Source organism: Macrobrachium rosenbergii, chromosome 7, assembly GCF_040412425.1.
Source record: "Macrobrachium rosenbergii isolate ZJJX-2024 chromosome 7, ASM4041242v1, whole genome shotgun sequence".
NCBI classification, from domain to species: domain Eukaryota; kingdom Metazoa; phylum Arthropoda; class Malacostraca; order Decapoda; family Palaemonidae; genus Macrobrachium; species Macrobrachium rosenbergii.
In genome coordinates this window covers 25,887,060-25,952,500 of record NC_089747.1, presented here as the reverse complement: position 1 = coordinate 25,952,500, position 65,441 = coordinate 25,887,060, and the positions used below count along the sequence as shown (strand labels likewise).

General features: G+C 37.1%; 1 protein-coding gene across 1 annotated transcript; it reads left to right on the top strand.

Annotated features, from left to right (window-relative positions):
- The first annotated feature begins 4,950 nt into the window (after positions 1-4,950).
- Positions 4,951-32,899, top strand: LOC136840241 (uncharacterized). The gene is made up of 9 exons (XM_067106850.1): positions 4,951-5,027; positions 11,723-11,976; positions 15,944-16,063; positions 17,099-17,158; positions 20,519-20,669; positions 23,302-23,400; positions 23,889-23,988; positions 29,213-29,373; positions 31,053-32,899. The coding sequence occupies exons 2-9, from the start codon at positions 11,742-11,744 to the stop codon at positions 31,396-31,398; spliced, it is 1,272 nt and encodes a 423-aa protein (XP_066962951.1). The 5' UTR covers positions 4,951-5,027; positions 11,723-11,741; the 3' UTR covers positions 31,399-32,899.
- Positions 32,900-65,441: the final 32,542 nt, after the last annotated feature.

The window sequence follows — 65,441 nt, the reverse complement described above, 5'->3', positions numbered from 1 at the left end:
AGTCATGATTCTTTTTTTCCTTATTTCATTCTAAGTCAGGTGAGTCAATGTTTGTCAACTAAAATTTCAGGTGAATGAGTTATTCGTTAACGTATCGTTGATAGGCCTAGAGTTAACTTGTCATTAGGAGCAGACTAACTACATTCCTTAAGATGTAACTTTTAAATTTACTGTAATCTAACAGCGTCCTTTGACATAAATAACTCAGGAGAATTGTTTATATGCACATTGCACCACATTAAAATCTATTAGGTTTTGATCTAATGGGGAATATCTACAAGTTAATCCTACAGTGCATGATAGTGCAAATAAGTTCTGTATTGTAAAAATTCTTTTTTTGCCGTTCGCAATGTATCGTCATATACACTATCAGGAAATTTGTATTTCTTGATTGCATTCCTAATTATAAATTGCATATATCTTTAGTAGTTCATTCAGGAGTAAGTAAACGTAATGCTTTTAATAAAACAGACATAAATATTGATTTCTATACGTTATGGTTTTGGCCAGAGGAAATATGCTTATATTAAGTAATATTGATAGGTTTTCTATTTCAACCCCTTACCTCTTCCTACACAGCAATCCAAAATGAGCACTTTACCTTCATTTTCCATCTTCCTTGCAAATTCTACAGATGACACCAGTCAGTTAGATATATAAAAGAAAACGTTTGCATTTTGTTCAGGCCAAAACTGTTCAATTGTGTGGAATAACATTGCATAATATGATAATCCGCACTCAACAAATTCCGTCTATAGATAACCTCCTATTGTTAATACGGGAATTTTCATGACTATACAATTTTTTTATTTATTTTTTTTTTTTTGCAAGAGCTGAACTAAAATTATAATGTTTCACATAGAATTTAATCAGTTCTTTTAAGACATTAATAGATGACGGTATATCCATCTGACTTTGTCTACGATATAAAATAGATATTTAGCAAATCATCAATAGGTTGATTGACTGATTGCGAAATTTAGGTCTTGAAGACCAAGCCCCGGAACCCATCAGGATTATTCTGCGCCGTAATGAAGATGAAATATATAGATTAATTTTATGATTGATAATGAACATGTGAATGATAACATACTAGTAAAATTCAGTGTTAAAATATGAAGAATGATATTAGATAAAACCAAAAATATATATATATATATATGTAAAACTTTTACATTTAAAATATATACTTAATATATAAAATAAATATGACCAAAATCTTTATTAAATATACTAAAATCATATCTCATTAAACTGCCCAGATTCTTTCAGATAACCCATAAGGTTATCTACCTCAACGTCATCATTTAAAATTTCTAAAAGAGTCTTCCCAGTGAGCAAGTACTTTGGCCTAAGGCGATTAAATTTAGGACAGTGCACCAGCATGTGTTCAGCGGATAGCTACTCATAAGGCTGGCATCATTATTAATGTGTAAGTTTTCTAATTTAATGGTACCAACCAATAGGTTAAGAATGTCAACGAGATATTAAGTTAAGCTGAATGAAGCAATACCAACTGAACCGATTATTGGCCGGGCAGGAAAGTTTTTCTTTAATTTTCTGATGAGTTCACATTTACGTGGTCAACCTGGCAGAGACACGTAAAACTTTTCAATAAATTTTGTTTTCTCTCGTAGTATTTATTTCTCATTATATTTATGTTGCTATTATGTTGAAATTATTATTCACAGTGTTTATGGGACATTCATTTCACTGCATTTCTCGTCACTCAAAAGTTGTCAAATTTTCCTACTTAATTAGTCTCATTTAAGATGACCAAACTTGTTAACTTACGTCATGTGATCTTAGTATCACACTTTAAGGATGAAAATGATATTCACACACACAGAAAGAATTAATGTCTTCATGAATAGAGGACAGGGGAGGGGGGAGAGGGAGAGAGGTGAGGGTGGAGATTACTAGTTAAAATTGGGTTTGTGAGTGTCTTGATAGGCTAGTTTATCGAGGGGATGGACTATGAAGCTTCAGTGTTTTACAGACAAGTACACGTTGACGACACTGGCATTCGTGTTCTTTCTGCTTTGGATCTCATTGCACAACTCATTCAGTATTCAAGGATTTCAGCTGCTTGTTCTTCTCGTCTTCTTTGCGCTCGTGCTTCGAAGTGATGACTATTGTCCGGCATCTGGCAGGGCACGCTTTTCTAATCTAGTTTCTCTTTCCTTGTACATTGCGTCTTCAGATATCATTCCTCTATTACATTTGTAGCGAATGCGTGAGTAAGAGGCTGCGTCTACAAACTTACTAATTTATTCAAACAACAAACATACAGGTCAGTAGCTCTTGCGGGCGGAAATGTAGTGCCTGACACGAGGCGAACAAAATAGGGGTCAGAATACGACCAACTGTGTTTGCTGGAGGATGGAAAGATGCACATAAATCAACATACAAGACACGAATGAAGTTATGACACATATCGCTGGAATGCTGACGTTGCAACGCTTGTGCTCAGCAAGATACATTTAACATAACGTTAATGTGAATGATAATATATGTACAAAGGATACGTGACATCTGCCGTGTTTCTTGCATGCGTGTGCTTGGCGCGTATGTCAGATGCTCCTTGTGAGATCAGCCGGCCAGGTAAGATGGACGGCCTGTGGGTCCGTGTACACGTCTTGTGCTTAATCGTCAATGATTTGCTCTTTTCCACGTCGCTTTTCTTTCCTCTTTTAATACGACATTTCAGTTATTTCCATGCTCCAGTTTACAAAACTTCTCCAGGGAAAATGTTCATCATCATCATCCTCTTTGTCGTCATCCATGTTTATTTTGGGAGGCCCTCATTCGTCCATGCATCGAACCTCGTTTATTTGTTCCTTACAGTTTATAAGCGTTCCTTAAAAGTTGTTCATTTGGGTCAAATCTGTTTGATATTTTACTTTCGTTTTCAACATCTCTCAAGTTACCACATCCTTATAACTCTTGGAACAACTTACTGATTAGTGTACGTACCGCCTATTCAAAGACCCATATCTCTGTTGCATCTTACCTCCACTTACTCTCTATCTGCCCGTCCTTCGTCTAGGGAGTATTTATGCTTTCGGTGGAATATTCTTGTTGGAGTTCGTTTTAATTTTCTGTAAAAGTAACTATTGTGACGGCTTTGTCTGTCCGTCCGCACTTTTTCTGTCCGCCTTCAGATCTTAAAAACTACTGAGTCTAGAGGGCTGCATTTGGGTATGTTGATCATCCACCCTCCAATCATCAGACATACCAAATTGTAACCCTCTACCCTCGGTAGTTTTTATTTTATTTAAAGGTAAAGTTACCCATAATCGTGCTTCTGGCACCGATATAGGTACCAACAACACAGGCCACCATCGGTCCGTGGCTGAAAGTACATACATCATCAAACTCTGTACATAAAAATCTATTGCGCCGAAGAAACTTCAGCGCATTTTTTACTTGTTTCTTTTTCTTTTTTTTTTTTATTCTTTGCCACATTTAATGTCAAAACAAACACTGTGTAATTCCTTTCCGGCTAACAAGTAGCGCAAATGAAGCTCTTAGAGATTGATTCATTGTTAATATAGCTGCTGTGTTATTAATGAAATCATTTGATCTCTTCGATAAAAAGCCTGGATTTTCAATGATAAAGATTGTTACTACGTCTAGTCATGGCATGACAAATGTAATTTTGATCAATTTTAGCATGTCCATATTCTTTCACATGGACTACATCTCAAATTTTTGTTACATTTAATAAAAGCTCTGTCCCTTTCCAATTTTCATCAGCTAATACCCCTAAGGTTCTCCCACACTTTCCAGTTTATTTTAGGTTCCCTTTCATTCTATTGATATATATATATATATATATATATATATATATATATATATATATATATATATAAATAAATATATATATATATATATATATATATATATATATATATATATAAATATATATATATATATATATATAATTATATATATATATATATATATATATTATATATTGTTTGATCTTTATTCAGTTTCAGCTTTTTCTGTTTCTCATCTCTATATCCTTCATTTTTTTCTCGTTTGTGGTTTCCACGTAACCGGATATGCGTGGGACATTTAGGTTCCCATTTGTGAATTTTCATATTTGCTTAACCTATGGAGGGGTAAAGAAAACGGACACACAATGACACCGGTCTGTTCTTTACTTAAAATCATTCGATTTGCTGCTACATTTCATTATGTGGTTCTTTGCTCCACCTCCCCAATTCTTGAAAACCTAGGCTGGTTACAGCAGATGAAAGGTAGTTCTTTGGGAGATTCTGCATGGATATTGAAGCCTTACGTTAAATAATGTCCAAGGCCTAATGAACCTGAAAATAAAATTAAAACGATCAGCTTAAAGCATGATTGGATTGTAATCTTGCAGTGTCATGTTTATCATTGGTAGTAATAAAAATAAATGACTTCCGCTTGCTACAATGCCATGGGGTCTGTGCATACGGAGGCAAAAAACATCAGTAACTGTAAAAACAAACTAACGTACAGAAAGAAACAAAATCCAGAAACATCCTGAAGACCGAAAGAACGTTAATTCTTACTGCTGCCTCCTGTATCAGTTGTGAACAAATCGGACTGGAAGTGTATCACACAGATAATGTCTTAGTTTAAATAAATGAACAAAGAAAAAATGACAGCAGGTTGCAGGAGCAAAAACAAAAAAAAAGGGACTAGCAGCAACAACATAGTAGATAAAAATAAAAGAGTAAGAGAGTAGCAGACTAACATAAAATTTATGTGAAAGAAAAACAGAAAGAGTTCAGCAACTCAGAAAAAAAAACTGAGCAACGGCAAGAGTACTGAAACTCAAAGGAAATAAAGAGCAATTAAAAACTGCATGACTAGCAACTCCCCTTGGAGGGTAACCTAGAGACGGAGGTGGCCACAGCTGAATTCCTTAGGTGAGAGTCAGTACGTAGTGAGACGCTCAGGTGGAGTGACCGTACAACCTTGCTCAGGTATCGTCTGGCAGTTCTACCTCTGCTGTACATAACAGATAGACAGTAAGACATAACTACGCAAAGGTCTTGAAGTGTCTGAATGTTATTAGTGAACAAGTGAAGTCTTGCAACATACAGAGTACAATTTGTGATTTCGAAAAGAGCAGAGAAAGTTCTCTTTAGGGTAACACAACAACCTCTTCCTGTTACTTTGGCAGACGAAGGAAGTGATGTAACTTGAAGTGATTCCAATTCTTGGAGGGAAATCGAGAGCTATACAAGCAAGTTCTCAGGGATACCCAGGTATTGTCTGTATTGGTTCAATCGTTCTTTATTTCTCTAATGGACGTTTGACTATTTAGATCAACAAGCTCAAACGTTTAAGTGTAGTAGAAACATACTTATGCTAACAAACATATTTGCAGTTTTCTTTAACTGTGATCCGAACCCACAAGGTGACGAAACACTTATCAACTGTAATTCTTTTTCGGTATTATTTTCAAGGTGGAACGAATTAGATATTAAACAAGATTCGTAGGGTAATGTTTGTACAAATAAAACATGTCACAGTGATGTGATACACACACACACACACACACACACACACACACACATATATATATATATATATATATATATATATATATATATATATATATGTGTGTGTGTGTGTGTGTGTGTGTGTGTGTGTGTGTGTGAGTGTGTGTGTGTGGTGTGTGTGTCCCTGTGTGTCATCATGAAATGTGAAGAATATGACTATAAAATGGACGGCATCCTTCGTGATTCTGCGAAATTCCGGCCCCTGAGCAAGGACCCTACCGGAAGCCTGAAGGGAAATCTGAATGCGATAATTATTAAGAGAATAAATTCTGACAATAGATCTATGAAACTGTTTACAATCATCGGAGACTACGGTCCATGGCATTGTTACGGCACCGTCAAGACCCATAAGGCTGGAAACCTGTTGCGCCCTATAGGCTTATTGCCCAAGCTGACTCTCCAACTTACGAAATAGCCAAGACTCATCACTCCCTACGAACCCAGGGGGTACTCGGTGGTTTCCCCGGCAGTGCTCATCGATATTTTGAATACTAAGTCTCTGGACATCGAAAGTTTATTCACGAACGTACTGGTGGACGAAACCATCGATATTATTTTAAGGAGAGTCCGTCGCACGGATGCCACACCCCTTCCTCCCACATAGGGGTGGCCTCTTTCGACAGGTAGATGGTGTCGCCATGGGATCGCCCCTTGGTGCCCTATTTGCCAATATGCACAAGTCAGATGTCGAGGAAAGAACCTTCAGTTTCCATCCGAACTGTTGATATAGGCTATGCCCCAATATATAGATTACTGTACCTCCGTTCATATATTTTTTTTTTTTGTCTTACTTTCCACCCTCTCCTAACAGTTGACTAATAGTGCAACTGCGAGGTTTTCCTCCTGTTACACCTTCCAAACCTTTCTACTATCAATTTCCGTGTCAGCGCTGAATGACCTCATAGGTTCCAGTGCTTGGCCTCTGGCTTAAATTCTATGTTCTGTTCTCTTTTTCCCAGTATATAGACGATATCTTCATTGCCATCGATGCTACCGGGAAGCAAAAGGCAACTGATGTGGATCGGTGACTTAACGCCCGCGGGGAGTGCCCTGACGCTCACAAACGCTCTGTGGTAGCCGCGTACACGAGACATGCAATTACGCACGGTTCCTCAAGGAAATCTACTCACGCAGAGCTCGAACGTGTCAGGCAGCTCGTAACTAATAACGGATGCGACAGCAATCTTATTAGATTGCATACGAAAACAGTTGGATACGAAAACAGTTGGAAGTATACGCAGGGCACACCAGTGACGACGCCTACCTTACCAAGAAACATCATACTGTATTACAATGCCTCATATCACAGCCAATTCAAGGATGAGGTCAAGGCCATGAAAAAGATCATTGCCAGAGGTACAACACAACGAATCCTATCGAGAGTATTTCTTGGCGTGTCTACTGCCGTCGAACCTAGTCATCACCCTTGAAATGCGAAATAGCACAGCCCCCCGTAGAAAGATGTGAGCGTCGAGCAACAGAGTATGCAAATTTAAATGTACCGAAGGGACATGGCAAGCCCTCAGCCATAGCTACATAGGTCGCATGACTACCACGCTACATAGGCGATAGCAAGCAAGCTTACTGCAACCAAGGGGCAATATTCCAACACTATATATATATATATATATATATATATATATATATATATATATATATATATATATATATATATATATATATATATATATATATATATATATATATATATATATATATATATATATATATATATATATACATATACATATATGTATTATATGTATATACAAATATATATATGTTATATATGTATATATACATATATGTATTATATATATATATATATATATATATATATATATATATATATACAAATATATATATATATATATATATATATATATATATATATATATATATATATATATATATGTAATAAGGACAATATGGCCAGCAGAAACTTCAGCATTTCTAGTTATCCATTTGTTTTCATTACCGTCGTTTTGGGGATACAAATCCCACCTCCGGGGATAAAAACAAAGAGAATGAAAACCCATACATAAGAATAAAATGGAACGCAAGAGTTAATCATTCTTTTTAAATAGTGATGAGTACATTAACGACATGAGAGCAAAAAGGTAGCTGTTGAAACACAAAATCAACATCAAAGATCAAAACTATTGAGCATATTGGCGCTAACTTTTAGAAAAAATGAATATTGACAATATAAAGCCACAAGTGAACTTCAGAGAGAATTACACTGTTCCCAAACACGGAGGAAAAAAGTTATTAAAATTAATCCTTCCATGTACAAAATGCAAAAATATAAATTATATATGTATGTATATATACAGTATACTGTATATATATATATATATATATATATATATATATATATATATATATATATATATATATATATATATATATATATATAATATATATACATGTGTATATATATGTATGCCTGTATTGTTATAATTCTTTTAAAAACTGGGATACCCGGCTCACTAGTAGGGGAAGGCGCATAGTAAGCCTAAAAACACTACTATGGTGAAAGTCGCCAAAAGAAAGAGGGAACAAACAAGAAAAATGCGATCGTCCCCCCAAACAATAATGTTGTTAAAGATTTAAACAAGAGACTGGAAAAATATCAGATTAGTCGGGAATTATAAAAACATTAGGAATAAGGTAATCAGAAATAAGATACCCAAAAAAAGTAAGGATACCTTAGTTTAACCAGACCATTGAGCTGATTAACAGCTCTCCTAGAGAGGGCTGGCCCGAAGGATTAAATTTATTTTACGTGACTAAGAACCAATTGATTACCTAGCAACGGGACCTACAGCTTATTGTGGAATCCGAACGACAGTGTAGCGAGAAATGAATTTCTATCACCAGAAATAAATTCCTCTAATTCTTCATTAGCCGGGCGGAGAGTCGAACACTGGGTCAACAGCATACAAGCCTAGAGCTCTACCCATCCCTCCAATGAAGAACTGGGTCATCGTAGAGAATTCCCTCATTAACTCTTATGAATAAACGATGGAGGGCAACGCTGGAAACACTTTTGAGGATGAGGTTACGTGTGATATCATTTGTCAGAATTTTAAGAAGAGCATAAACAAAAAAGATTGACAGCAAGGGGATAATGCCGAACGGAGGATTAAGCATTTGCCCACGGAGGTCAAGACGATTGGAGGGAAGGTCACCCCGGAGATTAGAAATTAAAAGCATATGTTGGGCGAGGCACATATTTATATATCCAAGTGTAGCTGATATCTCTTTTGTGCATCAGACCTGAAGAAGGAGACTGTATGTCCTCGAAAGCTTGTACTTTGTAAACGAGAGAATTTGAAATCTAAACCATCCTGTCTTACTGAAACCTGATACAAGTAATATATATATATATATATATATATATATATATATATATATATATATATATATATATATATATATATATATATATATATATATATACATATATATATATATATATATATATATATATAATACATACATACATACATACATACATATATATATATATATATATATATATATATATATATATATATATATATATTATACATACATACATACATACATACATACATACATACATACATACATACATATATACATATATATATATATATATATATATATATATATATATATATATATATATATATAATGTATAGAGAGACAGACAAACAGAGACAGACAGAGAACGCTCCTGTCTGTGTAAAAGCAAAAGTGCCTCAGAAGCATCTTGTAATTTATCCTTGAAAAGGCCAGATTATTTCTTTAAAGGTATTGTCAGCCTTGTTTTGTGATGGTGCCTAGTCTAAATGTCCCCATAATGTCCCCATCCAAAAAGCTCTTTGGTGGCTAATCAGGGATTTGAAGGATGCAAAAATATTTTTTTTAAAAAGTATATACTTTATCGTGAATGAATGCTTATTACTCTGTACAGTGAAATGCAACCTGCAGTTGTGGAAAGTAACAAACAGTTGTTAAAAGGTTGCTCAAATCCTGCCAGCAAATGGTTTGGTATTGGGTAGTCACAGATGATTTTCAATTTCCTTAAACAAGTGACACATTATTGTGCAACAGTCCTCTACAACTAGGAACTGGTCATCGGTAAACTTCTGAGAGTTGTATGACTCTTGTACAAACACATACTGTGACTAGTTGCATAAAAATATGCAATCATGTAATACTCCTTACACCCATCGGCGACAAGTCGAACAGCAAGTCACAGCTAGTCACTGGTGGTAGTGCGGTATTCAAATGATAGTCATAATAAAATCTTGCACAGTGATGTAAGACTCAATTTTAATATGTATCCACAACTATTATTTTGCCAAAAAAAATCACAAACAGTGTCATGACTGTGTTTTTTTGTGATTAGTGGTGATTGAAGTTGAGGTTTTACTGGGCCTTGATACTGCAAGTTTTACTTCGATGGCCCCCACGCTGGGTAAACATGGTTAAGGGAGTTCCACTGGTATCTCCGTGGCCCAACTTTCTGTGTCAACTAAAGTTCGGTGGAGTTATATCATAAATATACACTCACCAAACTAGTTCAAGAAACTTTGTGATTACTTACTTTGCTGCAGATAACAGAAAATGCAAGATGAAGTATATGATCAGAGAGCAAAGATCTTATGGAACGATTCTGGGATCATCATAATTACGTCAGTGAATTTTTAGTTTTCTGTGAAAGAAAACTATTGTGCCGGCTTTGTCTGTCCCTCCGCACTTTATTCTGTCCGCACTTTTTCTGTCCGCCGTCAGATCTTAAAAACTACTGAGGCCAGAGGGCTGCAAATTGGTATGCTGATCATCCACCTTCCAATCATTAAACATACCAAATTCCAGCCCTCTAACCTCAGTGGTTTTTTATTTTATTTAAGGTTAAATTTAGCCATATTCTTGCTTCTGGCAACGATATAAGATAGGCCACCACCGGGTCGTGGTTAAAGTTTCATGGGCCGCGGCTCATATAGCGTTATACCGAGACCACCGAAAGATAGGTCTGTTTTCGGTGACCTTAATTATACGATATACAGAAAACTCGATTGCGCTGAAGAAACTTCGGCGCATTTTTTACTTGTTTACATTAGGAATGATCTTTTGCGAGATGAGCAAAATTCAATTAAAAGAAATTTTATTAATAATGTATTCAATTCTGTATCCAATAAAGGGAACGCATATCAGTTCATGTTAGTTATTACACATAAAAGGATTGAGTTTGTGATAGATGACTTAGCCTGTCATTTAGCATCATCCATCCCCAACGACAATAAAAATTTTACTCATTTAATCTCATCTCACGTAATTTCCTCTGTGAGTGGTGAGTGGAATTTTATAAAACAGCTTTCATCAGACAGTGACTCCCACTGGAAGAGCCTTGACCATGTCAGCCAAGTTTGGAAGCCCTAAGTAAAACCTGCAGTAGCCTATCAAACAAAGGATGTTTAGGTTAATATTTCAATTTTCCTTTACTGTTTTATGTTTCCATAGACATACTAATCGTGTAATGCATTTGGCAAATCATTCACGATAAAATATATACCGTTTGTTTAGACATCTGTTTTCGTTCCCATTATCACCTAATCCCCTTATGTATATTTTGATGTAATATAAAAGTACACATTCAGCTTTCACATCAAGCACATTCTATCTTTTTACATCCTTAACTCCCTAGTCCTATATGAAGTTCATGCTCAATTTTGCCATTATCTCTGCTTTCTTCAATCCCCAAAGAGTCTAGACAGGGTACAAATTGACTGGGAAACATATCGCAGGGTAGCATTTTGACTGATAAGTCCTCTGAACATTATGGTATTTGGTTATCGGTTATGTCCGTGATTCTTGCCCTCATTCCGTCAAAAAAAATGAAAAAATAACACTCAAAGAGCCACACTTCGAAAGGCTCTTCATTGTTTATTCTGTAAGCATCACTAACCTTGTTTTTCGCTACTCGAAGTTTATTGAAAAGACAGTATAAGAAAATATAATATACTTACTAGATACCTATGATTTGAATCGGATCAAAACCTTTTGAGCATATTATTGGCGTTACCTTTGTGGCACAATTTAGAACCCTGCATTCACCATTTTTTAAAAATAAACTTTATGAAAACCTTTTTTTTTTATTCCAGGTTTATTACGAAAAACAAAATGTCTCCGCTATCAAGAAGAGGTGCTTCGCCGAACAACCTTGTTTCTGCAGGGAACCAGTTATTGTTGCATATCCTGGTGGGTGGCATTGTTTTGCTTCACTTCGAAATCCGGCATTCCCTTGCCTTCAGTGTGCCCCTTGATGGGTCAGCTAAGACGAGCAGAACGAGCAGCACCAAGTCACCGAATTCTCCGGAGGAGATTGAAGCTTTTGTGAAGACTCTCGAATATGAAGGTAAGGTTGCAGGGCTGTGACTCAGAAACCTTGTATCTTTAATTGCTTCAAGATCGGTTAAAGACCTGTCTTTAATTAGTGCTGAAGTCAATACGGATTTTTAAAGATATATATCAATTGTTACTGAGTACAAATGGAAGTTGAGGGACATGGTTAAGAGAAGAAAGAAAAGCCAAATGAGCTCTATACTAAGATGGCTAGGGATAAGTAACAATAAAAGAAAACGTGATGGAGAAAGTAAAAGTCATATGAGAAAGTTGAAACATGAGTCCGTGTATCCCGTAGGGGGGCTAGCGCCGTCAGTGCACCTTGTGAGATACTGTATCTCTATAGACCTTGGTAGGCACTACTTATGGTTCTTTGCAGCGTGTCTTCGACCCCTAGCTTTAACCCCTTTTGTTCCTTTTACTGTACCTCCTTTCATATTATTTTTCTTCCATTTTACTTTCCAACCTCTGCTAGCTCTTCGTTGGATGAGTCGGTAGAGCTGTGAACTGGCACTCTATAGGCTGGAGTTCGATTCCCCGTGCCGGCTGATGAAGAGTTAGAGGAATTTATTTCTGGTGATAGAAATTCATTTCTCGCTATAATGTGGTTCGGATTCCACAATAAGCTGCAGGTCCCGTTGCTAAGTAACCAGTTGGTTCTTAGCCACGTAAAATAAGTCTAATCCTTCGGGCCAGCCCTAGGAGAGCTGTTAATCAGCTCCTCAGTGGTCTGGTTAAACTAAGGTATACTTAACTTTTCCAACCTCTGCTAACAATTCATAGTGCAACTGCGAGGTTTTCCTCCTGTTACACCTTTCACACTTTTATTGTCAATTTCCGTTTCAGTGCGGAATGACCTCATAGGTCCCAGTGCTTGGCCTTTGGCCTAAATTTTATATTCAGTTCAATTCAGTTCATAACTCCGTGCATGATAAATAGAACCTTCTGGCACCAAGAATGTTTCGTTTGATCACTGATGACAATGAACGCAAGTATTATCTCTTGTTACAGCTTGACTTGTGAAAATGCTAAAAATCTTTGCACTCATATGAAGTATGTTCTATGACATTGGTATATGAAGAAAACCGATTTCAATTCTGTCAGATTTCCTAGCAGCAATTTATAAGAAATGTCCTAAGACTTATGAACTATACCTTAAGCATTTCTGTACATCAATATTAGTCCTGCTGTTACTAATGATACTAATAAGACTGTCAGAAATGCACTGAAAGCCCTAAGGCCCAAGCATTTTTAACATTGTATCATGAATGCAGTTTGAATGCACATAAATAAAATAAAACTTCAAGATTTTAATGTCTAATAAAACGGTGGTTATCTGTAATTTTCCTGAAAAGAACAAAATAACTCCCAGTTCCCACACCTTTACTTTGCGCTATGGGTGAAATTTTAAGCCCAACACCGAATGGTGAAAAAACAAATTTGTAAAAAGAAAATATTAGCTCCAGAACAATGAAGCTTTTATGGAAGACTCGCCCATCAAAGCACTGATACTTGTTATGGCCTCCTTGACTCTACCTTACTCAATTTGACACACTTTGGAACCGATACGATCTATTTTTTTTAAATTCACCTTTTGTCGAAAGGATTGGATTTTTCCTTCACCACACTTTAGAAGGATTGCCAGCACTGACGTCAAAGATGGATTCGTCAGGGAACAACCCACTTCCACTCATTTAAACCCCATTCTTTATGGACATTACCATAAGAAAGTCTTTCCTTTTCTGGGTGTCAGTTAAACCCAATTTCTTTCTCGCAGACACTTTCATAAATCCAAAGTTTGTTCAAATAATACTGATTGGTAACAGAGATCAGGATTTCCCCCCTCTAAGCTGCTTGGCAGTAATGGTCGGAAGTTCAATCTTTCTCTTCACAAGGTTAAGGGTCCTGGATGTTATCAGAACTCACCTCCCTACACCGCGTTAGTGCGTAGGTCTGGGAGGATACCTCCCTTCTCCCCCTCCCACGCCCCTCCTAGTACCTCGTGTGATGTACTGTATATGGCCTTGACATGTTGCACTGACTTACTGAAAATATATTCAGCCAACAGCTCTGCAGTTCAGACAGGCAAAATTTCACAGGGCCAAGGTCATTCATGCTTTCTGTTTGGACCTTGACAGTTTTCTCTCCTTGATCCCCCCCACCCCCATTTGCCCTACATTTCCCCTATTGTGTGGGAGGATAGGGCTTAGTTGTCAGTTAGTAAATTTCTCCCAGTCGATTTTTTTTCCCATGGATTGTCGAAGCATTCCAAAACACAAGTTCAAACAAGCAACAGTTGGTAGAGTCAAGGTCACCATGCACTCTTCCTGGACACTATAATTTTCCCTATTTGATTTCCTGCCCCTCCTTGTCTATGTACAGTATTTCCCCTATTTTGTGGGAGGATAGGGCTCAGCTGTCACTTAGTCAATTTATTCCATATCATTATTTTTCCCTTGGATTTTGAAAGCCTTCCAATGCCCATATATATAGATTGGGATACATTCGATCCCGGGCTCTGTCGAAAATTGGTAGAATTGGTCCCAAAGCGAATCAAATTGTGTAATAAGAGTCATGGAGGCCATACCAAGTATCAGTGCATTAATAGATAAGTGTCCCATAAAAATTTCATTGTTTTAATACTTTATTTTACAAATATGCTTTTTCATGGTTACGTGTTGGGCTTGAAATTACACGCATAGCGCAGTCAAATTGCGGATGCTGTAACACCCTTGTTAGTGAAACTCCCCGAATGATCTTCGAAGGAACTTATGTTTCCAAAATACCTTCATATGCAAAGAAATCAAAATAGGATAGCCTGTATGCATGTAAGAAGATGAACACGGTTGATCAAATTCATGGCCTCTTCTGTGGCTGAAGTTCCAACCAGCCCTCATCCGGAATTACCTGGTTCTCATCGGCTTCCTCCTCGATGACGGTTGCACTCAGGCATCTCTCCTCTCCTCTTCACTGATGGCTGCTGCTGCCGCTGCTTCATTTTGCTTCTGCTTCATTTTGCTTCCCTTTCATTGTAGCCAGCCGGGATGTTTGCATGCATTCTTAAATTACCCACCAACATCAACCTTGTAGTCAAAGCGAGTTTTCATATGGCCCTCTTCTCTGCAACATCAGTTTGCCAAAAATTATTTAAGTACTCATGAAGAGTAAGTGCATAACTATGCGTTTAAAATGTTGACCTGACTAATGAGCAATGAAACAGAGGTTTTGGAAAATTGCAGACATTAATCAATTAATTAAAAATTACAGGCTCTTAGGTACAAAGCTATCGAAAACATTATCCATATAAGAGAAGTACTTTACAGGACAAGGACTCACACTTAAGTAATCAGTACCCAAGTAATGCAGATGGAAATCAGTTGCAATTTGAATAACCCTCCTCTTTGGCATCATCAATTAATGGGTCCCACTCTTACAAAGTCTAAATAACAATTCCAAATACCCCTCGCGCTGGTAACAGTCAGTTGCTGAAGGTAACGGATTATTCCCAATCTTGGCATTCTTAAATCACGCTGATCATGCATTCTCAGATGTTCGTGTACTTAATGTAGTTGAAAGACTCAATGAGTCAGTGAGTCAGTATGTGATGTAGAAGTTGGTTCACTGAAAGTTGTTGGAGACTGAAGTTCAAGACTGAAAATCCTGACCTTTGGACCTTGGGGCGAGAGAGGTAGGATAGCAACGAGTTTGCCTGCAATACGTGTTAACGGCAAAGGTGCAGGAGATCAAAAAGCATTTACATTATGGTACAAAGCCCAGCTGGCCTTGTTTTCCCTTTTTACGTTATTCAGAAAAGAATTCTTAAAATACTTATTTTCTAAAAGCAATGACAAACAGTGAATTACTTTCTCCCATATACAATAATACAAACACAAAACCATATACGACTAGTGGCTGTCAGTTCACTGTCCTCATTGCTGTATTGATCAGTATATCTCACTGATGACATTTTTCTTTTTCAGCTACAAATGGAGATAACGCTTCCCAGAATGACTTGATCAAAATTGATCTTAACCTTTTAGACGATGATACTATCGGTCTCGAAATACAAGATGGACTCCAGGAGGAATTTGAAGTTGTTGGTAAGTGTCTGATCACTATACTTTGTATGTGTATGGTTTTGCACATTGTTTAGAAGTCACTAGTCAGTTGTACCATTACTGCTAAAAATTATTTACATAAAATATGTGTACCAGTTTTTATTTTATTTAAGCGTAAAGTTAGCCTTGATCGTGCGTCTGGCACAGCTATAGGTGCCAACAGCACGGGCCACCACTGGGCCGCGGCTGAAAGTTTCATGGGCCGCTGCTGACAGTTTCATGGGCCGCGGCTGAGAGTTTCATAAAGCATTATGCGAGGACAGGAAACTCGATTGCGCCGAAGAAACTTTGCGTATATTTTACTTATTTGAATCTTTCCTTAATTCATCAGGGAAGTAAATCTGTTCAAGGCATCTTTACTTTTGTTTACACAGACCCCATTTCTTTAAACACTCCTACTGACAAAACTTTTACCGCTGTTCACCCGTCTTTCTCCAAATATAAGCGGATAAACTTTTTCTAAAAGCTACTTTTTATCGTGAAGAGGCTCTTGCTTTTATTACTTTTAAGCTAACCCTTCTCTTTATTTAGTGTATTTGTTTATAAAATATATAGGGAAGTATTGCAAACATTTGGTGTGCTACGGATTGTTGAATACTGGAAGTAGTCTCATTGAGGAAAAACATCCAATGTTTAGGAATAAATTTGATTGTGATATCTTACAGATCCTGAAAGTTTCCTAGTGAAGTTTCAGTTTATGGTAGAGTAGATATTTTATCATTCGTAGACTTCGTTTCAATTACTGTCCTGAAGTGTTATTCACTGGAATATTTGAAGCAGTAATTTTTAAGCATAAATAGGTGGCTACTTGAAGAATATGGCTTATGTACCGCAATTGTGGCTAAATCTGTATTTTTCGTAGGTATGAATTAGAAAAAGTTAATAAAGATGAATTTCTGTTGAATACCATGAACCAGTAGTCTATAAATACAGGTAAATTATATTTCATATTGTGTGTGAATGCAGGCACGTCATTTTCAACTGATCATCAAGGATATTTTCTTTCCTTCTCAACAGATGAAGTTCAAAAAGAGACATCAAATGCTTCTGTTACCGAGAAACCTGGTCCCTCAAGTCGTAAGTGTAATAAACTGTTGGTTTAATTTGTCATACAGTTCATGTTGTATGCTGTGTGTTGCCTTGGTGTTTCATCATACTCGGCATTGAGCATACAAGTTACCCTTTCTAATTCTAACAAGTTTATGTAATCCTTAGTTAGGAGGAAAGTCAAAAGTGAATCACAGACAAGCACCAGGTTGCTGACCGAGTATTTGAAATGTCAGTCCAGTTCAGGCGAAAGGGAGTTGTGGGATGGAGATTATCTCGTAAGGAAATCTTGAAGTAATCCTTAAACATATCCACCTACTCCAAGATACCTTCCAGAGATTTGGGATTCCCTTGGCTGCTGTCCCCTTTCTTCTTAGCCACGTACAATAAGTCTAATCCTTCGGGCCAGCCCTAGGAGAGCTGTTAATCAGCACAGTGGTCTGGTAAAACTAAGGTATACTTAACCTTTTGATAAATGCAATGAAAAGAATGCTTCCGAACCCGCAGTCTAAGATGTTGCAGCTGGTGATCATATGACATTGACCAGTATATGTGTGCTATCTCATACTACAGTGCGGCAAATTTAGGAAGTATCTCGGGCCGTTGAGCTGCCTCAGTGCGCTGTTATCAGATATTCATCTTTTTTACAAATCAAGAAATGGGTAGTGTTGGGTATATACATTCTAACACTGAAATGTATTCGTTTTGAAATCATCATAATCATTATTTTCGGTTAAAATTTCAATAATCAAGCTTGAAATGTGGCATATGTTCTGACGAACGCCGCCAGTTTTCCTAACCGTCTTATCCCACGAAAAAATTGAGGATCGTTCCCTTAAGATACCATTCATAAAGCGCCACAGCTTTATGAATTACTACTACATTTCTGCATCAGAAAGGAAATCCATTCGTTTGAAAAGATTTCATAGTAGTTATGAAAATTTAGGGTTTAATGAAGCATCACTTTATAAAGTTTTGACAAAAATTGCGTTTAAACATATCAAAGGACAAGTAATAGCAAAATGCAAATACGTGACGTAAAAATCACGTGACTATAGGAAATGAAAATAAAGTTTTAAAAATAAAAGGTAATTCCGATTGGAGTACTTCAGGCCTGGTAGTTTTCACATTTTTTCACATGCTTTCACATATTTTGAATTTATGTGGAATTACATAGAAACATAAAAGAAAAAAGATTCATTATCAGCAAACTCCAGTAAACATGCCCAGTAATACGTCTCAGCCCAGATCTAGATAACTGTCCTCTCAGACTTCAGTTACCTTACGTAAATCAACATTTTCAGTCATTATCAGTACAAGGACTGAGCTGTGGTAAGCTACATTTTATTTTATATAGTGTCCGGAAAATTAATATTCATACCATGATGCTCATTTAGACGTCATCTGCAACCAGGATATTTGTACATTATTGTGGATATTTAAAAAAGCCAAGAAAAAAACAAAAAAAATCAAAATAACCAGTCGAAAACTGCAAAAGAAGGATCATCAGAGAAGCATAAGTTACTCTGGTGTTGGTTTTTTGATAATACGTCAGTGTGTCATAAACGATGAAAAATGAAAACTAATAGAATGCAACCTTTATTATGTATATTTCCCTTCATTATACTTATGTTACCCAGACATATTTCCACTAATCTAAAAGTCTAAAAATGATGAATGAATAGGATAGTTTATATAGTTCAGTATGAGAAAGAATGAAAGGCATTTACATTATTGCAATTAAAGAAGGCTACCAGGCAATTTGAAGTGAACATGTCTGCTATATCAGACGTTGTTAACAATATGATTCAACATCTAGGCAAGCTTCTGTACAAAGCAATGGCTGCGCACTGTCCTAGGCCAGCAGAAGATGATAAGTGGTCAAATGCTTCAAATTAGACCTCCTAAGCAAATGGCTAAAAATCTAATAGAGATGAACATAAAGATGGAGACTGAGCTTTGATTAGGATGTGTCCACATGAATCTGGCTCCCCTTTGAAGAGGACATGCCCTTACAAAGTCAACCCCATCAAAATGGAAATGTTTTAGTGGGTCGAGGACCCCATGGTATCAGGAAGCCAAAAGAGCTTTGGCACCATTATGTCTTATTTAGAGTGCTGGTGCAGCTCCATCAAACATCTCTTTGGAACAGGTAGGCATTGGACAGTTGCAGGAATCCACTGGAAAGTATTCCGAACCTTGGATGTCAAGATGTGCTTGACAGACAGCAGTTTGGCATTGTTTGGGCAGACAGCTGTAAGCACTTCCCAGAGGGGATTTGGCATGCTTGTATTTACTTTATGGAAATCATTGAGCAAGAGGGTTTTGCTCCATTTTGGTTATATTTGCACAGGTGTTAAAGGCCACTGTCATTTGATGGCATTATTTGGTGTCAGTCAATTACCAGCAACAGCCACATTGGATATGGTGCCATGATATCTATTTTAGATAACTGTATGGGTGCCATAAGATGTTGACATATTACTGCCAGATGTTGGTCAGCCCAGAGATGGCAGGAATGATTTGAATCTATTATATTTATTCTAGGCTGTTAACGGATACTGTTGGTTATCATTGGCATGTTGCTGAATGTTGGCAAGGAGTGAAAGTGGATCCAGTACCATTGTCTGTATTCAAGTTAGAGAGACACCATGGTGGGGCATTGTTATATGTTGGTCAGCTGTTTACAGCAAAGAGATTTTGGCACAATTGTATTTACTTTAAGGTTCTAGAAGGCTGCCAGCTAGAATATTAGCTGTTGTTCATCACCTGCCTGTGGTGGCCTTAAAAATTTGGTGCTATGATAAATACTCTAAAAGTGTTTGAGGGGTACCATCAGAGATTGGTAGGGCAACAGTATGTGTCAGTCAGCTGCCCTCAGCATCCATATTGGATATGGCACCATTATACCATTATCATTATATTCTATCATAAACTTAACCAGACCTCTAGGGTGAAAGATGTGTATCAACAATGTTTCTGTCTTTGAATCCTGCAAAAATTTCCTTGTAGAAAATTAACATAACTTGGTAACTGTAAATCTGATCTGAGATGATAGAACTGAAATATGAATACAGTCAAGATGTGTGAACAATAACATTGTCATAATTTTCTCTAAGTAGTCCAAGCTTGTGGAAAGTTAGCCCCTACCCTAAAGAACTTTCCCCTTGAAAGATTATTAACAATTTTATCAGTAACATCTCATAAGATTATAGAATTTAAGATGACCACAGTAAAGTCAATTAGAATCATATCCATTTTGAAAATGCTCCAAGAGCAGGTTCCCTGTTACCTGAATCCACAAGTTTTACAGCAAACTTTTATGCAAATAGATCACTGACTTGTCACCTACAAATCAGTTATATACTTAGTAATTTGCTTTTGCTCTAGGCCAACTATCATTGATCTACCAAGGCGTCTATGCTCCTGACTCACGCTTCAATGCTTTTGCTGATGGAGTTATGGTGAATATGGTGGCTGAAATGAAACGCAAGAGGATGGATCCACTCTACTTCAGGGTGTACGACAGAGGGATAGTTGAGTAAGTCCATGATTTTGCATGAGATACTGCCATTAGCTTTCAAAATAAAAATTTGTTTGGGAGTTAGACATTCATTTGCTGACATTTATTTGTAACGAATTTTTTACTGTACAGAAGAATTTTTTCACACCCATTATAATCCTTTTGTGAATCAATTTAGTCCTAAATCTTGACAACTGCTGTAAGATTTTCTCATAAGGAAGCATAAAATTGGTTTATTTCACAATTATCAAATTTTCTCTTGAAGGTTTAACACCTCTTTAAATAGCTGGTCAAATAACTGGTCAGTTTATAGTATTCCAAGAGTCCCTTTGATGCAGTCAGGTCTCGGTATTAAAGCTATAGTCCGTTCTTTGACAAATAACTATTTTCATCTGACTCGCAGTTATAATCAATTATAAAAGCTTTAAAATCTTTTAAGAGGAAGTTAGCTCTTTTATCAGACAGTGTTTGAGTTCCTGCGTGATGGTGTGAAAATCAAATGGCCAGGTCATGTGTTTCTAGTCCCATTAATTAAAAAATTTAAAAAAGCATGTCCCGGGGATTTAAAGTGTGAATTCGGTAAAATAGAAATGTGCTCAAGGAAAGAAATATGAACATTGTAGTTCTTAGAGACTAAAAGGCAGGGGGTTTAAGATTGAGATACTGTATAGGATAAGGAAGGAAGTATTTTTCAGTGCATCAGCAAGATCCTACTGAATGAGTGAAAGAGCACAAATTTTCTAAAGTGGAAGAAATGTGTGTGAAATTCTGTGTAGCATGAGGAACAGCTTTTGTAATAAGTGTCTGCATATTGTCCTTTGTAGCCATAGCAGTTACTCTTTGAATTTTGTATGATACCTGAAAATAAAACAATTGCGTTCTTGCTGCTGCTGTTCAATGTGAAAATCTCCAAATATCTAAGGCATTGGTTTTCGGTCTTTAGAGACAGAGAAAATTAAAATATCAAGTAATTTGAACTTAGTACAGAAGGAAATTACTCAAGGAGCAAAATTTGGTTGTAATGGTTTTTAGTGGTACCGAATTAGAAGGGAAGGGCGCTCAAGACTGAGGGATGTAGGGCTAGAAAAAGGTAGCTTCTGTTGTCTCGCGAAAACCCCAGTTTGTGTGTGTGTGTAAAAGAGAACGCATGTGGTAAGGTCGAAGTAATATGTGTGAATCGAGTGAAGTTTGAAGAGATGTAATAATGGCTCCAGTTTATGCCTGGTTGTTTGCAAAGAACAAGAAGAGGTTGTGACAGTAGATCTGAATGGCCAGGTCGTTAGAGTAGGTGATATTGTAGTAATTTGGCTTGGTGTTTCGTGTGAATGAGAATGGGAAGAATTTTTTGGAAATGTGTTAAGAAAAGTGTGTAAATTTTTAGAATACGTGATTTCAAAGGAAGACTATCCATAAATAGATTTAGGAAAGGGAAATTACAAAGTGTAAGAAGAGGAGTGGCTAGAAGTAAACATAAACATTGCCTTGTTGAAGCAAAATTGAAAATAGAAAAGTAAGTTAACATGAAAATGGAGGATTCAGAATATTATTCCAGTTGTAAATAGATGCATAATGGTTACAAAATTCTGGCCTGAATTTACTCAGGAAGGAGGGAAGATTAGTATCTGTGGGCTCACTGGGCAGAGAAATAAAAGTTACTTATGGGAATGACAGAATAAGAGATTTAGTGTAGTAAGATAAGAGATTCTCAGAAGTGTAATTCCTTGAAGTATACAAGAGGTCGAATTAGGTACTGAATGACAAATGGAAAGAAGAGAGACAATACGGGATGGTAATGAAAATTTAAACGTCAGAGTATAAAGTAATTTATGTTGAAAAGAACTGTGATCATTGAAGTTAACACAAAAATGAAGGTTCATAGGCATACAAACCTTTAGAATAAGACAGTGGAATGGATGTTTGCTGTTTAATGAGAATGTTGGCCTGTGTTAAAGTAGTGTATGTATGTATATGTATGTATATATATGTATATATATATATATATATATATATATATATATATATATATATATATATATATATATATAAATCCCAAAAGTATTCTTTAAAGGAGTATTTTGGGATGTTTAATGTTTATATATATATATATATATATATATATATATATATATATATATATATATATATATATATATATATATATATATATATATATATATATAAATCCCAAAGTATTCTTTAAAGGAGTATTTTTGGGATGTTTAATGTTTTATATATATATATATATATATATATATATATATATATATATATATATATATATATATATATATTACATACATATATACGTATATATATATATATATATATATATATATATATATATATATATATATATATATATATATATATATAAAGCAAACTATATTTCCATTTTTGAAGCAAAATATTCAATTTTCAGATATTCTTAAAACTCAGTTCGCTCAAGTTTCCATGTAACTCACATAGCAAAAATTGAAATTCAAAATTTTTCCATTTTCCATAAAATGAAGCTGTGATTTCTGACACCAGGCAAACATTTTTCATAACTGAAACAAGTGTTAATACAAAGAGGAATTTTCATCGTATAGAATATAATAAGAAAAGAGGCTTTACCACTTTGGTAGAGTAAAATCCACGTAAACTGTTCCAGACATGTAACAGCACGAGCTGGCCGAGAAGGGATGAAGGACGGGCCTGCTGCAGTTTCACCTACTGTAGACGAAGATGGTGCAACATCTAGGCAAGGAAGGTAACAGTAAATATTTAAATACTGTACATTCATATATATATATATATATATATATATATATATATATATATATATATATATATATATATATAAATATATATATATATAATATATATATATATAAATATATATATATATATATATATATATATATATATATATATATATATAATTTATGTGGAGTGGCATAGCTGTCATATACAACACGTATGCCAATGGACAATTTAAGATTCATCTCTCTTGTTCATATTTATTTCCGACGTTTTCGTAAATTTTGAATAATTACATTTTCAAAGGCTCTTCCACCAGAATAAAGTTTATAAATGTATATACACATACAGTATATATATGTATATATATATAATAACAATCAATTTGACACTTGAATTGGAACTGAATAATTCATTCACCAAAAGTTTTTGTGCAGTGCAAACAGAGGTTCTCTGTAATCACATTGTTTTTATGTTCATTTTTCTTTTGTTGAACAGGCAGAGGGGGAACGCTATTGGGGGAGGCGTTATTCGAGGCCTCACAAATACAAAGCGATTTGGGAATGCTGAAGTGCAAATAGCAGGAAATGCAACATTGGTAAGTTGATCATAATAAGCTTAAAACTTCCTGTATTTTTGTTTTAAATCACTTGAATGAACTGATGAACAGTGTTCTTAACATAATTCACTGGACTGTATTTCAGTAAACGACTGAATTTTCGTAGAATATGCAGACGAAATTCTTGTCCGGTGTCCTCTTGCATTTTTGTTTTAAATCACTTAATGAAATTCACTGCGCTGTATTTCAGTAAACAACTGATTTTTCGTAGAATATGCAGACGAAATTCTTGTCCGGTGTCTCTGAGGCGAGGCAAAAAGATGTGATTGCCAAGTCATTTTCCAATCACCACAACAAAAGTATTTAAATTCCACATTTCATAAGATTAAGTTTTGGAGCCATCGCCTTGTAATGCGTATCATGTTGTATTCCATGTAAAAAAATAAGAAGGCTTAAATAATTCTTCATGTGTCTAGATAAATTCTTTACATTTTAGAATGTGTATGCTCTGAAGTTACGAAAGTTCAGTGTGTAATCCCCAAGAGATGATAAAGAAATTAATTGCAATTTAAAGGTAAAAGTAACATCAAAGTATTATTCATGTGTCTACCTCAGAGTAAAAAAAGAAAATGAGGTAGATTACATTAATACGTCACCTCTGGGAAGTAAATCAGAATAAATAAGAAGAACGAAGACTTGGTAATTATCATTATTACATATCACTCAGTTAAGAAACAACGAAATCTTTGAGATTCAGCAAAACGGCCATTCCATTTTGAAAATTAAATTGAAGTTACCTGTTACAGCAGGGTAGACGATCGGCTATTATTGCAACATATTAATATGTATAACCGCATGGATGGTAGGACTCAGTTGGTGCAAACATGAGTCATCCTCCTGGACAAGTGTTTCTCATCTTCTGGCACTGCGCCTTCTTTGTTCCACCTAGCGGTCACAATGCAAACTATCCTCAGGGCAAAATGTCTTCAGTTATGCTCGTCAGAATCTATCCTAATGCTGATAAGAAAGGGATAGGTCAAGGCTTGAAAATCTCTTAAATAATCTTCAGATAAATAATCGTGAATAACTGAGCAAATCTGCACGTAATTGTATGTTTTCCAAAGAATTATTATTACTTCTAATAATATGCTAAAACAAACTGCATATCACCTAAGTATATACTATACAGTATATGCGTAGACAAACTGCATATCACCTAATTATATACTGTATACACGTAGACAAACTACATACCACCTGAACATATGGCATATGTCCAGCAAATTATGAATGTGCCATAAAATAGTTGCCGGTTTATTTTTAAGGGTAAAATGAAATGACGCATTAAGCAAGCCATAAATACATTATCATTTATATTTTTCCCTAAAATCGACAGTTTCTTATCTAAAGACAAAGCCAAAACCAAGTTCCTGCAGACAAATTTTGTGCAGTGAGAACAATTAAGATTAGTTTTTGCATGAGAAAATTGTCTTTTTAATTTTTCAAGTAACAAAGAAATAAACCGGTATTCAAGCACGGGAACCAGACGGTGTGCAAAAGCCTTAAAATTCTGTTGGGCGCTAAAACGGAAATTCCTATCCTTCGCGTCACAAGGATTTCCTGTTGATTTATGCTCTGAATATTTCTTTTTAAGATCTGCATTTTGCTGATTATGTTCGTCTGGAGATTCTCATCGATGTCACCTATAATGTTGCATTAAGTTGTGGAAATGATTTAGTAAGTTTCTGCAGGGGGATAGTTCGGTCAGTGCATCTCATGCTGTGCACTGTAGGCATTACTTAAGGTTCGTTGCAGCGTCCCTTCAGGCCCTGGCTGCAACAACTTTCATTCCTTTTACTGTACCTCTCTTCATATTCTCGTTCTTCCATCTTACTTTCCACCCTCTCCTAACAATTGGTTCACAGTGCAGCTGCGAGATTTTCCTCCTGTTACGCTTTTCAAGCCTTTTTGCCATCAATTTCCCTTTTCAGCTCTGAATGACTTCATAGGTCCCAGCGCTTGGCCTTTGGCCTAATTTCTCTATTGTATCCTATTCGATACAGTAAGTCGGTGTTGATGTCTGGTTTTTCGTGAATCTACCTGAGCTCTGAATGTTTGCATGACATCACTGTTGTTGAAATTTTTGCTGGTATAGTGTAATTTTCCACTGGAAGAGTTTAAGGCATCAGGGATGTTAACTTGCTGATCAGGGCCCATATGTAAACCGTCAGAACTAAAGAAGAGAAGAAAAACCTCAGCAACATTTCAGGGAACAGTTTACTTCGTTTCGAAATGGAATCGAAAGACTATAGACATTTCAGACTTTTCTCAAAGATCTTGGAGGAAATTGATGTAGCTGTAACTTTCAGTTTCTGCATACTTGAGTTTGCAGATGAACATATTGTGCAAGCTATAGGACCGGACGCTTTTCATTCGTAAGCATTACAGACTTTTAGGGCCATTTCTATTAAGCTATCCCAACAGTAAAGATAATCAAACTCCAGTCATTACATTTATTAATTAGTTTTCCCCGTCACAGACGCCTAGGCGACACTTAGCCTAACAGGAGGCTGACCTCTCCCAACCCTGAAGGTCTGGAAAAGCCTGTTCAGAGGAGTTCTGTGGCCGGTCAACTTGGTCGAGGCGTTGCAAACTATTTTCAACTTTTCAGTATTACCAAGAATGAAAAGTGGCTGTGAGAGGAACGTTAAATAGGTCCTGAAAGGTCTTTAGGTGGTCTTGAATATACTGCCCTAAAATGGAAGACTGCAGTATCTGCAAAAATACAAAACTGAGAAAAATGGCAGATACTCCTTTGCCTTACTCCTGATTTTGCAGATACTGCCAATGGGACCCCCCTAAATATCGTGGAAAGCATTGAAGAATCATTCTGTAACTGCAGTTACTTGTGTATTAGTGTTTCGCGAGCCCAGTAGGTGGCATATCTCAATTTTTAAAATTTTGCAGATACTGCAGTTTTCCATTTCAGAGCAGTATAGTGGGTGTAAGAATGCATGTTTGGATGTAGATCGTGATAGCCATTATAGCCGACCTCCTCACTGCTTCATTTTGAACGACCCGCTAACATCCTTTCATGCTCTCGAAGGCCTCAACGTGTGGTTCATGGTTTCGACTTATGACTTGAAGCAGGTTACTTTTTAAAAACTTAAACTGCCACCGTGGATGATGGTGGAAAACTAGAACCACCATTTTGTGAACACTACTTATTTTTTTAACGTAGGAATTGGTGGTGAGGGTTTACTTCTTTGTGAACAATGTTAATGAAATTGTTCATATATATATGTGTATATGTGTATATGTGTATATATATATATATATATATATATATATATATATATATATATATATATATATATATATATATTAGTATATATATATATATATATATATATATATATATATATATATATATATATATATATATATATATATATATATATATATATATATATATATATATATATATTACTTATTACTGTGATTGGCATAATATGGAGGACATATGGTCCCAGAATAGTAAATTATCTCGCCAAACTTTTCGTATAACATTTCATAGAGTTGAAATTATTATTATTTATCATAAACTTTTCGCGAAAAATCAGTAAATTAATGCCAAAGAAACAAGTGTCTCTTTATTATTTTAGCTCTGACGTATTTATAACATAAGTTTTCTTCTTCTTTTTTTTTGTCCATGGGTAACTATGTTGAAGTTTGAAGAGAAAAGTAAAGTGAGAAAGTGACGAAATGAAGTGAGAAGAAAATCTTGAAAACAAAGCATAGTAAACAAATGAAAATAAAGATTCATTCATCAAAGTATCATCATATATCTTATCAAAGACTTTTATTCATACAATGTTTATTAAAGTATTCATTTCTCTATACATTTTTTTTATCTCTTAAATATTTTAAATTTTCATTTCTCACGAAACTTATATTATTTGTGTCATTATTAATACCTCTTTTCTCATCAGACTTCATTTCACTTGCACCTTACCCTTTTAATGATGTAGGTAAGATCTACAATTCTCATTATTGGAATGGTTCTTGACAAGATCGGAGCCGGTCTTAATTAAATAGGCCATGTAGATGTGAGAGTAGAACGGAAAAGTTGTTGGCGGGTCGTGGCCGACAAGACGGGAACATACGTTAATAGATCCCTAGTTGGTCGAGAATAGTCTGAAAATGTCGTTAGCAAGTCAACAGGGAGTGTGAGACTAAAATCAGGCTGACCTGATTTTTGTCTCAAGGCTGAAACCAAGTCATCTGTGGTGGGTAACTTTCTGGGCGCTGTGGGACAGGACCTCAGGACGGGTACCGAATCAAGGCGCATTGAAATTGTGCTAAGGCCCCTCTTTGCTTAAAAGCACGGCTTTGATTTGAAAGATAATTGTTCTGGAAGAGATGTATTGTTCTAAAGATATTGCCATGTTTACAAAAAGCCCTCTTAAATAATCATTACCAAAAATGAAGACAAATAGATGTTTCAGAAATTCTTTTTATATAAATAATGCTCATTTCTCAGTTGAAAAGTATTCTAGGGTTCTACAAAACCTTTTTGAGTTTAATGGTAGAGTTTTGTTTTAACAGTTGTTTCTTGTAAGCAAGTCATCACGTAGATACAACAACCTTGTAACGCATTTTGCATGAAAGCCATAACTAATCCATGATAGAATAATAAGAATTGAATGCAAAGGATGAGGTTATAAGAAGTAAGAATCTTTGCAACAGGTTCGGAGTCATTATGTATTCGGACCACTGAACGTTGAATTAGTCTACAACACTGAAAAAGGAGTGAAAACCATCAATTCAACCTTGGGGGCATTAGCTACACATGCTGTGTCTGGTCTAAAAGATAATAGTTCCAAACTCATCGATTTCATCATTGACAGGTATGATGGCCTGATATCTTTTTTTTTCCTGTAGAAACAGTCTCCGTACATGGTAAGATATTTTCACTAACCGCAGGTGATGCCTTATGCACGAAAGGTAATGAACCCCTTGGCCCTAGATCAGTCAGTGGCTGGAATAACTGCAGGGTTAAAAAGACAGGAGGAAGAAAAAAGGTAATCTCTGGGTAACTTCAGTAAGCATCTTATTACTTTCCTTTCCTTTGTTGATTTGTTCAGTAAAGAGCACTGTGTCATCCTATCATGGTAGTTTCCCCGTGAGAAGGCGGCCATACCTTTCTTGACACTATTATGACCAACAAGCGAACACTGACTCGCCCTTCTCCTGTTGACAGGTCAGGGCCCATTGGTTGACAGGACCCCTTGACCTAATTGTTGACTATCGAGCACCGCCAAGCATCACAAGAGTTCGTACAGGAATCCAAGCTGTCCAGTTCGATACGCTGACCGTAGTAGACAGATTTGGGGCTGAAATGTCTGACTTTAAAATCATAAGGTAGGTGAGGATGGGGGCTTAATAAGTGGTATTTATGTCAAATTACTAGTGGTCATAATGGTAGTAAAATAAATATAAATTAGTTTTTGCCATGAAATATAATCAGATTTTGTTTCCATAACTACTTAGCCATGTATTAATATTCTGTTTTCAATTAAGTATATATTATAAACCCCTTTACTGAGTGACCTAGTTCTTTTCTGAAGGCAGTTTGCATAAACTAACCATTTTAAAGACTCAAGAATCGAAACATAAGTGATATTTTACTCTTCTGAATAGTTAGCAAAGAACTGGGCAGCTCTGGAAATGGTTACTATGATGCTGGGCAAAATTAGTTATAATGTACATCGAAATAAAGAAGGGATTTTCCAAGACAACAAGGTGGTATTGTCGTCATTGCCTGCCTGCAGTAACTCGTTACTCTTCCACAAAAGATCTACGTTAGATGAATGAGTGATCTGAGACAGCTTATTTAGATGAAACACTAACAGAAAGACAATTCCAACAATACATATGGCGATTTGCCAAAGTAAAAATCATTTTTCAACTGCAATTGTTGCATCCCTTTGTGGGAGGCTGGAGGACTGATCAGTAGTTGAAAAATTTATTTTAGCTCATAATGATTTTCACTTCAAAATCTGTCATAATTTTAGTGTTCACAGAGGTCTGTTCCTCAACTTCTTGCATCTTTGGCCATTTTTATGCCATGGACACTTCTTGAAAAACCTTTGGTGAGTAAGATAATGCAAGTCCAGAACTGCTCTATTTAATTTGTTTTTAATTGGGTCTTCCGACCATCTACACGTTGGTAAAACCAATTTGATTTACATCTTACCATTTACCGTAAAATATTTCTTCTAGTATTGGCATAAATCGGTAAATTATAATTGTTTAGAACAATTGCATTTGTACAAAAGTTATAGGAATGTTAGTATTTTAAAAATGGAATCACCGTCTTTTACTCAAGAAAACTACAACGATATTTTATTAGAGATGTAAACATTAAGCTACAAATGTTTAATATCCAATTCTCGCAACTTCGGTGAAATTCCAGAAGTAGTGCGAATTGGGTATTAAACGAAATTTGTGGCTTAATGTTTTTGTATGTATATATATATATATATATATATATATATATATATATATACATACATACATACATACATACATACATACATACATACATACATACATACATACATACATACAACACCGTGTATGACAACAAGCGAGGAAGAATAGGTGAATCAAAGTGTGCTGACCAGGGTTTTCTTATTTAATGCACCGGAAGAGGCACAAGAAACTCGAAAGCATTTTGGCGCCTCTCTTTGTTCCTGGCCTCTTGTCATACTGACTTCGCATGATTCCAGTGATTTATTATCAATATATATACGTACATACATATACGTGTGTGTGTGTGTGTGTGTGGAGAAGAGAGAGAGAGAGAGAGAGAGAGAGAGAGAGAGAGAGAGAGAGAGAGAGAGAGAGAGAGAGAGAGAGAGAGAGATTTTCAGGCAGCTTCTGCAGGCATTCAATGAAAACGTTCCACCTTTTACGGCCTCACTGTCACATGCTTCTCTATTTGCCCCTGTCTCATAAGCCTTGCCAGAAAAAGACTGTGACGTAGTATAATTTCAAGATATCTCAAATGAAATATTTTTCTCTTTCCTGCTGCACAGCCCACTCTTTGACTACATGCCCTATTATGGCAACAGGACCTTGGAACAGCAGAGGACTACGGAACAGGTGGTCCGGCACTTGTTTTCCAATGATTCCTTCATGACGGTTCTTATGAAGGACTCTTTCGAAATTGCATCCTATGATAAAATCATCCCACAGTTCGGAACAGAATCAAACTATTATTCAGTTCTCAAATACCTGTTTGATGGTGCCCAGAGTGGTAATGTTAGGACATACCAACCAGCGGCATCTAAGGGCATTTCTTTACCTGGAATTCCGTCACTTGTTGCAGCTCATTTAGCTGATACTGCTGAGTCGGCAGTTGATAAGCGAGGGCAACAGTGAATAATCAAATAAGGCGGAGAAATCCTTGAAAGGTTTCATGCATATTGTATCTTCTACGTGAAAGTTCATGTGAAAGTGAAAATTCTTCATATCTCAAATGATTTTCTGGAATAGTTTCCTAAGAAATCACAAACTCTCATTTGAGTTATCTCACGTAATGGGATAACGATTGCGTCTAGTTGATCCCAGGGTATTAGTATTGGCAGTTAGCAATTTTTATTTATTTAATGATGGCGGTACTGTTTGTTGTTTAGGTGTTGGGTTTCATAGGCTTACTCTTGCTCTGCTTGAAAATAATGTAAGCTTTACTAGTATTCTCATAAAATTTTAATATATATGAAACCTTTTATGAGTTTCTAGAGGTAATTGCTCTATTTATTTTTGAATTTTTTGTTCTTATAGGACTAGTATAAGCTCGTAGGCTGGTCCAGTTTTTCTTGGATAATCTTATTGAGAATAAATCTTGCCGTTATACTTTAAAATATCTCATCGACTTCGATCCGATTGTACATATGATAAAGTAAATTCCTCTCACACTTGACACAAAGTTAGGTTACGGATACCGCTTAATAATGGGTCACTTGCATGACCATTTGAAACATGGAGAGAGAGCCCAACTGAAAGCCGTAATCCGCGCAGAAGGATTTGCAGTGTTCATATACTGTACTTCGGAGTATCTGTCACAGATTGTGTCAATCTTTCACTCTTCAGCAATTTCTCATAAAAATAACTGTTGCGCTTTGAACTTGAAGAGCATGCCTCGCAAAGTAAAATGTTCATGCACCAAATAAGAACAAGCCTACACATTTAGCTGTAAAAATAAACTGATGAATATTGAAAGCACCATTTAGCATGAGAATTGATTTCTAGAGTTTCCGATCAAAACTTCCCGGTTTCAAGCATATAAAACTGTATGATCCACTTTTACGTACTCAGATTTTGCATTCCTTGTTAGCTTTAGTTGTGTACTATGAAACGTGTCTTTTCATTTTAGTTATTTATTCAGTTTCACTGATGGTTTGTGTTATTCAGTAAGATTTAAGCTGAAAAATATGATCACAGGCTAAACATTTTATACTTGTGTAAACAAAGTCTTTAATTTATTGTTGCAATTAGGTATCTAGTGACCGTTTTCTGTTTTGAATGATATTCGTTGCGTTATTTATTTTATTATAAGAGTTACTTCAGCTATTCTGGGAAGATTATCAGACTTCCACGAATGACAAATATATTTTTAAGGGCAAAGTGTAACTTACTGAACCTTGTTAAGTCTGGTATTCTTTAGTGATACAGTCCTTTTATGATTATGTCATTATACTTCACTTATGTTAAGAAGAAACAGAACTGCAGTTATTGTCAGCTGACTGATGGATTTATGGCCACTTATGTGTATAGCGCTATTAATTTGTCTGTCTTGAATAATTTTGTAAATATTTGTCTTTTGTTTGAGACTAAACACATTTCTAAGCTTTGCTTCCTAAAGAATACAACAACAAACAGGTAAGTGGGATCTTTCCTATATAGTGACCCCCAAGGGTTTTCAGGGGTCGTTATCTAGGTCTAATATTTCTTGGGGATCATTATCTTTATGATATTTACAGTCTTTTTTATGTTTTTACGGTAATCCCCAACGGGTTTGTACTCAACACGCCCCAAAGATGGATACATACCGGGTTAAAACCCTTGGGGGTCACTGTCTGGGAAAGATCCGGTAAGTGTTTTAATAAAGCCTTTTTCCAGCCTTAAAGGTTGTTATGAGTTTGTCTGTCAGTATTGCCATCATCGAGATAGTTTTGTACTAGCACTAAAGTAAATGTACTTCACAACACAAGCCAACAGTTGTCTAAAATTTCTTTTTCAAAATATTGAAAAAAATTAGTGTGAACGACATAAAGGTCACTTAGGTCCCACCAAGCTGCCATTTAATCTTTTAACATTTGTAAGGTTGACAACAACCATCATTAAAATCTATAGTCGGAGTTACTTTAACTACAGCAGATTTCATAAAATGGTCCTTGTACAACGTTTCAAATTTATTCCAGTGTATAGTATGGTTATTTTTGGACACAGATGAACAAAGCATTATTTATATTGTCCTCCATACGTACAGGGATAGCTGTAAGAATGCATCAACATGTCATCAACACACCTTGATAACTTTTCACACAAACGTCACAGACAGGTAAAATACAAGTCAGTGACTTATTGGTAGCCCTAACCAGTGCTCCATATGATTATCCAGCATTATCCACAGATCTGTTCTCCACTTATGGTCGTCGATTGGTGTTCCACCAGTTTGTGATGTGTAAGCAATAATTTTCTAGTATGTTTTCATGACACATCTGCAGTGTGGATGCACCCTTAGTGGGGTTTTCTGCCACAGAAGGCATGAACCCCACTAACGCGAAGAGTTGTTCAAAGAACCCTCCCATCCCGGAAGACTGAGGCACAATTAATTTCCACGTAAGGTTCCGATTAGATAGGAAGTTGCATACCTCAGGATCTTCACTAATTCAAGGTAGGATGTGAATTGGAGATCATTGTCATTGTCCCCCATAATAATCCTAAATTCTGATACTCAGATCCATTAGTATGTCCAATACTGAATTACCTAACATTCTTTCCATAGACTTTGAGGGACATGTTGGCAATTTCTCCCAAGCAATCCATGTTTCTTGTACTTTTTAGGAAGTTACCTATAGTATATAGAAACCCTCCTACAGTGAGGAGGCAACCAGGTCAGAATGTTTTATCAATTTGTAATGGCTTGTCTGGTTCAGCAAGAATGTGGAGAACATGTAGCCTCAAAGGGGCCAACCTTAAGGCTGAAAGTTCATAGCTTACTACACGAAGTGTATGGGAATCATGGTGGCCTTCATTATTGCTGATCTACAAAACAAACTTGCTGATGTCTGCTACAACTGTGTCACATTTTAATTTGAGTAGCATGGGTTACAGCTTCAGTAAAATGTTAGAGACTGTATGTTATTTCCTTGTTGCTGAAGTTGAAGACAATTCTGATAGTTGTAGAAGAATCCTTTTATATGGGACACTGGTACAAAAAGTCTGTTAACTCACAGTGTTCAATTTACCTGATGAAGTTGAGGATAAGATGTTCTTGTTATATATTCTTGTAGTAAGGAGATACACCTAATGTATGACTGGGTTCTTGAGGATGGTCTTTTTCAGTGACAATAACTGTGCTACAGCTCATTATCCTATAGTAGGATGCTAAATTGTCTGGAAAGGCAATTATACACTATGTCTGTTCCCATCTCACACATAGGTGTTATCAATCATCTCAGCTGTATTTTCCTTTCTGTTAGAGTGTTTCTTAGATACCAAAGGTATTTAAGATTCGTATGCGAAATATGTCAATACTTTATTAGGATCAACAGATGTGCAAATGCAGATACAAGTACTTACAACTGACTAGAGTCTTAAAACTGCAAATGTATGCAAATGAATGGAAATAATTAGTATTAATGATAAAGCTATGACACCCCCTCATTACAGCTCATGGTACAATTTGCATAACCCTGTACTGTAGTGTAGTTTGCTTTCTTCACACGTTCAAATACTAGGTTGGACACAGTAAATGTTTCCTCTTGGCTTGGACCCAAAATCTCACAACATACTGTCCTGGATGGTGAATTTAGTCAGTGAAAGCCTGACCTTGTGATGGTGTAATCTGGGTGGCTCAACAATTTGAGGATGAAAAACGTGACCTAGAACTGATGTCAAGGAAGACATAGGTTGCAACTTGTGTGCCCTTGCCCCCTTTTGTTCTTCAGCATAAATGTTTGCATTAAGTAATGCAATAAGGCACGAATCCATGGTGATCATTGTTGCTTTGGTCACTAATGGCCTTACTCAAAAAAGTAATAGGGATGTCCCTGATCTGCTGGGTGGGTTTTTTCTGCCTTCACATTGGGTAGTGTCATTTCCTTATTAATGCAGCAATCTGTAAAGCCTTTATACACATGAAGGTATGATGCTGGGCTTCACAGATGCAAAACTGTGTCTGCTTGTAACACACTTATGTTTGGTGATTACTTCTAAGTCCTCTTAAGCATAGATCGAATTCAAACACAACTACAATGTTACCATACTTAACACACACTTTGTGGTCACCAGCACAAGCAGTAGCAATACTACAATACCTGGTGCAAGTGCGCTTTGGTCCACGGCAAGAAATGTGATTTCATGGTATACTGGAGGACAAGCTTGTTGATTAGCTTCCTTAGTCCTACATGAAGGCATGAGCATTTGTGGTGGGACAGGCACGTATGTTGTCCCTTCACAGAGATAGCTGCATGGTTTTTCAAAGCAAATACCATTTGCTGTGCTGTTCTCAAGGATTTGGCACGAGAGTTTGATTCTTTCCTTGATTTTATGGTCCCCCATGGAATTGCATATTGCGTACTCCTTATAGCTGTCCAACCTCTGTGGTTACTACTTTTACATGATGATACAAGTACAGTTTGCTATGAATACTGCAGCACAGACATTGCCACTTTGGTCAAAATTATTTACTACTTAGAATGAAAAGCGGATCACAGTTGGGAGCGCTTTTTAATTCAAAGCAAACTGTGAGAGTTGTGAGTAACATCAACCACCATGAAGAAGGTTTGGATGTAGGGTGGGACTATCCTCAAAGGTTGGCTTATTGGAATCCGGGGGGAGTCGAACTTTACACCTGTACCTCTATCTGTTTTGTACAATCTTGGTATGGGTAAGGTATGAACTGGAACGCTGAGAAAGATGACTTTCACTGTGCCATTTGTGGGAAATGTGAATTTCATGAACAACTATGCTACTTTTTTAATATTCTTAAGCAGGTATCAATTAGATTTTTCCTTTCAATTCTATGGATCCATCCAGAAATTAATCCCCCTCCTCTGGAGCTGCTGACTCAACCCTAACATTTTCAATGACTCCTGTACCTTCTTCAGACAACCCTAATCCTGGTCAAGATACTATCACAGCTATGGTCTCTCCTACTGACTTTTTCCATAGAAGAGCATTAGGTTGCAAAGTTGATGAAATTACTGGTGTTGGTAATTAAAATATGTGTGTACTGTATTGTACATGCATTCCAAAGTCACTACACTATGAAGCTCTGTTTATTACACGGAACCTTATGGCTCAGTGCAAAGGATTAAGCACAAAGTTACATCTGATCATAATTACTTTGAAGTATGAATTACTTTCTCCAACAGTTCTCTGGCTCATCAAGCATATACTGACTTTAAGGAAACATAGTATATAATTTATATACAGGTGTTGTTAAATGAAGCTGATGGGGCTAATAAAATCCCTGAACCAACATATACCTCTGTTATCAGCTCTTCCTTTTGAAATTCATAAACAAGATATGAGAACCTCGGAATTCATATTCTACCGACCAACAGCTTTAACCAGTTGTGCCTGCAAGCTAATGGGAAAGATAATTAACACCAGGCTACTTTAGTATTTGGAATCTGAAGACTTAATTTCTCCATTCTAGTTTGGCTTTTTAAAGAATCATTCTTCCTGAGAACCACTGCTTAAATTATCCAGTCAAATTCAGCAAGGTTATATGCATAATCCAAAGTGGGAAACACCCTCCATGCCTTTTATTCGGGAGGGAATTCCACAGGGGATTATCCTTAGTGTCATTTGTTCTGCAAGAAGTACTGGCAACATATTAAAGGTAGTATTCTCTCTTGTAAAGAACTTTTTCTTTGTTCATGACTAGACAATATACTGAACTAGTTAAGATGCCACATCAACCAGTTAGAAATTTCAAAGGTCTATCAAGGTCATCAGTAAATTGGCTGATGAGCAGGATTTGAAATTTTCCGTCTTGATATTGAACTCTAAACTCACATGGTGGAGTCACTTTGATTCCATAAAATTGAAGGTTAAGAAATCCCTGAACACTTTAATAACTGCAACTGGTCTTAATCTGTGAGCAGGTAAGAAGTCATTATTGAGGTTGTATGATTCACTGTTCAGATCTCAGCTTGAATATGGATATCAAACGTACTCCTCTGCATGTGAAGCGAAGTTAAAAGAATTCAGTGTTGTACATAATATCTGCAGAATATTTTGCTGTCCATTTAGAATTTTAGAACCTTGCTTATTGAAGAAATTTATGTGGATACTATTGAGTTACCTGTTCATTTGTAAAGGAAGGAAGTTGGTCTTACGAGAAACTGGTGAAATAGAGATTTAGTGGGCCAAGGTCATCAAAGCCTCTTCAGATAAGATTAAATGAGTATGGTAATAACACCTCTTGCGCGTGGGAAAAAAATCCAGGAAGTTAACGATACTCTTATTCTGCTATAGATCATACCCAAAATTTCCTTGTGCTAAAAATCCCATAGAAGAGTTAATTTCTAAACTCCCCTGAATATGATGCAATTCCTCGATGGTTCATAGTCAGAGAATGATGTTGAATGGGCTGCAATCCATAATGGTGAAACAAGTGTAGCAAAATTACTTGTCTGTGCCTCTACAATTACTCCAGAGCTGACGACATTGGTAACAGTTTTGTAACTCATTTTAGATAGCAGGGGAAAAGACTTTGTTATATACAGTGACTTTAAGAGTGCATTAGGTTTTCCACCATTTCATTCAGAAAGCTCAAGAGTTTTGTTTTCAAATTTCTTATCGGCACAAAGCTTCATTTCTGCTGAGATAGCAGACCGGGAAGAGAAAGAAGCCACGTTAAATGATTGTCATGCATTAAAAAGTGTCATCCATTCAGATAAGAAAAGACAAATCAGGTAATTTTCAAAATTATTTCAGTTTAGATAAGGGGAAAGTTTTGTTGTGTGTGTGTGTGTGTGTGTGTGTGTATATATATATATATATATATATATATATATATATATATATATATATATATATATATATATATATGTGTACAGAGTATATATACATATATATAACATGGTAATAATACAGTATAAATGTATTCAGTAGGTAAAATATCAGTTTTGTTACCATTACCTTTATTTTAAATACAGCTGCAATAGCCTATTTGACTATGCAAATGGATACTGTGAGTGCAATGCCTAGCCTAGTTCAATAGTTCACGCACAGCTTGCATCTTGTGTATAGTAATACAATATGGTAACAGCTGATAAGAAAGTTGCTGTATAAAAATACATTACTGTGTTGGTCATAAAACAATGGTAGGCTGTGGGTAAACACAGATAGGCAGCCTACCTATTAAACTGCGTCATTTACGACAGAGTGAAAAAGAAGGGGTTACATTTTTTAAAAGTATATTTATGCAGTATAATTTGTTAGAAATATGGGGAAATGGGGTAGATAATTGCCTTTTGCATAAAGTTTTCAGTTTAAAGTGTGATGTCTGTTGTTTAGAAGCATACTGAATGTTTACTGTGATGTGGTATAGACAAGGTTAGGTAAGGAAGAATGCAGAATTACCCTTGAATACCTCTTGATTTTTTACTTGTCATTATCCGGATTTTGCCATTATCTGATGGGCCCTCAGCTCTATTAATAATGATAACTGAAGGATTACTTTATATATATATATATATATATATATATATATATATATATATATATATATATATTCTCTCACAAGTAACAGGTTTATTTTGCCGACGTTTCACATCATATGATGCATTTTCAAGGCCGGAAAATTACACGCAGACTAAACATACATAGAAAGAAAATTATATACCAGAAATTTTTTCTTTTTCTAAAAACAAGACGGTAAAGTTGAAGAAAAAAAAAACTATCAAGGCAAGGGCTAAAATCCAACTTAAAGAGAAAGGGAGAATATGAACATACGAAGGATACCTATAGCGAACTAGGAACGTCAACAAGTAGACAGTTAGGCTATAAACAGTTTGGTCATGAAGATTAGGTATTTAGTGTAGGTACATCTGTTTTTATAAAAAGAGACTCTAACATCATCAACTCTTTGTTCATATGAGCAGATCCAATGATTTTAAAATTATTCATGTCCAAAAGGGTACCAAAATTTGATGGTTACGGACATTGGATGATTCAGGATTGGACAATCTGCAACTCATCCTGAAGCTGACACCTTAATGAGAACAGAATCAGAAGCGGACCTTGATAATCTTCCTAGTGCATCCAACGTAGGTTCCTAGACTACATCTGAGACAGGTACATTTTATAAATAATGTTGGATGTCAGGGAAGGGCTCAGTCCGTTCTTCACTCTGAAAAAAGAAGGTATAGTCAGGGGATTCAACGAGATCAGCTCCAGATTCAATGCTGGCAATTCATTATTAATTAAATTCATACATTTCTTGCTAAAACTCTTATCATGTAGGAAAGGGAAATTAGCATAAATACATTATTTGGGAGCGGTATATATGGTAATAGGTGGTTTCATTGTTGAGGTTAGGAGTTTATTAGTATTCTATAGCAATATTGTGATGGTGAACAATTGTTACTGAAAAATTTTGCAAGGAATTTTATTTCTTTGTGAAAGGCTGCATTGCTCGAGGGCAAAGTAGGCTATAAGCCCTGAGGAAGAGGATGGAGGGAGTGTTTAGCTTAAAATTAAAGTCACATGAGCTACAAAATTTTAATTATAAACTAAATTCTCTCTCCATCTTCCTCCACAGGGCATACTGTATACCTGTATATTTTATCTTAGAGGGTTTTTCACAAAGGAATGACATTTTCTATAAATATTTTCAGTAACAATTGTTATATATATATATATATATATATATATATATATATATATATATATATATATATATATATATATATATATATATATATATATATATATATATATATATGTATATAAAGTGTGTGTGTGTATACATACACACACACACACACACACATATATATATATATATATATATATATATATATATATATATATATATATATATATATATATATATATATATATACATACATATATATAAACAATTGTTACTGAAAATATTTGCCAGAAATTCCATTCCTTTGTGAAAGGCTACCCATCTGGAAGTTAAAGTATATGCCCCGTGGAGGAAGTTTGAGAGAGAATTTAGTTTAAAATTAAAATTTCGTAACTCATGCAATTAAAGCTAAATTGTCCCTCCATCCTTCTCCTCAGGGCTTATACTTTGACTTCTAGCTATTGCCTTTGGTGGATGTTTTTTCAACCTTTCCATTTGTTTTTTTTTTTACCTGGTAAATATATGACTTTTTATGTACTTATATTGTGTGAAATTTTCCAGCCTTGAAAATGCATCATGTGATGTGAAACGTTGGCTAAATAAACCTGTTACTTGTGAGAGACACGCCTTTACCTCTTCATCCTGAGATATACTCACACACACACACACACACACACACACACATATATATATATATATATATATATATATATATATATATGTATATATATATATATATATGTATATATATATATATATATATATATATATATTGCACACAATATAAATACATAAAAGGTTATATATATATATACCAGATAAATTTTTGTTTAACAATTTTTTACAAATACCATAGATAAAAAACAAATGGAAAGGTTGAAAGACGAGAGCTAGAAAGTGACTAAAAGAGAAAGGGAGAAAATAAACATGTAAAGGATACTTATAGCCAATGTGGAATGTCAACAAGGAGGTAATTAGGCTATAAACAGTATTGTTGTCATAACAGTATTCTGTGCTGCCCTTCTCCACACACTTCTCCATCACCTTCTCTGGCATATATGTAGTATTACCGTTGTGGCTGACTGTCAAAGTGCCAACATACTTGCACCCATAATGACTCCAGAGACAATTCCCAGAGTCTTTGCTGGTGAAGAAGGTCGGCACAGATGCAGGAATTGGAGGGGTGGTGCAGGTCTAGTACATGGTAATATCATGAATGAAGTCATCCCGCTGGCCATGTTAAACAACTTAAAAGCAATCATGACCTCAGTCAGACCATGCTGTGATGGCTGAGACTTGCAGGAACTGGTTTGTGATGAAGTTGAAGATGGGTCTATCTTGAAGAACCTACAATATTTGCCGCTTTCCCTTGCCAGTTCCTCGCTGAAGTGTAGGCTTACTCCCAAGGTCTTGAACCATTTTGATTACACCCAGTCAGCAGCCTGGGGAACTCTTTTATCAACTGCCTAATAGTCACCTATATTGGGCAGTAAGATGCCACACCGAAGAACTCCAACACCTCATGAGTATCTGTGCTAACGTTGTTGTTGATATCCTCTTGCCAGGCATAGAGGTTTGTCTGGCAGATGATGCACTCCAGGAGATCCATTGTGAACATGTCTTGGAAGTTACGGAAGTGGGACTGAATGATCAATGGAACCTGGTGCTGACAATTACAGATAGCAGGGCAATCCATATCCTCTTTCTTCCAGAGTCTCTTAGCTCTTCGTTGGGTGAGTCGGTAGAGCTGTGGATTAGCACTCGCCTTGGCCCGAGTTCGAGTCTCCGGCCGGCTGATGAAGAGTTAGAGGAATTTATTTCTGGTGATAGAAATTCATTTCTCGCTATAATGTGGTTCGGATTCCACAATAAGCTGTAGGTCCCGTTGCTAAGTAACCAATTGGTTCTTAGCCACGTAAAATAAGTCTAATCCTTCGGGCCAGCCCTAGGAGAGCTGTTAATCAGCTCAGTGGTCTGGTAAAACTAAGGTATACTTAACTTTTTCCAGAGTCTCTTAGCGAACCTGGCCCTCCAGGTGGGACAAGAAGTCTCTTTAGTATCATCTGCATCCCCCTCCTTTTCTTCTTCATCACCAGTCATGCCCAGTGGATACACTACCAAGTAATGTGATTGTAAGGGGTATGACAAGAATACAGTACATTCTTGGCAAACACGTACAGTCAAATTGTAGAATGTTTGTGATATCAGTGTCTCAAAAATTATTGTATAAAACACATCAGATATGTTGCAATGGTAGCATAATACAAAACTTCATTTTTTTATGAAAAAAAAAATATATAAGAAAATTTACACAACTAACACAAATTATAAAAGCACATTATGAATTATTTGTAATGGAGCTTTAGTGTTTAAATTGCCCATTTAAAAATTACATCTGTCATTATTGATTACTGTAACCTTTTTAAATGACACTTAGGCTATGAGACTGCATATTTTGACTATACTTAGGTCCAAGTTGGTGTATTGCAACCAGCCCCAGCAGAAATCCTGCCCAGGTCCAGGTAGTAAAAACTATTGGAGATTAAGCTGGTAAAGATTTAACTGCTTAAGTAAAAATCATTAGAGCCAAACCACTGAATTTTTGGGTACTATATAAGACTCCAATATCAAAATAAGAGGGCTGATGTCTGGCCATGCTCTCCTATTGCCGCATGGTAAGTTCTTGCCACTACAGAAACTGTCATGAAATTTTGAAGGGATGGGCTTTCCACGGCATGCAAGAATGCCTACAGTGTGTAGAGCTCTTTTCTAGAATACATGAGTTCACATGATTTAAAAACTTGGACCTCTTAGTCTGCTCATACAAGGCCAGAAGTCATAAATATGTTAGTGGCATTCATACTCATAGGTGGGGCGGGGGTGGCTAGTGCCACTTATACTGGAAACATGGCCGTATTCTCAATCTATATGGGACTGTTAGAAACAGGGTATATTCTTCAAGTATAGTCTTCAACAACTTGGCGAAGAGCCTGCATGTAATGAAATCAGCAGGGTTATCTGTCATTGTCATGTACCTCAATTTGATTTGCTGCTTCTCCATTAGCCCTTTTACTTCTCTAACCATATCTCCTTCTTCCTGCAGGCACAGGTAGAAGTTATGTGATTGTGCCTTCTTTAAATGACTGCAAGAGGACATAAAATAAATATTTTCCTTCCAGCCTATACTTGAATTCAGACAACGTCACAAAGTGCTTATCATTCTGTGCTGCAAATGAGGTTAAGGTTGTATTGATCTTTTTTATGATGCATTACACGAATTGCCCTACACCACATACAGTAAATGGACCAAAATACCATGGAACACTGTCAAGGGAAACATTGGTTTCTATCTTCAAAGTCTTGCCCTAGAGTGTGACCACTGCTGTTGAATGTAACTGAAGTGGCACTGTGGCTTGCAGACCATTGTCTTCTCATTGTTGTGTTCATGTCTCCAGGCTAAGCCTTGACCACACTGATACTTATGTTGGTTGGGAGGCCTTCGTGCAAATGAAAGGGTGGTTCCTCTACTCACAGTTGAGTCTCTTTATCTGCTCTTGCTACTTAGAAGAACAGTGACTTGCTTTGAGCTAGCCTTTTAAAGCATAAATCAAACTGTAATTTTCTGCTGTGCAGTTCCATTTTAACGCTATTTTCTGGTTCAGTGCTAAAAAAAAGAAGACCAATAAAAGATTTTATAATAACTTCTTACCTCAATTATTTGCAATAATACGTCCAAGGCCCTTGCAGATATTGGAAGTTTGAAGATACAGCTAAAAAAATTACTCTACAAACATAAAACAGTAATTTTATAACCATTTTTTATTTTGTCCCCACATTGTCCCCAGCATTGTACGGTAGTTCAGTTTCACCCAATCCAGAATTCGACATTTTCTGAAGGTTTGTGGCACTACTTATATATATATATATATATATATATATATATATATATATATATATATATATATATATATATATATAAAGTAAAATCAAAATTAAACTGCAGTCAAATGGTTGGCAATGTTGTGTGGGCAGAAAGAAGTAATATTGCTTACAGGCAAAAGCTGGCTGAGAAACATTTATTGGGTAGGTAGACCAGGGAAAGAGTTTTGGGGGGAGGGGGTTGGATGGAGAGGGGGTTGGCAGGTGCTTGACTTCTTGAGAGCTTTTGCAACGGTTATTAGCCTAGAGCATCAACGTCAGTTAAACGTCATTTTTTTTTACTGCATTTGAGTGGCTGAGTATTGTGTGAAATTCAGGTTCTGTACTGAGATTTGATACCAGTACATCTCCACCATGATAGCTGATTGCTAGGTTTGTAACACTTGGCTGATTATGAATTTTTTCCACTTATGCACATGTGAATTTCTCATGCCCTGAGAATAACTTACATTCAGGGGGAACTATAATTGATAAGTGCTTCATCCCAGGCAAGCTGGGTGATCAAAGACACTGTCTATTATTGTTTCTAAACTATAATAGGCACTGGTTCAGATCTTGCCTGGGATGAAACACTTAACAGTAACAATTATAGTTCCCCAAGGAGTTATTCTCAAGGTATAGTGAAATGAATAGTAAATGATATTTGTTGTTTAATATTTGTGAGCATGAAAAATTCATGCATGCATAAGTGGAAAAAATTCGTAATCAGCCACGTTTTACAAACCTACCAGTCAGCTATCATGGTGGAGATGTGTTGATATCAAATCTAAGTATAGAACTTGAATCTGACAGGCATATGTAGAGGATATTTGATATCAGCTTATATATTTCTTGATAGTCAGTTGGTCAAAGTCACTGTCTATCGTTGTTTTAAAACCAGACAACAGCTTGAATCCTGCAAGGGACAAAGCAGTTGCGAATTATAATTCCCCTTGTGTCTAAATTATTCTCGAGGTATAGTGAATTTAGTATTAAATTATATTTGTGGAGGCGGGTTGATATCAATTCTGTGTACAGAACCTAAATTCAACAAGCATATGTACAGCAGAGCTGATGTCAACTTACGTCTCTCTTGATAGCAAGATGGTCAAAGTCACTGTCTATCCTTGTTTCTAAACCAGCAATGAACCGAATCTTGCCGGGGACGAAGTTATTAGCTGTTATAATTTCCCTTGAGTGTAAATTATTCCTAAGGCATATTTAGTTCAAGGCAGAAAGCTGTATAAAGTATGTATTCGTATACAGGAAACAGTTATAGTCAATTCTTAATAATTTCCATGAATGTCAGTCAACCTTGATCCCGATGAGACTGGGTAAGATATCCTCTTGCTTCATAAAGTGCATCCTTAAGAAGTAACAGAAATATCAAAGGAATGTCATACATTTCGTCAGTCTTCACTGATTTTCATGATAGCAGAAAGACAAGTGACTAATGCTCGGATATCTTGCACATGATAACCTAGACAAAGTATTGCTGGTTTTTTAAATTGAAGTTTGAGTACTCTACACTGGAAGACCATTTTAACGAGAGATTTTCGTTTAACATGAGATTTTCTTGCTTAGTTTTAGTTCAGTAACTATCTATACTTAATGAGGTGGATATGCCAAAGATTTTCGCCTCTTTAGTTGTTATATTCCTTGGGACTTATCCATGGCAGTAAGATTTTGAAATGAGTTGTATTTCTGGTACAAATCTTTGGAATATGCGAAGTACTTCGCAATTACACGTTAATATTACCTTGCATCAGTTGAAGTGCCTAGTATGGACTCGTAACATTTCCTGCACCAAGAGTTTAAAATGTATTTTTATACTCAAGCTAAGAACTTATACAAAGGATTCCAAGTTGGAAGTCTGTTTTCACAAGAAATAGGACTGTTCTATATAATTCCCTGCAATAGAGTTGCATAAAGAGCGTTTGGTTCGAATGAAGTACATCTGTTTGGCTTAGGTCAAAGTCTCAATAAGCAACATTGTACTCTGTACTTTAGGAAATACAGTGCTCCAGACCGTTAGGTGACTGTTCATATGAAGCTGAACTAGGAAAGTTGAGTCAACTTGAAAAGTTAGGGAGCTCATGAAAATAACGTTTACCACTTCTACATCACGCTATCTGCCGTTTCATTGAAGTGAATACCTCATTCTCTTTGTCCTTATGGCTTTGTTTTGTGATTATTCTATCCATTTATATTAGTGAAGTTCAAAATTTAAAAGACAAATTTTATTATTGCAGGCCCCGAACTGAGGACTTGACTGTCATTGCTCATCCATTTTATGAGGATTTGTACAAGGCCATACAATTTGATGCAATACAGATGCTCTTTTCCCCCAACTCGTTTCTCGTTGCGAGACTGCGCTCAGCCATACGTTTGGCTGCTTATGTTCCTCTTCAGAGCCAACCATTTTTCTTAGGGTAACCTTCTCTTGGAAACTAAATGAAATGCAGATACTGTTTGTTTTTAAATATTGATGGATCACTTTTATAGCTTAATTTTAAATGATGTGCTTTCGTCCAATCCTTGATTTGTGCTTTCTCAGTCCAGTGTAAAATTGTCATACTAATATATCCAATGCACAACCTATTCAAAACCGGATTTTAGTGCCAGTGCTAATAAAGAGAAAGACGGCACTGAAAATACGTGGAATCCCCTGCAGTGTTATGTCGGTTTTCATTAAATTGATCATTTTAGTTAAAAAAAAAAAAAAGAATAATAAAATGCATCTCACTTTATTTTTGCTTTGAAAGTAGAATAAAATGATTTGTCTCGGAGATAGCAAAGAGTTCTTTTGAATCCTTTACTAAGAAGGCCCAAACTTTCTTTAAGGAAAATAGTTTATACATTGCCTTTGCCTGCTGAGCATAAAAGTATTGAAAATAATGGAATATTTGACATAGAAACTCTTTTATTAATACATATTTTGGTGTCTGAGAACTGCATAATACTCCGTTTGGAGTCCTATGTAAGGTATAAGAGTTTTCTTAAGTTGCTTTAAGTTCCTGGGTTTAAAAACGGTCGGATTTGGTTTACTTCTTTCCTGTTGTTACACATTTTAAAACTTGTTTTTAGCGCTTATAGATAATTATTTCTTGTTCATTAATTTTCAAATTCAAGGGTAATGTTTTCATTGTATGTTAATGTGTGGTGTATTTTATTCCAGTAAATCATAACAGAGCTTTGAATACTGAACAGTCAAAGAACAACTGAAGCCTAAAGATATGGTACTTTGAACGTTTTTGTCACTATCCCTGTCAAAGACTGCAGTGACAAGAGACGTAGTAAATCTGTGAAAAAGTGCTGTAACCCCTGAGAGCAGGGAAAAGAATGATCAGTTTTAGTTGCTGCTGATATTTTTATTTATGAGGTAGTTTCAATAAATACTAACCGTTTAAATGTAAGCGATTTTCTTATTAATTTTTGTGATAAATCTTTTCCCAGCAGTAAAATTTGCTTAAATATCAGCGATTTTGTTACGTTTGGCGGTACATCTCCTCTCAGCAGTAAAGGTTATGTTTAAAGTGTTAGTTCCAGTCCCTCTCTCTGTTTTCCTCGCTATCTTTTGCAGTCTTGCATAACTGATCATTCTCTGCCAGACAGTTTAGTAGTTTGGCCTAAACCAAGGTTTTCTTTCGCCCTTCCTTTTTACCCTATGCATAATCAGCCTGGATTATCAACTTTATTGCCAAACTTGCAACAACATTCTGGGGCAACCTACAACCGGGGTCTCGTTAAGGGATTAGATTTTGTTTCCCATCAATTTTGATACTGCAAGCTACGTGTATGTGCATCGGTTTTTCTTTATCATTCATTTGCTAATTTTGATTCATCTTAGTATTAATCTGTTGGTGCCAAGACAGACAAGGTTAAAATCGACTCCATTTTTTAGAAAAAAAAAATCCTTTGTGCAATGGTGATGAGATCAATTTCAATATGATGTTGGATGCCTGGTGTACTAGAGCACAGGCAAAAAGGTTTCCAAATCACCTTTCTAAACTTCTACCTTCTAATTAACACTTATATTGAGTCATGAGGCCTTCAGATACATTTGATGAAGTCTTGGCTTTCCCAGGCAGGAATATGTCAGTGCTTCCCTGTTAATGTTTAACAGGGAAGTGCCTCTTATGTTCCTTTGGAGAGTTCCACAGTGTTCAAGGTACATTTCGTCACTTCTTTTTCTCAACAAGCCTGATAGTTAAGGAGTTATAGAAAATATAATCTCTAATAAATGGTAAAAAGATGTACTTGACTGATTAATTAAGAATACTTTTTAACAAAAGAACAAGAGGTTACAAGTTAACATGATACTGTCGAATTAGCAACATGTGACAGACTGGACTTGATTATTTACATGACAAAGTCTGTCTTGTTAAACCATTGAATCTAAGATGATGTATAAATTGTAGGAGGACACTGCTCTCTGATGACCATGAAAGACCGCAGTAACGAAACTTTCTGTTTACAATATCCAGTAAACAAGATAACTGTGGCCACAAAGCAATGGAAAATTAAAATATTGTTTCCTCCCAAAAGGAACATGGGCAATTGACAAAGCAGTAACAGAAACATCAATACAGCTGTGCTATTTTAAAGTCCAAAAGTTTACAGCAGGGAGGATGGTGATACATAAATATTAAAAAAGTAATTAAAATTATCGCCAGTGCTTGTGGTAAACAGCGTGAAATTAAAAAGAATGGACTGTTTACACGAGTTCTTGTTATAAGAGTGACCTTGGTGCATATTGTGCTGATAAAACAAATAAGAATGAAAATTGCACATGTACAGTCTCTAGTCTCATGCTGTGGATTTGTTTGAGACCTGTTTAACTTCAAAGCACATGAACGCAAGTAAAATGAAATACAGCATTAATGTAAAACGAAATAGATCTAATAATTTTCATGAAGTAGAATATCTCTGAAGAATCTTTCAGTGATTGATAAGAAAAATATGCTTCTCTTCTTTGAGCAGCCAAATAGATGTATGTATTTTCTGGTCAACTGAGTTTGAGGCTCTCTTGAAATTACCCATTTCATATCATACTTAACTCTCGTACTTCCTGTTTTTTCTCCGTTCTGGGCAGAAGGGAGTTTTCTGTCCGTATGGTTAATTAAACCTAACCTCTGAAGTTTCTAAGTCACTAGTTCACAGGAGCAAGATTAAAACTCTTGAACTTCTTTCTCTTATATTCAGTTTCAACTTTTTGCTTTCAGTAGACTTTCAATACAGTTTTTTACTTGATTCATTAATAGTGCTTATGAATATTAATTTTTTTCTAAACATAACAAAGTTCATTTACTAGTGATGGCTAATAAAAAAAAATGGGCCAATCAAAGGAATAAAAAAATGAAAGTTAACAATTATAGCTAGAAGGGGTATTTTTGCCCTTGTTTGAGAACTGGTAACGTTATTCCATTACGTAAATTTAGCTGTGGTAACTCTAGTCCTCCCGATTCCCTCTATTTCCGTAACTTTCATATTATCCGAAGTATTTGAATTTCTGTTGGTAAAACATCGGAAGACCTAGCTGAAAGTATTCACGTTCATTAGTTTGCAGTTTAGGTTTCGTACAGAAATCCTTAGTTTCTGGTCAAGAAGTTTGCATGATTTTAAATTTAAACAGATGGTGTTTATTAGACCAATTCTTAGCGTTCTCGGCCCCATGTGTTTAATATTTTACACATACAATATGCGGTTTGGCCTTCAGAACAAGCTTGTTGCTTACACAAATTATTATACTTTATTTGCATTTATCCTATTTCCTCAATATATACCTTAGGTTGTTGAATCTCTTAGCAGAAATTTAGCTAAAATTAGTGCATTGTGCAAACTGTGGGGGACGAAGTTTAGCCCTAAGAAGACTTAGCGTATGGACTGTTAGGTCTAAGACACTGGACCCCACTTCACCCACTAAGATCTTTTTATTGACAGTATTTCTTCACGTACATACAACTCACTAAATTCTCAGTCTCATTCTTGACTGCAAATATTCCCCCTTGAGAAATATATCCATTCTATCTCTTCGAGCGAATAAAAGTTTTGTATACTGGAAAAGGCTTACAAGATATTTGGAGACCTGTCTATCCGAAGGAAACTTTTTATTTTTCTATTATGATTTCAGTGCTGTTTGGTCTTCAGCAGCTAATTCACATCATAAGTTATGGAAAAAAACATAAGTTCTATTAAATTCCTTACCCCTGAACGTGGCATTAATCTCAGGCACTGTCATGTAATTAGCTCAAAGTGTATGCTGTGTGAACTTTATCATAATTCTGATCATCCTTCTTTTTGCATGCAGATCTTCTCAGACCGCACTACCCACCATGTAGTACTAGATACAGATAATCATAACTGTCTTGCATTTTCATCGGTGAGGTTCAATACAGCACAGTTTTTCTGCAAGTTTTATTCTTGCTGTGACCATAATACTTTCTTACCATAATACTTTCTTCTGAACAAGCTGACATGTTTTACTTTAAAGTTTGTTTGTTATTTATCTTATTCACTTAACTTTGTTATTCATCTTCTTTACTTCAACTTGAAGTTTGTTTTTTTATTGTTAATTCTTTGCAATTTCATTTTCCACGCTGGTCTGCTCTCTCTCTATTGAGGCCTTTGTGCTTGTAGAAATCTGCTTTTTAAAGTAGGATCACAGCTTGTCTTACATTAATAATAATAATAATAATAATAATAATAATAATAATAATAATAATAATAATAATAATAATAATAATAATAATAATAATAATAGATGCATGGATGTACCATATAGCATGACTCGCTTGCTAATTATTAAAATGTTGAATTTCAACGTAACTCATAATGGAATTTCCCACATGACTGTATTTGCACCTAGGGACACATGAAAATTTTTTTAAATGTAATATATAGAGATATTTAGCCTGAACAGAATGGAGCTGACAAACTAACATTGCCTGATACAAAACCTGATACTTGGAGCATAATTGGTCAAACTAACATTGCCTGATACAAAACCTGATACTTGGAGCATAATTGGTCAAACTAACATTGCCTGATACAAAACCTGATACATGGAGCATAACTGGTCATTACTCTTGCACAGGTAAGTAATGCCAAGTATACCCTTTTAATGCATCATTAGGAAGCACACATGTAAACAATGAGGATTCCTGATGGTTATTTTGTTAAATAAAAGTCAGCTGGAGAGTTGAAATAATCCAAAAAGAAGTATATTTAGCATTCACTTTCCACCATCTGTGATAAAAGTTTTCAAAATCTTAAAACTGGCCATAACCTGATGATCTTCCTATTACAATTTAATTCCTGGCAGTTGGCTGCACTGTGCATATGTCTGTGAATATCAATACTGAAGACCTTTTAACTAAACCATTTTACCAATAAATCTCTTACCACCTACAGTCCATCAGATTATGAAGTTCAGCTCGTAGGCACAAGGAGTCAGAAATTCCTGCGGATAAGTCAGTCAGCCATCAGAAGACTGTTCAAGCCAACAGGTACACTAGAGAGACGCTTAAAACAGCAATTTGTCAGGTCCAGGTCTCGTCGAATTCCAGATGTTACAAAGAGAAGCAATAGAAGTGGAAGCAATCAAGGGAATAGGCAAGTGGAATAGAACAATGGAAATAAACCAGAATATACTTCATGTATTACTGTTCCGGACTTTGAATTCCCCTGAAGCTGGGAAACTTGTCTAAGTCTGCATAAAATTAAAAGCTTCCAACTTACTTCACAACAAATATATTAACCTCACTGGGATTAATTTGATCATAATTAATTAACCTTTTTTGAGATAGTTCAAACGGATTGTAGGCTCACGATGTTACTCAGTTATAACATGTAAATGCACCTATCCTTAGAAGTTTCAAAATCCATTCTATCACATATTACAATAGGTACTGTTACTTATATTTGTTGTAACAAAAATTGTGCAGTATTTCTGGCTCGTGCAAACCTATAACAATATGCCCTGTGATTTTCTTTAGCCTTTCTGAATACCAAATTGAATTCCATGCATATTAAAGTATGCTAAAGAGGAAGAAACACACCAATTTGTTGTCTTGATTTGATCCACTTTTTATACAGCGTGAGGACAGAAATGTGGTTACAAAAGTAGACCCGGTGGTGAGCCATGCCAGGTAACTCAGGTGGTGCAAGTGACGCATAAGCATGTGATAGTGAGGGTGCTCTATTACTGGCTGGCAAACTTACCAGTTAACTTGGATTTAACAGCAAAGGGCAGAACTCACAGGATTCTCCCTTCATTAAGGACAAAGAAATTGGAATAGTGAGAAGAACAATACATACTTATATGCCATGTAGGAAGTTTACAATATATACAGTATATGTTTGAGTTTGAGTTTGTGATGCAGCGGGAGAGACCAGACTTAAAGGAAAATATGTGACTGTTACTCAACCATACTTATATGGAGGTCATTCGACATCCTGAAATGGTACTAAGTCACAGAAATATAAATACTTTAGAATTACATTAAGAAAGATAACTGTTGTTTTGACAGCAAAATGTGTAATCTTCAGTGGCCTCCCATCAGCATTAAGCTCTGGGAGTATAAGGAGGACTCAAGCTTGTCCCAGGACACCCTCATAGGTGTGTCACCCTCTCAGGTGCTCAGAAGAATGAGGGCTGGTCTGGTACAGCAGCAAGGAGAACTCTGTGATCAGGGGCTGGTAGAGTTCTTTGTAGGCAATTGTCGCCCCGTGTGTCCAGACAGTGCACGGATTGCATTGAGGACTTTTCAAAGGCAGAATTATATATTCGACCTACAGAACTAGACAGACAGCCCAGTCATTGAGAAGGGGGGAAGCTGGAGGTTTACTATGTTTACATTTGAAACTTCATCTGACAACATCTCATGCATGCTTTAACATTCCTATGAATGTTTCTAAGCAGTAGATTCAATTGTGTTTGGTCTGCCAGTAGCAGGGGTTTGGTGCAAGAATCAAAATTTGTATCAACCATGCTACAGGAACAATCTTTTTCATGCTCTCAAGAGACAGCCAGCCAGAGCTTAAGTACTGTGTTAGGCTTTAAATGGTTTTGTTTCAGTAGGTATGGCCATATCTAGTTTGTTAGTCACCAGGGGTTTTAGCGTGAGCTCCATGCTTTGTCAAAAGAGTGGAGGACAACAAATAGCTTTTGAGAGAAAGCAAGCCTGAACTAAGCACCATAATTAGTCCGTTAGTTGCTGGTTGCTGTTAGATAGGGCATGGCTGAGAACAATGCAGGTCTACCAGATCACTCCAAGGGGTTGCCAGTGAAAAGGTTAGCTCATGCACAATATGCTCAGAACACACCAGTTCCGCTTTTGATACACCGTGCAGATGGATGTGTAGCTGTGGGTCCAGTGGTGATCCAAGTCAGTTGAATCAGGTGACGCCAGTGACATACAAGCACGTGCTGGCGAGGCCGTCCTATAATTGCCTGCGGGACTTGCTAGTCAAACCTAGGTTTGGCAGTGAAGTACAGAGCTCACAAAAAAAAAGCCCTTTGTTGAAGAACTTGATGTTAAAAGTTTTTTCAAGTCGACCTGAAACATCCAAACATAATCAATCAAGCAAAATAAATTTGATAAATTCTGGACTTGGCTTTACTCCTTAGTAGATGAAGCAACAATGGAGCTATACCATACAGTATAAATGGGATAGCATTGGATCATTGTAAACTGGAATAAATTAAGGAACAACTAAGTCTAATGACTGCTACATACAATATCAAAGCCCTGCCTTACAATTAAATAATCTAACTGGCTACCGTGAGAGGGAAACGAGTGAAGCAGCAGCAACTGTCATTAGAGAAGAAAGATGCCCGAGTGTGTCTGCCATTGAGGAAGAAGCCCGACGAGGGTCTAGTGATTCCAGATGAGATGCGTAATTGATAACAAAAGCCAGGATGAATATATTGGATTTGAAGGCTAACTTCCGGGGACAATACAAGAAGGAGGTCTGTGATATCTGCAGAGGTGAGGAAGGGGACACCGAACATTTATTCGTTTGTAAAACCCTACAGAAATAAAAGAGCAGGACATTACTTTTGAGACTCTAAAGTCCCCTAACAGAAAATTGGGGGAATACATAAGACTGGCCATGGAAGTGAAGAATTTTGTTAACCTGGGAAGCGCCGGTTTCCAAAGCACTGCCTCAGTAACAGGAAAAATGAAAGGGGTGAGGGTTAAGGTTAAAAGTACAATAGAAATTTATTAGTAATATTTGGTAAAAATTAGTTTAGAATAGAAACATCTCTAACTTTTTGGAGTTCTTGTTGCAGAAAAGGGTGATGGCCAAGGATTTAAATAAACAGTCTGATGAACTATTAAATAAAGTAAAGCTAAATAATGTAATTACAGTATGAAAGAGAAAAACTATGAAGTAAAACTGTTTCAAGTTAAATAGCTCTGCACCAAACGCGAACAGAGTAGTGGCCCGCAACTGTTTCGTAGAGTGAGTGCTTAGGAACCAGGAGGGCGGGTTGGAAATTCTGCCATTCAGCTTTTTCCTTTGCTGCTTATCCTTCTCTCTATCGCACTGCACTGGCTAAAGTTTGGTTCAAACACGAAACCACTCGCCTCCTGTCCTTCCAGTCACATTTTGCTGGCCAGTATGTCGAGTTTTTGAAGGTTTGTTGCCTTGCTGCAGTGTAGGTTAACACACAAAAATCAATCCAAATCAATGTCACCAATTGATCCTGGCAAGTCACCCAAATTATGCCACAATATATGATATGAAATCTTATGGTGAAAGTGGCTTTTTGACTTTTAATATGGTGTGATTAAAACACATTTTTAAAAGATAAAAATATGAAACTTATTCACAACCTAAACACGATGATTTTGCTTTAGAGTTTAAAACAAACGCAACTGATGGAAGTGGTCTGGCGGAGGAGGTTCTATTTGTTCTTATTTCCTTCTTCGTATAATGGCTCCTCACTCCCAGCTGCTGCAAAAATGAAATTACTGAGATTGTGAGTTAGGCTCCCTTCTGCCTGTCTTCTCTCATGTTTGTTCGTCTGTTCTGTTCTATTCTCTCTCTCTATAATATATATACACATACATACACACACACACAAACACACACACACACACACACACATATATATATATATATATATATATATATATATATATATATATATATATATATATATAGATAGATAGATAGATAGATAGATAGATAGATAGATAGATATGTGTGTACGTATGATTGCCTAAGCTGATTTATGATGTGTTTTAGACGAGTAAGGATTTGTAAATTTTCGTTTGCCATTACATATAAATAGCAATAGAATAACCCAGAGAGAGAGAGAAAGACAAAAGCAAACAAACGCCCAGCAAGTACGTACGTAAGTATACACGTGCTAGGCACACAGGCTGAAACACTGTTGGGCAAGAAAAATTCTGCCGCAACACGGTTGAGCATTTTATACCAATACTTCACTTCGAAGTGTGTTCGTTGTTCGATTCGATGGTGTTCCAGCTTCAGAGAAGTTTTTCAATATTAAGATTAATGAACGTGAAAAATATAGACCATTTTTAAAATAAATGGAGTGAAAAAATTACTTGAGACAGTCGAATGTGGCAGAACACGGACCACAACAAAGCAACTTACTCGTGAGTGTTGTCATGTTCTTTTTGCTGCCAAAATTTAGTCATTGATAGTTAAAAGTGTGGTAATCTTCGTGGTCGTAGCATCACTGACATCGGGAAATATGTTTTTTTTTTTTGCTTGTAAACTATGTTTTTTTTCGTTTTTTGAAAGTTTAAGCACTCATTAAATTCATTGTCATCGTGGGAATTGTCTATCGGAGGTGGAGGAAATGGAAGGGAGTGGGAAGGGAAGGACACACACAGAAGCAGCCAGTGAGAGAACGAAAGTTCTGTACCGTTGTCATGAATCTCTCTCAGCCACTTAAGACTTATAAACAAAATGATGTTTGTATGGTGTTGATGCTCCTAAGCCAATAGCAATAGCTCCCTTGCAGACAAGGCCCCCCGCCTCAGCTCCCCCATCCCCCACAAACAGCAATCCCAGCCAGCCTACCAACCCACAGTTACCATCACCTTTTTCTGTGCTCACAGCATAGGCTACTCAACCATCTGGGCCCGGTCTTTTTTTTTTTTATCTTCATGCATTGTATAGTACATATCTTTTATATATAATTTGTGGTGCAGGGGACCCCCACCCTCCAGATAATGTCCAGGTTCAGATATGGCAAAAACGGATGAACAGGGGACGGCTGTGATTGTTTCAAAATGTCTTCATAGAATATTAGTGGATACACATGTACTGTGCTGTGAATTCTATTTCCTCTAGAGGATTATAAAGTTTAGGTCAAAGGCCAAGCACTGGGACCTATGAGGTTATTCAGCGCTGGAAAGGAAATTGAGAGTAGGTAGGTTTGAAAGGTATAACAGGAGGAAAACCTCGCAGTTGCACTATGAAATAATTGTTAGGAGAGGGTTGATAGCAAGATGGAAAAAAGATACTATGAATTTAAGTACAGTAAAAGGAATGAAAGGGGTTGCAGCTAGGGGGCCGAAGGGACGCTGCAAAGAACCTTTAGTAATGCCTACAGTGCACCCCGTGAGGTGCCCTGAAGGCACTACCCACCCACACCCCCACGGGAAATTTATTTCCTCGTTGGACGAGTCGGTAGAGTTCTCGGCTAGCACTCTGCTAGGCCCGAGTTCGAGTCTCCGGCCACCCAATGAAGAATTAGAGGAATTTATTTCTGGTGATAGAAATTCATTTCCCGGTTTAATGTGGTTCGGATTCCACAATAAGCTGTAGGTCCCGTTGCTAGGTAACCAATTGGTTCTTAGCCATGTAAAATAAGTCTAATCCTTCGGGTCAGCCCTAGGAGAGCTGTTAATCAGCTCAGTGGTCTGGTTAAACTAAGGTATACTTAACTCTATAGGGAAGGGCATGTCTTGGGGACTCGGCAGATCTTCAGTTCGTTCAGGGGAATCGCTGTCATTTGCGTTACAAGATTACCACTGGTTAAAGTACCTGAAAAATATTAACTCCAAAATATGGTTCTTCGTCTTATTAATTCTCCCCTAAATGTAACAGAGACTTCCCTGTACGATGGTTTCGATAAACTTATTTTTTTAGAAATGGTGACCATTTTTCTAAATGTCGGTTTTGAATATTCTTATATCTTCAGTTTAGTGGGTGTAGGATCTTATTGTATATATGTTTAGTTTTAATCTTCTTGTATATATGTTTAGTTTTAATCTTATTGTATATATATTTAGTTTTATCATTCTGATATGTCAGCTTACCATGGTATTTTGTGTTGAGAAGGGGTGGTTAGAGGAACGAGAAGTTTTACCTGCTGTATTGGTGGCGAATGTTGTGATGAATCTGTTACCGTCTCTAGACTCTCTCCAGCATCGATAGGGAGGAATTTCTCAACATGCAATTAATACACATTCCTACCAATTCTGTGGAAATTATAATAAAGCATGTGCAGTTATGCTGGATTGCAGACATTTTGTTAGTATCAGTAAAACTTCATTGCCACACAGCTTATCACACATATTCCAGGATACCTCTATACAGTACAGGGGAAAAAGATACTTAGGTCATCTTGTAATGATGGAAATCCTTCTTTAGAATTAATGACAATACCCTTCATAATTGGTGGACTGGAAAAACGAATTGGTTTTCATCTTATCAATAAGTTGACTTAACCACTCGAAATTGAGGTTGTCTATGATGAACCAATATGGGGTATCTGTACAAGAACCAGTATAAGTACCTGTGTAAAAAGAAGTTCTAACAATTATGGAAGGAACATTAGGAATAAGTTGTTTACACCTTGTAACCTACTGAGCAGCATTAAACAACCCGCGAAAGTCGGCGTTTCCCTCAAACCTAACTACAAAATGAAAATTCGTCCGTCAACAACGTCAAGTACCAGTCCAAGCTAAGAGTAGTCCCGGGTTTATTAACCTAGGTCGGTGTGTTACACTTGTTTGGCCTATGCCCAGGATTGAGTCGTTATGTATAGGCTAGTCTGAGTTAATTGTCCTAAAATGAATACAAGGAAGACCTAACTGGCTGGGGATCACTTACAGCAATATGAGCTTGGACATCTTTAAACTTCCCTAATTCTTTCTCTTTAAGAATGAACACTGAGTGATTTGCAACCAACATGTCACTTAATTTTGTCTGTTGATCAGTAGTAAGATGGGAATTATCTTGCTGAGAAAACAAATTCTTAAGGTTTTCTTCTCTAGTACTGCCTGACTTGATATTAACATCAACACCTGGAGGAAGTAAGTCATTCTGAATTCTAGTTTTCCTGCATTTTGGAACTGGTTGATCAATGTCTTCTTCACTAATTGTCCTATAATACCCTAATAAAGTTCCAACCTTCATTGTCATCCTTGCTTTAGTATTATTGACAAGTGGCAAAAAGACTTCCTGAGCATCATTAACTTTAAGGCACAGTGCAGACTGAGTTTGACACTCCTTAATTGCAGGTACAAATTCTAACAATGTGTTAGGAGGTTCATCTACAGGTAAGGGGTAAATACCAGCTGTATACTGAGGTAGAATAAGTTTCTTTTTAAGTCTACCCTGAGCTTTATAAGGTTCATTAGGTTGAAGTACTGTAACCTGTCTGACCCTTTTATTAGAAGGCCTAGGTTTCAGATATCTTACTGGATAAATAAATCTATCCCAAATAATTATTTTATGTGCATCATCCCATGTCATTGGTGCAGACCTAATCAAATCGGCTCCTAACAATAAGTCTGTGTCCAGATAACCATCAGGCACAACAGAAAATAAATGGGTAACCACCCTGGAACCAATGTGAACATCCAAATACACTGTACCAAGAACAGGGAGAACATGTTGAGTAACTCCAGTAAGTTGTGGATATTTCTCATTTGATTACAATGTAAACCTAAAGTTTTATGAGTTTCTTCAGCTAAACATACTTCACTACCAATATCAGTTAAGGCACAAAACATTACATTGTTTATCATCAAATGGATAGAAGGAGACCTGGCACTTGAGTCTAGTCATTCATTCCTAACAGGTCCTGGACACTTTGCTGAACCTCTTTTACAATTTGGTTTGTGACAATCAAAACAAACACCTCTTGGAGGGTTACGTGGACATTCGGAAAGTTTGTGATCTCTGACCTTACAGTAAGCACAATACTGATTGTTTTCCTTATTCTTACTAAACTTCTTTAATTTGTTAGACAAATTACTAATCTGCTTCCTCAGATCTTGCAAATCTGTTGGGTTATGTGCATTACTATTTACTACAGGCTGTGGTTGGGAATTGGAATTATTAACAGGAAGAACTCTACGTTGGGTAACATCTCTACTTACTGATGCTAGATGATACTCATACTCAACAAATTCAATGAATCTCTCTAAGGGTATCCTATCATCAAGGAAATCCGTGAGTCTTTCTTGGGATGTACTACTAAGTCCTCTGTACAACTTCTTTTTCACAAGACTGTCAGCTTTGGGAAGGGAATCCTTAGGAAATTTCATTTCAAAGGCAGATAATTTACATTTCATTCTGTTAACAAAGGCTCTAGGTGCTTCATCTATACTATAACGTTCAATCTCAATTTCCTGCCAAGCCTGCGTAATGTTAGTTGAACAAGCAAAGTGGTGATTTAGTATGTCCTTAAACTGACTCCAAGATATGTTATTTCTCTTTTTCCCATTTCAGCAGTTAATAATGTTGCAATTTCTTGTTCCACTCTGGTAAGTGCTACTTGGATTCTATCAACATCTGCAGAAACACAGAACTCTACTTGACTAAAAAATCTAGCTAGTCTGTTATCAGTCCCAACACCCTGTAATTCTGACAACTTCAACATCAAAATATCCTTAGGTTTTAAGACAAATCCCTTGGAATGATTATCAACTGGAATAATAGGGTTATTGACTGTGTTATTGCCCTGGGATGGATTACTGGACATGACTGGCTGTGTATTATTTGATAAATTGTGTGTCACTACTGAAGTTGGGTTATGTGGTGTCACTGACATGTCTGCTCTGTCTACTGTAATCATTGGTTAATGTCTGAACCATTAGCTCTGTTAGAACTGAATGGTGTGGAAGTGACAGGTGTAGAATTTGATAAATTAGCCATTTCCCTTTTCATGTCAATGAGCTGACCACACAATTGTTGCAATTGAGAGCTCTGAGTATCCATGGCAGACAACAAGTTATCATAGAAATCTTCTCTTTCTACATCACCCTCCATTTTGTAGGCTATGTTATACAGGACTACAGCTCAAAAATCAACATAAGCTACAATACAATAGGCTAATAGTACCTTAGGCTAGGGTGATATAATCATAATCACAATAGGTTAGGCTATCACACCTGAAAATAAATACAGGCCTAATGGCTTTGTGGCCAACTTTAGGACGTTGGGGTGGATATATGAATCTATAATAGATAAATACATCCTACACCGCTGTCACCAATGTCATATTTACTTCACCATATGTCATTCTTATTTATACCACTCATGGCTTGATATGTCAATTGTCCTGGCTTACATTCGGAGGCTACCATTCATTTTAGGACAATTAACTCAGACTAGCCTATACATAACGACTCAACCCTGGGCATGGGCCAAACAAGTGTAACACACCGACCTAGGTTAATAAACCCAGGACTACTCTTAGCTTGGACTGGTACTTGACGTCGTTGATGGACGAATCTTCATTTTGTAGTTAGGCCGCGGGTTGTTTAATGCTTCTCAGTAGGTTACATGGTGTAAACAACTTATTCCTAATGTTCCTTCCATAATTGTTAGAACTTCTTTTTACATAAGTACTTATACTGGTTCTTGTACAGATACCCTATACTGGTTCATGTAAGAATGCCCTAGACTGGTTTCCTTTTACAAGGGAGAAATATGGCATTTCAAATGAAAATAAGGGGAACTACATCCCTTTTCCCTCTGAGGTCGCCAAACATGTCTTGAACAGTGCGAGTTGAGCTTACGCAACTACGCACATAGACAATCTCAATTTCGAGTGGTTAAGTCAACTTATTGATAAGATGAAAACCAATTCGTTTTTCCAGTCCACCAATTATGAAGGGTATTGTCATTAATTCAAAAGAAGGATTTCCATCATTACAATCTGATGAAAATAATCCATGTATTTATAAAAATATGTCATTTAGAAAGCAATATATGTCAACCAGATAGAGAATCCTACTCACGTTCACTAGCTCTATATGCAGTCCAGTATCATCGACTGTTTAACAACTGTAACCCCAAACTGAAGTCTTCCGCTACTGGTAATGGTTATTGAAAATTACCAAGTAAGGTCTACGAGCGATCAGAGTCGTAATTCGTATTTGGATGATTGTATAAATCATTATTTTTGTTTTCCATGTAAAGTTTCTTAGCGGATATTTGAAAATCGTGGTAATCTACATTTGTTTCACTGCAGGTTATTTTCTTACGTATGCATTCTGCAGCTCTTAGGCTATTTCGTGGGTTGAGGAAGATGCCAGAGTAAAATAACCAGTTAAAGGAATTGTGTAGCTTCCACGTTGTAAACACACTGCAATTGGATAAGTTCTTTAGGGAAGTATTGTACTTCTCCAAGATAACGCTGGGTTTCAGTACATTAACATTCCAGTGGATGATGATGTTGCCGAGGTAATAAAGTGACGGTATTCATGCTTTGGTGATTTCTAAAGTGAATGGTAAGTGCGCTACCGAATGACCCACGACACATGAAAGAAGTTCAAAAATAAGTACTGGTGCAGTATCTGATGCTTTTCCTTGGGCAGGATGCACACCTTACAGACCAGCAACTTTCACCAACTTCCTGTCCACCACGTGACTGTTTGCGGTATTTCCACCATATTCACCCACAACCGGAAATACTATCAGTTGAGACTCTGGTTGGAAAGCTGGTATGCAAGTGTGCAGCCTGCCTAGATAAAGCCTCAGGTACTGCATGTGTACTTAATTCCAATTTCTTTTATGCATTGTATGGGTCAGTTGGTAGCAAACTTGCCTTGAATGAAAGGTTTGGGTTAGATCCCGATGTGGGATAGAAATTTGTTTTTATTGCTTACAAAACTTATTTCCACAATAGCAGAGGTTTTATTATTTATCATATAATAGGCGGATTTGTATTTTCATTCTGCAGATATTTCAGGTTTCATATTGAGCTTGTGAGAAAAAAGGTCGAACTGGGTATTAACTGATTTTTTGTTCATGAGACTTACCTGTCAGATATATATATTTAGCTGTATTCTCCGAAGGACAGCTATATATATATCTGCCAGGTAAGTATGAACAAACTTTATTTTATTATTAAAACATCATATTTACCTGGGCTCAGGTATACATAGCAGAGTGCGGACGGAAACGTAGTGCCCGACCTCCGATTGCCGTGACCCGGACTCTGAGCAATTTGTGTTTGTTGACAGTCAAACAAATGGCAATATTAAGAGACATAATATACATACAATGATAAAATATATATCGGTGGAAAGGCCAGGAAACTCTACACATGAATATTTACATGAGATTCTTGACATGTTAATAAGTGTGATACATGAAGGTGATTGATGTGAAATGAAGAGACGTCTGACGTCTTTACAAGTACGCCCCCTACAAGACAATTATGATGAAATAATGATTGGAAGATTTCTTGAAATCAATCACAGAACCTCTTTGGGAGCAGGAGCCAGCCCCGCGTTCTTGATACCTGCGGACGTGGGGTGGTTTGACTGCTGAATCGCTGGCAGTTTTGTCGAGCAGATGACTTCCTTAGTGCGGCCCTTGGGACGTCCTCGACCACGTTTCGGGATGCCGATGGGTTCATCCGAGGCTTTGTTTTGTGGAGGAATTCTGGGACGCCTGCCGGTTTCCTCCCGAGTTCCGCTGTCCATCAGGAAGGCTGGCTTTACCCTGTTGACAGAAATCCAGTCTTCCCGCCAGTGGATGTTGACGAGGTAAGCCTTGGATGCCCTACTGACAACACGGTATGGGCCTCTGTATGGTCTGGTCAAGGGTGGGCGGTGGGCGTCGATCCTGATGAAGACATGCATGCAGGAATCCAGGCCTCCTGGGCTGTAGACGTGGGCCGTGTCCGCAAAAGTCTTTCGGCAGGGCACGAACCTCTTTACTATTTCCCTCAGCCTTAGAAGGGGCATATCTGTGACTTCCAGCTCTGTGGGGAAGAACTCTCCTGGTACGGCCAGTGTTTCGCCGTAGACTTTCTCTGTGGGAGATTCATCTCCATTTGCCCTTGGTGCAGTGCAGAGACCCAGCAGGACCCAGGGGAGCTGCGCCTTCCAATTGTCATCGGTGCAATGTGCCATCAGAGCTGCTTTCAATGAATGGTGGGTCCTTTCCACCATTTCGTTGGCTGCAGGGTTATATGCTGTCGTACCGTGGAGAGTTGTCCCGATCAGGCGTGCCAGGAAGACCCAGAGCTCTGATAAGACTGCCAGACCTCTGTCTGTAGTTATGCTGTCGGGCACACTGAAATGGCTTATCCAACTTGACAGGAGGGCTTCTGTGCAGGCGCTCATTGATGCTTCTGTCATCGGGGTTGCTTCCAGCCATCTTGTGGAATGGTCTATGACCACCAGGAGGTATCTGGCACCTCCTGATTGCAGTAGAGGCCCTACGATGTCTATATGGATGTGCCCGAAATGCCGACATGGTTGAGGGAAATCTCCGATGCCTGATTCCATGCGCCGGGTGATTTTACTCGTCTGGCACTGTATGCAGTTCTTTGCCCACTCCCGAACAGCCTTTCTGATCCCGTGCCACACGAACTTTTCTGTCATCAAGCGCGCTGTTGTTCGTCCTGATGGATGGGACAGCCCATGGATGATGTCAAACGTCTGCTTTCTCCTTGATGTGGGTATCAGGGAGCACGGGCGGCCAGTGCTGGTGTTGCAGAGAAGTGTTGAACTGGACCCACATATTGGCACGTCTTCTCACCTCAGTGCGGTGAGTGCCGTGCTGTAGGCTGCAGTTTCCAGGTCCACGGCTTGTTCCTTCGCCAGGTCCTCGTAGTCTACGCCCAGGTGGACTGAACTTATCTCGACTCTTAATAGGGCGTTGGCCACCAGGTTCTCCTTGCCGGGGACATAGCTAATGGTGCAGCCGAACTTGGAGCTAGCGGCTAGGTACCACTGCTGTCTTGCCGACCATGTGTCTCTTGCCCTCGTGAATGCATGCACCAACATCTTGTGGTCTGTCAAGATGGTGAAAGGGCTGTCGTCCAAGAGGTACTTGAAGTGCCGCACAGCTGGGTAGATTGCCAGCAGCTCCCTGTCGAATGCAGTGTAGCAGGTCTCCGACGGCTTTAACTTGCAGCTGAAGAACTGCAGGGACTTGATGGATTTTGGTGTTGGAAACTTCTTCACTGCATCCACTTTGGAGGCCATGGGGCGGACACCTGTCAGAGAGATCTCGTGACCCAGGAAGTCTACCTTTTCCGCTCCAAAGGTACACTTGTCGAACCTGACAACCACACCGTTCTCCTGCAGCCACTTCAGCATAGTCCAGACGTAGCGCAAGTGTTCCTCCAGGGACCTGGAGAAGATCAGGATGCCGTCTACATAGCAGACACAGAAAGGTAGGCTCCCCAAGATGGTGTCCATAAGGCATTGGAATGTGGCCCCGGCATTCTTGAGGTCGTAGGTGGAGTAGGAGAAGGTATGTGTTCCAAATGGCATGATGATGGCTGTCTTCGGAAAGTCGTCAGGGTGCACTGGTACTTGAAAATAAGACTTGAGCAAATCCATTTTTGTAAATACTTTGGCCCTGTGCAGGGTGCCTGTTAGGTCCTGCATGTTCAGCAAGGGATAGTGGTCTGATGTCTTATTAGGTTCAGCCAATGACAGTCCCCACAGGGCCTCCAGGAGCTGTCTGGTTTCCTTGCCATGTGGAGGGGGGATGCCCATGGACTCGATGCCTTTCTGCAGATGCCCATCCATTCCATCTCAGCGGATGCTCGTTTAGCATCTTGGAGTTTTTTAGGTGGCAAGCGGCGGAATTTGGCGTGTGTTGGCGGGCCTGTCATGGTGATATGGTGATGGATACCGTGCTTGGCCTGGGCTCCTGGCAACTGACACAGCTCTGTCTCGAAGACGTCTGGGAACTCGTGGAGGAGGGCGCTGTATTTGTTCAAAGAGATGGAGCAGACGGCGGGCATCCCCGGCCAGGTGGAGAGTGGTTGGGAGCGGCAGGTTCCAGTATCCAGCAGGCGTTTTTGGCCGACGTCTACCAGAAGTCCATGGTGTGTGAGGAAATCGCCGCCCAGGAGAGGAAACTTGACGTCCGCGATGATGAAGGGCCAATCATATTTACAGCCCAGAATGCATATTCTGCGAGTCAAAGCTCCATAGCAGCGGATGGGCCTTCCATTTGCGGCCACCAGTGC

Bases quoted from the DNA above. Each gene is read 5' to 3' on its own strand.
- LOC136840241 (XM_067106850.1), top strand. From the start codon at position 11,742: ATGTCTCCGCTATCAAGAAGAGGTGCTTCGCCGAACAACCTTGTTTCT. The intron at 23,401-23,888 runs GTAACAGTAAAT...TTTGTTGAACAG, and splicing joins GCAACATCTAGGCAAGGAAG to GCAGAGGGGGAACGCTATTG. The intron at 23,989-29,212 runs GTAAGTTGATCA...TCCTGTTGACAG, and splicing joins TAGCAGGAAATGCAACATTG to GTCAGGGCCCATTGGTTGAC.